Raw genomic sequence first — 72089 nt, forward strand, 5'->3', positions numbered from 1 at the left:
TTTTATAGATTTTTGTCATTTTATGAATTTCCTGCTTTGGGAGTAATTTTACTGTCATTTCATGAGAATTTTGAAATGTCATGAAACTTTTGGGAAGTAGAGTACTAATAATTAAAATTTAACCAGAAGTATCTCTGACAGTATCATTTGAATGTGTAATTTCTTCATATAACATATGTGAAGGCAAATGAAAAAATTCTGCAAAATGAATAGAGTTTTGACAGCAAATACATATACTATACAGCACATACTTATATATGTCACAGTGGCAGCTTCTATAACATAGAAATACATTAGAAAATGAAATGCGCAGGGACATGAAGCCATTAGGAGTGCAGACTGTCATTTTTCATGTTAACAGAATATTTTGTCAGTCTTATCCAGCGAAAACTCTGATGTATAAGACAACATTGCTAACTGGTCTGTCACCCTCTGTCCTTTTTTTTTATTTTGCCTATACAGCTCACAATTCTCTGAAGGACTTGCCTACTCATTTAGCCCTTCATGAGTCCCCGAGCTGCCTTTTTCATCTGGAGTCTCCATGCACAACGGTGAAGACTGCATCTTTTATCTCACCTGATAGGTAAGCTTTCCCCAAATCCCAAGCAACTGTTAAAGGACTTGAGGAATGCTCTGCGAGAAGGAAATCATGAGAGCAGAAGGATGTTCTGCTCTCAAGGGAGGCCAGTGAAAGAGAAATCAATCACGTGAATTAAGAGCTTTGATGAATAAATAATTCATACACACTAAATTAATTAGCCGATTTCCAAGTCAGGCTTAGTATTGCATTCTAGAGTTAGCAAGCATTGCATCAATTGAAATGTAACCATTTGGCTTTGCTTCATATGAATTTCAAATACAAAATGACTGTACCTGGTTGAAGGCTACCATTTAAGAGAATATAATGGCCAAAACCAGGTGGTTGAGCCCTCACTTCCCAGTGCGCAACTAAAGACTAAAGCAAGTATTTCTTTATAAACATCTTCTGATCACTGTATTTAATAGTGTTGACATTTACATAAATGGAATGCAGTGTAGTTGCTGAACATATACTGGGATGATTCCATAATCCTGTTTTAATTAGATGGATGTTGCGAGCATACAAAAATCACAAGCTGCACTCCCTGTGGTGATGCCATACTGGCAAGGAATCAATCACCACGGCTCTGGTTGCCATAGAAACTGATAGCTCCTGCACCACCATCTAAGTGGCAAATGATTGGTGGTGTACTCATAACACAGGGAGAGCAATGAGTTTTTCTATCCTGTCCAGCAGCTGTGCCAGAGAGTTAATTAAAAGCAGAGAACATGAAATAAATCTAAATCTGTGAAGAAATGAAATGTACAGTACAAATTGAATTCCCGTGTCGGACAGAAATTAATATGCAGCGCAAACCACAGAGCTGCCTGAACAAGCAGCAGCTGGGAATCTTGGGAAATGTTGCTTCTCAGGCGGTCAGAGCTGAAATGTGGAGAGGGCACCTCCTTATCTTATTACCTAAACAAGCACTTTGTTCAGCATTTGTGTTGACTGATGCATGCAAATTACAACCTCAAATATTAAGAGTTCCTGTTTTCAAGCAGGAAGGACAAAGCTTAACTAAGATTTAATTAACAAACTGTTAGCAACTGCAGTTTATCAGCTGTGAACACAATGTAAGTAAATGTTTCTACTCCTGTACTAGAATACACCAGTCAACCTCTGTGAAAGTCAATGTGTTTTTATTGATAAGCCATGAATTCAGAATTCATATTTCAAATACCACAAGTCGAGGAACAAGTACCTGAAATGCTTTCTCCAGAAATAAAAGAAGCTCAACCTAGAAATAAATATATATTTTTTTATTTCCATAGAATAAGCTACAATAGATCAGGCATGAAATATTTAACTAGAGAGAACCAAGTGTTTTTGGTTCAGTCTATCCCCACTCTGATTTCGGCTTTATCATCTAGGAAATTCAGCATTCAAGCAACTTGTTGTATGTGTGAAGCCAACCACTTTCCTAGGGCAAGTAGAACAATTCAGGGGCCACAACTATGTCTCTGCGGCTTCCAAATATGCATGAGGTTTAGGAATCAGAGGAGAGGATAACACCTTAGATCATACAATTCACCCCCTCCTGCTCCATCACTCCACCCCTTATTTCCATCCCTAATAAGGACATATTGGGTCCAAAGACAGTGAGCATGACTGACTATAGAAGAGTGAAAAATTTTGGTGGGAGTTCAGAATTTATATCATAGTGACATATTTTTATGCACTTAATATTCATCTAATGAACTATTAGAATTTTTCTCCTATTAAAATGTATTTTCATCTGGCTAGCCCTCTACTTTTGATGGCAATTGAATCATTCATCTAAGGAGAATGTATGCAATTCCTCCAATCATCCATTTTAAGTAGTTTTCAGTGTGATAAAATAACAAGAAAGCAAACACCAGGCTTACATATACTTGTTTATGATGATATGTCTTTATGAATCAGATTTTTATGGGTGGTTGAGAACTGCTTGATTTGAAATATCACATAGATGTCCATGACATATGGAATAAAATCCTGAAGTATCTTTTACAAAGAGAGTTTTTACACTTTGCAGACCATGAGTAGACTTCTAGTGACTGGTAGAATTAATACTGTTGTAACAGAAAAAGGCTTCAATTTGAAATAAGATCAGAGGGATGAATAAAAATGTTATTGAAGTCAAGGGAGGAGAATTTTCAATATTATTCTAAGTGCACTATGTTAGACTTTAAATACACTCCAGTTAATGATACTACACTTTTTATCTCTGAGTAGAAATATTGATAATCGTTAGTGGGAAAACTGCTTGATGATTTTATGGGAGTAAGTATCTGAATGCATAAAAAGAATAATTGTTTAAAAGTAAATAAAATGTTCAGAATTAGTGAAATACCTCATGAATGTACAAAAAAAATTTGTTTAGTTAATGTGTAAGAGTAAACATTATCATGTTAAATATATCTAAGTGGGCCTTTCAGAATAGAAAAGTTCAGGATCACTGATTTTTTAAATGCCTTTCAAAAATGTCCCTTTAAATTCACAGACATAAGAGCTTTTGAGGTCAATGTTTATTTTCAAATATTCTATCTAATTTGAATGTATTATCTCTGGCACTAGGGTTATATAGTGGGATGTTACAGATATTGAAAATTTAATTTCTAAGATTAATAACACTGTAAATAAAATCTTGAATACACATCCTTTCTTTCCCACTCTCATTGCCTTACATCCCTATATACTCTGATTTAAAATCTTATTATTGGCCCTTGACTGATCTTCTTAGAGTGCCTTTTTCATCTGTTGGTAGAGGAAGGGGATTGATGGGTATAATTTTAAAAAGTTCTCTTGGTATTTCAGTAATTCTGTTGCTTTTTCTTTTACCTACTCTATACAATTGAGAAATAGGACTCTAAAAGAGTAGTTCTTAAACCTATTTATTTATCAAAATCAACTAGAATATTTGAGAGAGAGAGAAAGAAGTGATTCCTAGGACATGGTAAATATTGATTTAAGGTTTCTGCTTAACAACTGAGCATTCAAAGTTGTAATAACTTTCACAGGTAAGTCAAAAGTGGAAACTCACTTTACAAAAAGAGGCAGAAATTTAGCTCCAATCACTTCTGACATCTATTGATCTTTTGACTATTTTTATTGATGACCATTTCATCTGCTAAGAATTATAGTGAGGCTCCATAATTTATATAAGCAATGCTGATCCTGACATCTTTTTATTCGAGGTTTTTATCTATTTTATCCAAAGCAAAAGGCCCTTTACTCAGAAAATACACATAAACATTTATACACAAGATTTGTAAAGAAATTCCAGAGCTTTACTGACTTCCCATACCATTACCTTTCATGAACTAACTCCTGTTTTTACACAACAGGGTATTCATTTGGACTTCTAAAAATTTCTTCTGATTTGTACTTTTACAAGATGTATTTGGCTAAATATTAGCTGCTATTATTAAAATCACTGTCATTTTTACTGACTGTACAATCCCTTGTATGAAAAACTGTGTTCTATTTTTAGACTTTAGGGTCAGAAAAAAATGTTTGTTTCTCCTGAAAAATCAGCCTTATGCATTTTTAAAAGAAAAAAAACTTAAATACAATTATTTCATTCTCAATTTCAAGTGAAGTCCCAATACAATATATATCCCATATTAAATTGAAGTTCAAGATCACAAGGGATGACTTACAGAGTAAATTTTTTAAAGTCTGTTTCACAACTCTTAACTCCCTCATCACATTGAGGATATGAAGAGGTTGGGAAGTTAAATGGTAAAGGATAATTCTTTTGAGAGAGTTTGTAAGAAACCCTATTCCATTAGTGAGTTTTTCCCTTCATCTCAATTCAAAAAAGAGAAACCTTAAGGAGACCTCTGGGAGAAATAAATGTTTCTCCGGAAATGTGGAAGCAAAAGTCTACTGGAGTTTTACCTAGCCAAGGAAATCTGAAGGACAAGAGACTGAAAGGCTAATTATTCTGTCTTGAAACAGCAGAGAGATGGCCATGTTAATCCAGATGTTGTCAGAGCAAAATACATATGAAAGTTCCCTGTGGACCAGGTGTAGACCACCTATAACAGAGAGCTAGTATGGAGCTGTATTAGAGATTGACCAAGAACATCTAGAGGGGCAAAGTAACCCAATTATTTCTTAACTGGAAATATACATATACTGTTCATCACATATCTGTCCTTTACCCAGTGATGCAAAGGTTCTGGGAACTCACAAATTGTCCCACAAGAAAATCTGTCATTTTGAAACACCTGCGAGAAAGAATCACAGAGCTTGATATAAAATGACTGTTTTAGTCAAATCAGAAACTCTTCGTTGTTTTTCCTTTTCTCTAGTACACGTATTTCAACTGACCTTGGAGCCAGAGTCACTCCTACTGTTTGAGGGACCCAAGCAACATCCTATATCTAAAGATTTAGCTATGAATTAAACACTTTCTCTCTCTCTCTCTTTCTCTTTAAAAAAACAATGCTCTATTGTCTTACATTACAAATAATGCCTTCCTAAATATCTGCAAGGCTAGAGTTGAATTTAAAATTTTTAGATCCTTTTTAGTCCAATGCTGGAACTTAACAGCATATAGAGAGCTCACTGTTGGCCTCCTGACCTTTGGAAGAGCTTGTAGTCTGTCTCCCTTCTTTTCTTACTCCAGCTTCCTTCAGCACCACGTGATGTCCAAGTTTCATACACAGTGCCAGCAACAGCTGGCCCTTGGCCACCCATCAAGCCAAAGGTATTCACACCAACAGAGCAGCCCTGTACTTGGGAGGGCAAACCCCAGAGAGGAGCACTGTATAGAACATGGAATGAGGGCTGGCGTCACTTGGGCAAAGAATGCTAGGGTCCTAGGTATTCCAATTATAGTGGTGTTAGAAGACAGTCAATTCTGAAAATGTGTGTTTTTCCTTGATCTGCATGATTTCTCTGTCCCATGTGACAGAGCAGGATAAGAAGACAGCCAACACGAGCCTCTCAAAAGCATGGGGTCAAGGGTAAGAGCTCTCATACCTGAGTCTAAGGGTAACACAGTCTGGAAGAATCAATGACCATTATTAGCATGATTGAGAAGAGAGAGAAACACCATACAGGTGAAGAAAGAGAGCAGAAGGCAACTGTGACCTCCTTCCCACTGCATGGGGTTAGCCTATGGTTTGTGCAGAATGGTGAGGGGCATAGCTATAACTTTGAGAAGGTTTAGCATATTAACTCTTTTAGGCATTTAAATTACTAGACTGGACATTTAAATTACTGACTGGAGGACCTTTTATCACCTAGTTGTGTTTCAAAATTAATGAGACATGTCCTAAGTTCCATTCAGGGGAAAAGAAACAATTTTCCTCACAGAAAAACAAAACAAAACAGAACAACATATTGCTTATAAGTAAACCTACAAGTCCTGTTTATTTAATACATTTACTACAACTTTATTTCTATAAACAATAAAAAGTTTTTAGCTAATAATAACTTTCTTTGTTTTGCTTTTTGGGAATCTCAGAGCCAATTTTATGTATTAGTTTATTTGCCATATTGGATCTTACAGACTGCGTTCCTGCATATTACCTTTTTCTCTGGTCTTATATTTTCTTCTATATTGTCCTAATTCTAAAGTTGTTAGTGTTTCTGTTTTTTTGTAGTTCATCTATTTTATAAAAACATATGGACTATGTATCAAGTATAATACATACACATGTAATTGTGTGATATATTCTGAATTGGCTACAAAATACGGATGGAAAATGAGAGAAAAGTAAGATCAGAATAGACTGGTACTAGGACAACTTGAAAGCCCCCAGTCTAAAGAATAATGGAAAATTCAGGCTTCATTATTCAGATGATGCCATCTAAACATCCTCTCCCCCACTTCATTAGTAAGTTGTATGTGATAGGTAAAGTATAAATTATAGTCAGCATATTTATTTATTTAGCAGATATTTGCTGAGTGCCTATTCTGTGTCAGTCCCCATGTGTTTAGACAAAATAGACTTGGTTTTTCCACTAATGGATGGGAAGGACAGTGGCAGTGCAGCTTCCCAAGCTTATGGCTCCATACTTAGGACTCTGCACTTGGTTTAATGCTCTCCTATTGACATCTTGAAATTCTTAACCATTTTGGAACAAAGGTGTCCACATTTTCATTTTGTGATGTTCCCCGCTATTTATGTAGCTAGTTCTAAATAGTGGGTTGTATAATCTAAATCTTTGTCTATTTACAGATTTACCAAACACTGTCATGCCTCATCTGGATCTGGCATTCACATTTTTGATGCCTATGAATGGATTTAGATTTCTTTGTCAGGACACAATGCTGGCACATTATCTTGTCCCTATCAGAAACAAAAAAGAACAGTTTGAAAATGTACATAAATCCTCTCCTGTGTCAGCAAGATATCAGAGTGACTTATTTAAATGACTAGTTTGTAATGTGCTTCTGTTTTAGGAGAACAAGGTCTGTGGGAAAAAGAATTGTACAGATTGAAAAAATTGGGACGTCTCTTCCTAGTAATCTGCAGAGATGGTACTATGTATTGCTTTTGTTATCGTTTCTTGATTTCTGTGGGGTAGTGCTCTCTAGCTATATCCTTGAGCACAGGAACTTGAAACCTTAGGGGATATGAAACCCTCCTTTACATTTCTCTGCCTTTCAGTTCTAAATAATATGTCTTGGGCACACATAGATGTTAGTCTTGTTACTTCTCTATGCATTCATTCCTTGCTTGCTGTGCCTGACATTTATCTTTGCACCCTCAATACTGACTGCAGGCAGGACATGTAACCTGGAAATTATTTACCCAGTGATTGAAATAACCTTCCATGTTCAGGCACTCAGAAGAGTGCTTTACATGTGCTATTTTGTGGAATTAGGAATTATTTATTTCAGCCCATTTGTAAGCTTTTATAAAATTCAGAGAGCTGTATTTCATCCATGTAATACTCTTTAATATCTGCAATGGGTATTTTCGTAGAGATGCAAATCTAGTATATCAAGACACTTTAGATACTTCGGAAACTGCCCCCTCTCGTATGGAGTTTAAGACATTTACCTTAGACAGCTGCAGCAAGTTCTCCCTTGAAATGAAATCTGGATAACAAATCTCCATGTCTACCTCAGAAGATTTTCTTTTTTTTTTAATTATACTTTAAGTTCTAGGGTACATGTGCATAACGTGCAGGTTTGTTACATATGTATACATGTGCCATGTTGGTGTGCTGCACCCATCAACTCGTCAGCACCCATCAATTCATCATTTATATCAGGTATAACTCCCCAGTGCAATCCCTCCCCCCTCCCCCCTCCCCATGATAGGCCCCAGTGTGTGATGTTCCCCTTCCCGAGTCCAAGTGAGCTCATTGTTCAGTTCCCACCTATGAGTGAGAACATGCGGTGTTTGGTTTTCTCTTCTTGTGATAGTTTGCTAAGAATGATGGTTTCCAGCTGCATCCATGTCCCTACAAAGGACGCAAACTCATCCTTTTTTATGGCTGCATAGTATTTCATGGTGATCTAACTTACTATGTTAAACAATCAGAAATATTTAATCCTGAAAAAAATATCCTATTTGTATAGTGAAGTGAGGTGCTTAAAACCGGTGCTCCACACGAAAAAGCAGCCTGGAGGGAAGTTGTAACTTGCAAAGCCACAGGGCCAGAGCTGCCCAAGACCATGGGAACCCAATTCCTGCATCAGTGTGACCAAGGTGCGAGACATGGAGTCGAAGGAGATCATTTTGGAGTTTTAAGATTTGACTGCCCTGCTGTATTTTGGACTTGCATGGGGCCTTTAGACTCTTTGTTCTGGCCAATTTCTACCATTTGGAATGGCTGTATATACCCAATGCCTGCACCCCCATTGGGTCTAGGAAGTATCTAACTTGTTTTTGATTTTACATGCGCATAGGTGGAAGGGACTAGCCTTGTCTCAGATAAGATGTTGGACTATGGACTTTTGAGTTAATGCTAAAATGAATTAAGACTTTGGGAGACTGTTGCGAAACCATGATTGATTTTGATATGTGAGGATATGATATTTGGGAGGGGCCGGGGTGGAATGATATGGTTTGGCTGTGTCCCCACTCAAGTCTCATCTTGAATTGTAACTTTCACAATTCCCATGTGTCCTGGGTCGTGGGAGAAATTCAGTGGGAAGTGATTGAATTATGGGGGTGGGTCTTTCTTGTGCTATTTTCATGATAGTGAATGTGTCTCATGAGACCTGATGGTTTTGAAAACAGGAGTTTCCCTGCATAAGCTCTTTCTCTGCCTGCTGCCATCCAGGTAAGAGGTGAATTGTTTCTCCTTGCCTTCTGCCATGCTTGTGAGGCCTCCCCAGCCATTTAGAACTATAAGTCCATTAAACCTCTTTCTTTCGTAAATTGCCCAGTCTCAGGTATGTCTTTATCAGCAGCATGAAAAATGGACTAATACACCATTAAACCTCTTTTTCTTTATAAATTACCCAGTCTTGGGTATGTCTGTATTAACAGCATGAGAATGGACTAATACACTAGCCTGATAGACTCTTCATAATCCTTCTGTTTCAAATTAGACCTGTTTCTGGCTTTGTTAGTGACAAGGAGATGTAATATTTAATCACACTAATTGTATTATTGTTCCTATTATTCTGTTTTTTAAATATTCTCCAAAGGGCATTGTTATTTTCTATAATTATTTTCAAATTGCTCTTTGAGTACGTTTTATACAAAACTTTCAAACTCTTTCACATAATTGACTGTTTGTTTGTTTATTTTTCACAACTGTAGCCAAGTACATATAAAAGATACTGGTACATGTTAGGAGGTAAATAAGTATTTGTTAAATGACCAAAAGAAGAATAAGTGATTGAATGAGCTGACAACACTCTGGGACATTGTGAAGTAGGGTGTGAAACAGGCACAAAACTGCTGCTACCATACAAAACTGAACATTTAAAAAACACTCATTCCTGAATGAACCTTAAATTCTCCAGCTCTCTAATTAAAGAAGGCACTCAATAAAACACTGGGCAATGCATATGAAAAAGGGCTCTGCATTTGTTGGGAAATGTTGATCTTATGCTAAATATAATTTATCAATATGCTGTTGTAAGAACAAATGCTGGCACAATCCAGTAAGTTGGTAAAGCATAGTATTCCAAAAAACAATAAGGGCATCACCATGTTTCTCTTCATTATTTCAATAATGTCTCAGGGCATTAGATGTTAGACCTTGACAAATGGAAATCCATTCTGAGGATAGGAGAGTGATAAGACAATGAGAGATATGTGAAAAGATATTTCATGTGGAAAATTTTCTTCATAAAACCCCATATGCTTTGGCTGTATAATTCCAAAAGAAGTCCAAAGGAAATAAAACAAGATTTAGGCAAAATTCAGGTATATCATTATACATAGGCTTAATCATGTTTTGATGATTAAGACAGCATAAATGGACAATAATAAGGAGAATAGTCAATAAACTAGGATGAGGTGCAGCCACTAAGAGCAGTGTTTTACGAAGTTTTACAGACTTCGGTGCAAAGTTATCTGGTTGCAAACTGTTACTAATAATATATATTCAATACATATATCTCTTTCTTCTTCCATATAACAGAAAGAAATACACTGAAAGCATTAGCAATAGTACATATTAATTTCCTTTCTTTTTCTTACGTTTCCACAATAATGATGTTTTCTTTTGTTCTTATAAGTAGGAAAACAAAGCTTTTGTATAAGTATATAATTTATATATTTTCTCCCTCCTATGGTGGCAAACCTAAAACTCCTAACTTATTTTCTGACAAGGAAAAAAAAAAAGACATGCTTGGGGATAAAACACTATGTACCATTTTTTGTTTTCTACTCTCTGTGATTCCTAAATAATATTATTGATTTGAACTTGTCTCTTTTCAACAATTATTTAATTCTGCTTACTAAAAATATGAAGAAAGACTAAGGCCAAAATCAAATAATATAAGACGGAAAAAAATATCAAGAAGTAAATGGAGTGAGAAAAACAAAAAGCCTGAAAGTCTTATTAGGCAAATTGCAGCTGTTGAACCAAAATGCCAATGTAAGCTTCCTGATAGCATATACGAAAAAGACTAACCGTGGGAAAAGTATTAGCTTATTAGGAAAGACTGGACATAAGCTTTGTCATTATTTCACATTAATTTATTCATGTATTTAACAAAAGTTCATTGACGATATACTGTATATAAGGAACTAAACTAGTGGCTTAGGCAGAGGGAATAAAAAGTATAGAGAATGTAATTGCAAGTGAAGGTCAGGTTACTGTGGATGAAGAGCTTTCCAGCGCGACAAGCCTCATCAACTTTGAGGTGCTACCCTTTGTTGCTAACAATGTGGGTCTTCATGAGACTTGTGTTGTTATAAGGTTGTTGAAGGCTGCTTGATATATGCTCCTTGATTATGAAGCTAATATTGACCATCCTAGTTATTATAAAGAAAGCTTGTTTAGTGTCTGCCTTACGTACTTCCCAATTTTCTGCCTGCTGTCCACACACAATCTAAATTCTATGAAGTCAGGAGTTCTATATTTGCTCATGTCCATTCCCTAGAGTATAGAATGGCACCTTATTTCACATTAAGTGCTCAGTAAGTGTTCCTTTGATATTGATGAATTGACTGAATGGATGCCTACAGTCTTCTCTCTAAGGCTCAGATTTTAGCATGATGACTTTAATTTAGGGTTATAACTACTGTTTTCTTTTAATCACATTGATTTCCAAAAAATAAAATAAAAAAATAAATAACATTGATTTCCTGAAACACAGTTGGATGGATACTAACGTGTAGAGAGCTTTAGGGGATTCTTTTCCATTGGCTGCTCAAATTTAAAATTTGTGTAGGTCATCAATGTATCTGTTAGCACAAATTTAAAAGCAGCATTGTGTGTTTTCATAAGAAACCCTCTGTTACAAAATCTTTTTTATTATAATCTGCAGATTGAATTCTCCCTTGATCCCCTTAGTCTCTAGATCTATAAAAATGATATAAAAGTTTCAAGACATCAGCATAAAAGGTAAAAGATATTGTAGCTCAGTGTGCATTTGTAGTTTGCAAACATTTTCTTGGCATAGGAGCTCTTTATCAAAAGAGTTCCCATGGGAAACTCCCTTACTTACTTTAAGAGCACCTCTCATTAAAAAGATATAAGGAGAGGATAGTAACCTCTCATCCCTTACTCTCATCTCCTTTTATTCCTTCCTCTTCCTTCTCTTGCACCATTTAGTAGCCCCTAATGTGGAAACTCATGCCTTCTAAAATTAGAAAAACATTGTAGAGTGTAAGTTTTTATAGTTGATATAAAGTGTTTCTTCTGAGATTTCACCAGTATGTCTGGCATCTTCATCATCATCATGTTAAAAATCTATCCCAGGAGAACACAGCAGGTTCTAACTCTGCTACTGTTACATATAGAAATACGTGGAAAACTAATTTCAGATTTTAAAAGAGAAGCAGTTTGACTCAGCACATTAAGCAACTGGATGGCAATTTATGGACTCAGGGTTTTCAAGGTGTCCTTTGGCTGATATCAGTGTTTGACATTGGGAAAGTCACTGCTTCTCTTTACCTTGGCTTACTAATCGATAAAGTGGCATAGCACATGATTATGCTGACTCATCTCATTCTCACAGAGTGTTGATTCACTAGCAATGATACTGCACTATTCTATTTAAGTAATCAATAAAAATAGGAAAGGGTAAAATTAGTCACATTTGTAGCTAAATAAGAATTTGAAGGAAGCTTCTATGCTTCAGGGCTTCATGTATATATATAAAAAAATGGTGAATTTAGGTAAGATTTCACAATGAAAATAAAAATAAATTTCAGTGGAGATGTACAAGGTAGCTCTAAGCAATTTTAATTTTAGTGCAAATTGGAGAGAATGCCAGCATTCAAGTTTCTGGGGGAAGGTGTGAGCAGCAGTTGGGATATGTGCCGTAATTCTATCAAGACAAGTATGCACTGCTTTCAGGACCTTTACCAGTAACAGGATGTTTTTAATTTGTTGAAACTTTGGAAAAACAAAAAAAAGGTCTAGCTAGTTCTGGCTACTAGAATATGAAACGAATAGAAAAATGTTTATCGTTGTAAATCTGATGTTAGAATGTTGCTTTTGATTACTAGTAAATTGAATCCCTTAATTATCTGCTGGAGTATGAATAGCTGTGCCAGCTAACAGAAAATACTAAAAATAATAATTTTTTTTACAAACTTAGTAACACAATGGTCATTCTTTATCTCTTTTTCAAGGTAATCACATCATATGCCCTAGATGACAGTTCTGTGCCTTGTTCTTAATCACGTGTGAAACAATCTTAGATTAATCACTGAATTTTCTTAGAGAACTTGAACTTCATGGAAGGTCACTTCCTTTAGTTCAGAATGTTTTCTTACATTTTGATCCGTTTGCATTTTATCAATTGTCCTTCATAATGGTTCAAATCATTTTATCAATGATCTTGCCAGAGAGATGAGTCAGCCATATTTGGGAAGTTAATTACATTGGAGGTCACAGGTGCACCATTTGCTCAGCTGAAGTACTATTCACACAGGCCCAACCAATTAATGTGCTTTCTAAATTATTCACAAAATAGTTTATTCACCCAGAAAACTCTGCACAAAACCCATTAATCCCTTTAACATGCTTGCAGAGCCAGTCTATTAAAAAGATTTGAATCCTGATCCACTGGACGAATTACAGATTATTCAAGAGAACATTTTACTACAGTAAGGGCTAGATTTGGAAAGACATTGATTGGGAGGGGAAAATAGAAAGATCTTGAAAGCAGGCGAGCTGGATTGAAGTCTTGACCTAGGTCAACTTCAGGCTATACATTGACTGTTATGTGCTAGGACAAGAATATAAAGGTGCCAACACAGAGTTCTTGCCTCAAACTACTCCACAGGCGAGTGGGAAAGACATTTTAAACTTGGACAAGTAGATCGATTTCCTTCTTCATAAAATGGAGAGAATGATGCATGCTTCTGAGTTACTGTAGTCTAATCATAACGAATGAAAGTGCTAGCTAGCATCAGGTAGTTCTGAACTTGAATCCAGATTCTACATACATCTTGGTTAAGTATGATCATAAGCAAGTTGCATAACTCATCTAAGCGTGAGTTCTTCTGTCTTAAAAATTAGTTATAGCATTACTTAGGTGAAATGATTATTGTATAGCGCTAATGTGCTAATACACAAAGTGCTTAACTCTGTTCCCAGAACACAGAGGAAGGTATCTCATCATTCACCCAGAAAAGTATACATAGGTATGCACTGATTGCACACACACACACACGTATATGTATAGAACTACTCAAACTACCAATGGGAATTACATGAAACACTTATAAAATCGCCTTGAAAGAAAATTTTATGCAGAATGAAACTTTCATAATATGGACAAAAAGAGCTATGCTATTTAAAATGGATATCAGTTAATTCAATTATGTACTTCAGTTATTTCAAAAGCCTTATGCAATGGGAGAGAAATCAAAGATCACTTTGCCATTGCTCTATTAAGTTTCACACACAAGCTCTAATCTTTTACAAGATAAGACAATTACTATTATTTTCCCCTATAAGACAACAGAACTTCTGTTAATGGATCAATAAGGGGCACTATTCTAACATACGAATGAAATGAAAATAGTTCTCATGGCAAATAAACCCTGTGTTCCTTAGTGAACCCTAATTTCCACTTCCTGGTGTTCACATCTTTATCTACTTCCCTCCCTTTACCTGGAAATAGAATAGAATATGACAAAGGTTAAGGGATTTTGCAGTTATAGTTAAGGCACTAAAGTATATGCTTTTGAATTAATCAAAAGGGAAAGTATCTTAGGTGGGCATGAACTAATTAGCTGAAAGTTCTTCAAACTGGGACCAGACTTCCATTGAAGTAAGAGACTCTTTCTGTTACTGAGTTTGGAGAAGTAACCCGTCATGTTGTGGGCAGGTGTGTGGAAGAGCCATGTGACAAGGAACTGCAGATGGCCTATAGGAGCTTAGAGCAGTCTGGCAACAGCCAGGAAAAAAAAAAACAATCTTAAAAAAGGACCCTCAGTCCTACAACCACAAGGAGATAAATTCTCCAATAACTAAAGTGAGGTTGGAAACAGATCTCTTCACAGTTAAACCCCAATGAGACTGCAACCCTAGGAAATACCTAGTTTGCAACTTTGCAAGACCCTGGAGCAGAGAACTGAGGTAAGCTGCACCTGGACTTCTGAACTACAGAAACTGAAGTTGTAAGCCACTGAGATTGTGGCTTTTTTTTATACAACATAGAAAACAAATATACTCCTCTTGACAGAAATGTTTTTAATTTAGAGTACAGAAAGATAAAATGCAATAAGTAATTTTTTTATGTAACAAAAATGGTATTCTTTTATAAGTGGGAGTCTTTGCAGTATAAGACATGAGATACACTGGGGTGGAAGTCACCTCTCTGAAATTTCCTGGGCAAAGAAATTATCCACTTGAGATAAAAGTCAATGGTGTAGCCAAGTGTTTCCTATGTACTATACCCACTAACTATTAGCTGAAAAGGTTGTCACTAATTTTGGAGAAAGTGTTTTTTTACTGGATAGTTTGATAGTGAAGAATAAAATTGTGATTAATTTCTCCCTCAGTAACAAAAGAGGGCAGAAAGATAATTTTAATTACATATAGAAATGCATAGCAAAAATTATGTTTCAAGGACACGACTACAAAAGAAAAATAAGTCTATGAGCATTGTATGTAGGTACTTGGAATGAGAGACAGGACAGAAAGTCCTTTACAGTAGATAGAAATGGAGTTGGCCCTAAGAAAAGGAAGTAAAATGATTTCTGTAGGTTGATGGGAAGGACTAAAGAGGCACAGTTAGAGTGTCAGATAAATCTAGGGACCTAACTGCCAAGATGCCACATTGGATCACTTTTAAATCTGTAGAACATAGGGAAATACCACTGTTTCTCTTGCAGTTGATATGTGGACAATTTAACTGTTTACATAAAGCATAGGCCCATGATCGATTAGAGCTGAAAGAGAGTTTTAGGGTCCTTGAGTCTAATTCTTTCTTTTGCTAGTTTTGAGAGAAAACTAAGGGAAATAGCTGGTAAATGATTTCCATATTGTCACTCAGCAAGTTATCATTAGAGTTGAGAGTGGAAAAAAAGTACTCCAGATTCCTGATTCAATAGTCTTTTGTTTAAAGCTTACTAAACAGATGTAAAATGATAAATAGGAATAGATAGATAAATAGATAATAATCAATGTATATCAACTATATATAGCTATATATATTTAATATTTCATAGATAGGGGTGTGTGTGTGTGTATATATATACACACATACACATAATTTAAAAGGTAGATTAAAACATGATCTAGTAAAATAGTCCAATGCTCCAGTTTTATAGATTGGGAAGACTGAGAGCCTAAGGGGTTACTTGATATACCTCCTACCCCAAACTTACAAAACAAAGAGTTTTACAGAATGAGTCAGATATAATTTGTTTGGACTGCTATTTCATTTTACCATTTTATCCCTATTAGTATTTATCACTACACATTCAAAGGAATTCATACATGTAGACACATCTGAGGTGTTCCTGATTTCTCCTGTTCAACTTGTAGTAAAACTCCTGTGGCACTATAGCACCCCCTAGCTTATCAGCCTTCTTTCCCTCACCTCATAGATCAGAACTTATCAGCCCCCTCTCCTGTTCCTTCTGAATCTTTTGTCAAGTCATTGCTTTCCAATCTCTGATATGTTGAAGGATTACCATTATGGCTCTCAGAGATACATACAGTCATGTGCCACATAACTATGTTTCAGTCAGTGAGTGACCATATGTATGATGATGGTATCATAAAATTACAATACTCTTTTTTTTTTTACCATACCTGTTCTATATTTAGATATGTTTAGATACATACATACTTACCGTTGCATTACAATTGCCTGCAATGTTCAGTATAATAACATGCTGTACAGGTTTGCAGCCTGGGAACAAATAGGCTATACCATATAGCCTTAGCATCCTTATATAATGTCCCAAACATATAGCTTATGATGTCTCCACAATGATAAATTTACGTAATAACACATTTTTCAGAATGCTTATCTGTTGTTAAGAGATATATGACTCTACATTTTAAAAGTAATCATGAACATGCCAAGTGTCAACCCCCTGAAATAATGTCCAACATTAGAAATATTACACTGATGGAAAAGCGTTTCTGGAGAATGTATTAGATGCTTTTGGACAATGCCATAAAACCACTTAAAATTTTAGATAACTCTAGCTGCTGGGAAGTTACTTCAAAAGATTAACTAGAAGTAAATTGAGTAGATGGCAATAAAATCTTTTTTTAAAAAAATCCAATGCCTTATATGTCACAGGTGGAAATACTTTTCGGATCTTTCTATTTTTAATGTAGAACCTAAACGAAATCTAAAGTATCTAGCCTGAAAATAATAAATCCCAGGATACATGTTGTTTAAACTGTTTGGTTGGTCCCCCACTATTTTTAATGATATTTTTTCCTTACCTGAACAACCCAGAGGTTGAGCAAATGCAACCCAAAGCCTGTGGTTCTTTTTAAACTCAGTTCAATTCTCACCTCTCTTTCTCTGCTTCTTCCCGCCCCCTACTCAGTTGCCATGTTCAACAACACTTCAAAGGTGTAGCTGGCTTCATTTCTGGGCTTAGATTCTGTTTAAAGAAGAAGCTAAATTGGAATCAGTTTATCACCCTTGGCTAGAATTTTTAACAAAATTTAAAACCGTAGAGGACCCCCCAGTCGCATCTAAAATGATGCTGAGTGTATCAGCTGGGTACTTGATCTTCAAAGCAAGCCATAGCCCTGGATAAATCTCACTGTCACTGATAGCATTGCATCTTGAGCCTTCAGACACACGACTTCATGGATACCCAGGGCACTTTCAGTATTTTTATTTTTTCTTAAAAAAGAAGAAATTAGTGAAGTATGATTTTACACATTTTTCTTTACATGATGGTACTTTCATTGAAATGAAAGCAAATGAGAAATAAGTACGGGAAGATAGGCAAACACAAAAGAAAAATCCTAAGATTAATTTTCTCTATTGTATTTGAAATCAGGTCAGCAGAGTTAGATCTGAGAGCATAAACACTAACCATCAAATAATGTTATAGGGTAGAGAAAGCACAAACAACTACAGAGCTTCTTCACTTAATTGGCTGTGCTGTGAAGAATGCAGTCGGTTGAAAGCAGAACCACTGTCTTGAAAAAGTAGAAGTTCTTATCTGTATCTTATGTTTATCTATGATATCAAGCTTTTTCTAGCACATAACTTATATTTAGAAACGCCTTTATACAAACTATAAACAGTGGCTGGACTGAAGTGTTTTGTACTCTATAAGGGTCATGCTATGTTTTAAAGAACTTTTCACTTGAGATGAATGTTGAATGATGGGCAGGTGTTCTCCATAAGAAATGAAATACTCCTAGCAAAGATGATAACATGAACAAAGTCAAAGTTAGATAAAATAGTCTGGCATACTTGTGAAACTACATGCATTTCAGAGTGACTGTTGTGTAGGAAGGGGGCAGAGGTAACCCACAAAGAGATGAGGCTAAGATGCAGGGAGAAAGATCTTATTACTCAGTTTAGATTGACTGAGTGTGATGAGTTACTACAGGTGAGGGCAGGATACAGGAAAGGGAGATCCAAGGATCATGAGGACATTTTAGGAGTGCAATAGGTCAGAAGCATATGCACTTGGTGTCCACTGGGTGGATAGTGGACACCAAGCCAGGAGAGACTTAAAAGCGAATCAAGTTGATGGTATGATTGAAGGATATAATGATACAGTGGACAAGGATGTCAGTATTTAGGTATATGAGAAAGTAAAACGAAGAGTGAAGTCCTGAATAGGTGACGAACACCATTTTATGAAACTGAATTTGAAAATGTAAAACTTGTAGTAGGGTGATTTATTTATTTTGAGCCTAATACATGGAAAATGAGAAGGGTCCTCCAATATGTACTTGATAGACAACATGGTTCAGTGCAAAGCTATGGTTTTTGAGGCCTGAAGATCTACACTGATATTTTATCTGCATCTCTGTATCTGTGGGAACTTGAGAAGCTGCTTAACCTCTCCAAGCATTGGTTTTCACATACATAAAATGAATAATAATAATAATAATACTTATTCTATAAAATATTGTGAATTTTTATTTTTTATTATTATTTCTTTTTTTAGAGACTAGGTCTAACTTTGTTGCCCAGGCCAGAGTGCAGTGGCATGATCAAAGCTTACTACAACCTCAAACTCTTGAGTTCAAGTGATCCTCCTGCCTCAGCCTCCAGGTTGAAAATATTGTTAATTTTAATTAAATTTATGTATAACATCTGGCACAATCGGTGGCTCATATCATATGTAAAATAAATGTTAATTTTCTTTCAGGTAGAAAATCTACTTGAGATACATTTGCATTCTGCATAATTTAAAAAAGAGTTTTGCAGTAAAACAATATTTGACATGATGGGGAGAAACATATAAACACCACAAGAGGAAAAGGAGCCAGGGACTGCATTAATGGTAAAGCCAATTATGGCAGAGCAGGAGAGAATTTTGTAGCATTATTCCCTAGGACATGAATGAAGGAGCTGTTTCCTTAATAATTAGGGCCTATGGTCCTTATATGTTAGTACATAAAAAAAGTTTTTTATTAACTTATCCTCCTATTTTTATGACATGTTGCGGTTTGATAAAAAATTTTCTGCTTAATCCAGTTATGAACAATTTCAACCACCAAGATACTGTACTGAAATGCTTTGTAACACGTTTTGCAGAGCTCAATCTGAAGTTAGTAAAACAGCTTTATTTCAATGTAATTCAATTAAATCTAGCCCTCATTATTTGTGTTCCTACTATGTATCCAGTGTTATGCTAGTGCTGTCAATAAAGAATGTCTACAATATATCCCATTCCCTCAAAGATCTCATATTTGAGTAGCTTATTCCTATTCATGTGAAATTTTTTCATCATGGACCCATGGGATATATAACTTTACATACCAGCGTGGATCATACCAGGGCAAAGGAACACTTGGTAAAGTTGGATGAAGTGTCCTACTACTTCACATCATTTTTACAAACTGGTCAATGTCCCTTCCTACTGAAATTTTATCTTGTCTTAATATATATCCTGAGTGTCAACAACAAGATAGAATGTCAACTTCCAGAATCACTAACTTATTTTCAGTGTAAAAAAATTAGTTTACTTGGCCCCAAACAGTCTAGTTTCAAGAAAACCTTCTAGCTATATACTATAGTCTTCAAAAGCCAGAATTATTTATTGTACTTTCTCAGAACAGGGCTAGACTTCCCAAGGTAGCTTGCAAACTTAGCTCAGTAATGCTTCTTTAAGTCTAGTAGGTAAAGTGAGAAAACCCCTTTCTTCCACCTCTAAATGTCTGTTTCTCCTCCTGGAAAATATCCTTGACTTCTTATTTTTACTCTCTCATTTCCCACATCCAAATCAATGTCTAATGATGCTAATTTCTAAATATTTATTGAATCTAAATGCTTTCTATCTGTATTCTTCTCCCTGACCTATATCAGACTCTTATTTTTCACCCCAACCAACTTTTCTTCCCTCTGTCCTGATCTTTTGGCAAAGTGAGCTTTCGAACAAGAAATTCTGACGAGGAGCTCATTTACTAAAAGCCTTCAAGTTTCTTTGTTTAGAATAAAATGTCTTCTATATAATGACCCCTGCCCACATCTCTGGCCTTTCTTCATGGCACTTCTTGGTTCATTATTTTGACCGACGTGCTGAAAAACTGTATGCCCCAAGTGATTTTACTCCATTCTATCTGTGCTTACTCTGAAAAATCTGCTTGAGATACTGTCTTCCTGTCTTCTGCTTTTTCACTTTATGACCTCCTACTCATATTTCAAGAATAAGTTCACATGTCATTTCTTCCAGGAAGCGTTCTCTGATAACCTTCCTTCGGGCAGGGTCACATCCTATTTCTCAGAGCTTAAATAATTTTCTATGTATCCTTTTCTAACAATACTTATTAATGAAGTTACCTGTATAGATTCTCAGCTCCTTTATGTAAGTCCTTAGTCTTTGTGTCATAATTACCTTCTATCATGCTTGAAACACAATCATCAATAAATATTTCATGAAACATACCAATTTTCCCTTGTTTTCCAAAATAAGTAAGATATGCCTACTGTGGTTGCCATTTTCCTATGAATGCTGCTCATTTCCACTCAATTTTACTATATAAAGTTGAGAATTCTAACCCCACCCAATACACATGATGTTTTATGAGACCTGGTGTTAGCTCTTCCAGGTGCGCAGATTTGGTCACTTATAAATATCCTGTATTTTCTTGTCCTTAATTACTTTTATAATTTATTAGGGGATTTAACTCCTGAGTTATCAGATTTCTTTGGTAGCCTGTGGAGAGACACTTAACAAAAGCCATTCAGGATCTAAAATAATTACAGTCTGTGTCTTAATTACAAACACTCTATGTATTTTATTAACTCCTTCATATAATCTTAACCATTTGGAAAAAGTAAAATTTTCTTTTATAATAATTACACTAATGTGATCTTGCTAAATTTATCTACTCTACTCTGGCCTCTGACGGCTAAAATCTTTGTTTCAAAATCCTGAGGAATCTGATGTTTACTGCTTTGCTATTGATTTACCTCTCTTGAAATTGTTAAATTGTTTCTGAACATGAACTTAAGTATAAACACATATGAACAAATTCATGCTATAAAACGTTCTTAACTTCAACTGCACATCAGCTCTCTAAGCTCAGTGTATCCTATACCAATTACTTATTAAATCCCTAGCATACCTTTTGTGGATTAAAGAAGGACAGGGAGTACCAATAAATACCGTCTAATAGGTTTTAGTTTTCATATACAATGATTCTGAACATCAAAGTGTAAAGTAAGCTTCATTTGAAATGCAATAGCCTGGCTTCTCCAATAGCTTAATCAAAATATATTAAGAAAATTGATACTTGTGGATAGATCTCATGGGGAATTCCTTAATTGAGGGAATAAGTGAATGGACGTTAATTTAAGAGTGAGCTTAGAGGAGGACGTGTGGGAGAACTATCCCCATACTGCTTTTTTCCTTTCTTTTCTTTCCTCTTTTTTTTTTTTTTTTTTGAGATTGAGTCTCGCTCTGTTGCCCAGGCTAGAGTGCAGTGGTGCAATCTTGGCTCATTGCAACCTCTGCCTCCTGCGTTCAAGTGATTTTCCTGCCTCAGTCTCCCAAGTAGCTGGGATTACAGGTGCCTGCCACCATGCCCGGCTAATTTTTTTGTATTTTTAGTAGAGACAGGGATTCACAACATTGGCCAGGCTGGTCTTGAATTCCTGACCTCAGGTGATCCACCCACCTCAGCCTCCCAAAGTGCTGGGATTACAGGTGTGAGCCACAGGACCTGGCCCCCAATACTGCTTTCTAACACATGGAATGAAGGTATGTTTAGAAGTATTCTTGTTTTACCAATAATTCTGCTAGAAAAAGCATAAAATATTATGATTCCTATCATTTGGATAATTTGAATATATTATATTTACTACCTCCATAACAAGAAGAATTGCCCTTTAAGATGACCAAGGACACCAGAAGTGGCATTTATGCATTTACTTTCCTGGCAACAATAATAATATATTTTTTTCAATTTAAAGTTGATCCATCTGGCCTAACTTTTTAATTCATTCTTTCCTATGGGACAAAAATGTTAGGAATATTCTACTAGCAATGTAGTATTTTGCAAGCATTTCTTCTCTTAAAAAAGATAATCATCTGATCAAAGAGGATGCTTCCATATTAGGTACTGACAATGAAAAATAGTTCTTAAAACTACTATAAGGCAGGGTAAGTAGAACTTATCATGTGTTTGGTAATTAAATTCACAAGGAGACAGTGATTTTACCCTCAAACCCATAGCCTTCATCTGCAGATCTAATTATAATCTACGAAGAAACCAATGTGTCCCTGGCTTTACAACAATGCACATTTCAACAATGACCTCACAGAAAAGGGAGACAGTAAGGTAAATGCAAGGAGATATAAGTTTCTAAGGAAGGAAACTTTAAGGAAAATTAAGAACTTTAGCCAGCATGTGCATTAGAAGAACAAATATACTCCCAAGAAATCAAATAATTTGTATGGAGTTTTGACAGATAGAAAATAGAATAAATAACCTCCACATTGATGACAGTAACACCTACTAGTTAGCTTGCTTCATTGAGGTTTTGTGATTTGGGATTTAACATATCATATTCTACTGCTGCATAGTTATGGGACACTAATGTTTCTTTGTTAACACTGATAGGAGGACAAGAAAACTCAGAAGATTATAGCTGCCCCTACTGTATTATTTATTAGAACTTACCATAAATTTTGATTCTGTACGCTGATGTATCTGTACACAAGCAAAGAACCTGAAACCTCCAAAGGATACCTCAAATCAGTTAAACACAAGTTGGACATGTATTAGGGTTGCTTTTATATGGATTGACATGTACTATTCACCCTTGAACATCATGGGTTTGAACTGTGCAAGTCCACTTATATGAGAATATTTTTCAACCAAACATGAATTAAAAGTACAGTTTTGGTCGGATACAAAACCCTTGTATATAGAGGATCAGCTTTTTGAGTACAGAGTTTACTGCGGGGTTTCAGTACACACAGATGTTGGTACACACAAGGGACCCTGGAACCAATTCCCTGCAAATACCAAGGGACAGCTCTATGAACAAACAAATTTGGGCTAACTTCCTTTTTAATGTCCACAGATTTCAGAGAAAGACATTACACTGTTGATAATCTTTGCTAAAATACATCTACATTTTTGCCTAGGAGGGGAGATTTTGTGATTTGGGATAGGTCGATATTGATTCATGAGATATAGGTTTATACTGATTTGTGAGATGAGGCTAATGGTTCAGCTGGATGGTCAGGAACTTGGAGAAAACAAAATTGGAAAGTTAGTGACAAGAATATCTAGGAAAAATGTGGATATGATGGCAGTGGTGGGTCATCCGGAGCAGCCACTGCCATCGTGCCAGCTGCAGCAGGAAGGTGCAAGCAGTGTGGCAGCAGGAGTGGCTGCAGGAGCAGCAATGGCTGTGCTGGGTCCCTTGTGCCCAACATCCCCAAGCCAGTTGATTTTGCTGCCCCCACCCTTGGTCCACCAGGCAGGACCTGCTGTGGACCCTGGCCCTGTTTTGCTGCTGTCACCCACCAACGCTGTGGGGAGGGCATGGGGAGATGCCATGCTCACAGAGCCAGTGGGAGCCAGGGACAAGCAGGAGCCCCACTTCCCCCCATGGGAGCCCACCAGCTTGGAGGCCATCCGAATGGGACCGGGTCAAGCCACCCACCAGTGGAGAAGCAGTGTCATCGGGCATGGGAGGCAGGTAGAGAGGGGTCCAGTGAGGACCTGGAGCCCCTACCCCAGGTTGAGAGGAAGCATGGCTGGTGTTGCCTGCACACTCCATAGAGTGAGCAGGACCCCTGCCCTGCCAGGCACAGGACCCCAGCACCTCTGCACTCTGCACTCTGGGGAGCTGAGAAGGCCCCCTTTACCCCTGCAGACTCAGGGGTGTCTGCTTTTACTTCCTGGCCTCTCCCAGCTGTCTGCACCTACTCCCATCATGGAGAGGAGTCTGTCACAGCCCGGCCAGGTGTGAACACGTTCAGGACAGTGTAACATGCCAGTCCCCTGCCACCTCCAAAATTTAGACACCAACAAGCCTGGGAGAGAGGCTGAAGGAGGGCTGAGGACAGCTCGTTGCTGCCCTGCAGGCAATCCTTGGCATGAATAGCCTGGATGCCATAAAGAACCGCAGGAGGCAGACATGCTCCTGGGCGGAAGGTGGTGGGTTCCAGGTAAAGCCCCACCTTCAAACCAGGTAGGGCTTGAAGCCGGGGAGCTGGGCCACCAGTCCTGTGGATCACAGGATAACTCGTGGAGCTTTTCACTGGTCCCACCCTTGGCCTCCCATGGACCAATCAGAGTGTTCTTCCTCCCCTCTGAGGCCCATAAAAGCCTGGGACTCAGCCACAGCTGGACAGATAATGGCATAACCAGGTGCAGAGAGGAGCTACCTCTCTGCTAGGAGCCATATACCTGATGAGACATCCTGGCTGCGAAAGGAGCTGCTCACTGTAGGTCTCCTCTGAGCTGTTCAATCGCTCAATAAAGCTCCTCTTTGTCTTGCTCACCCTTCACTTGTCTGCATACCTCATTCTTTCTTGTTGCAGGACAAGCACTCTGGACCTGCCAAATGGCGAGGCTAAATGAGCTGTAACACAAACAGCTGAAACATGCCCTTTGCTCACCACATTGCAGGTGAAGAGAAGGAAAACTGCAGCCCTTTGGGGATCCTATACCTGGGAGCTCCCTGAGCCAGGGCTGTGGCTCCCTGTTTGGGGACCTGCAGTTCCTGGCATCTCCAGGCTTTTTCTGGGTGCTACCACAATCCCAGTGCCAGCCAGGAAAGCTGCTTATGGTGCACCTGGCCCTGCCACAGCCTCACAGAGAGCTGGCACCCATGCCAGCACTTGGAGCTGCCCGCCCCACAGCAGCAGCCGGCGTGTCTCTTTGCACACTGGTTGGACCCCACACTTGTTGATACACCCCTCACCATTCCACGCCTGACTTGCAGTCTCTCTTGGAGGTGTGAGGTCCAGGCTGGTGGTGTGAGCTGAATGCAGCCTGCCAGGCTGAGTAGGTAAAATGAGCCCAGTGGGCCTGAGCAGATCTTGGGCAAGAGTCTCTGGCCATGGGTTTCTGGCCAGAAAAGTGACATCCCAAAGATCCTGTAACAGGAAGGCCTCCCTGAAAGAGCACTGATTGTGAAAAGATATTTGTGTCATATGTAAAATCACCAGATTCTATACAGGATTTTTTTTTTTTTTAATGGAGTCTTGTTCTGTTGCCAGGCTGGAGTGCAGTGGTGTGATCTCAGTACAGGAGAATTTTAATATTCATGATGATTTATCCTGGAGGAGTAAATCAGTCCCCTTCCTCAGTCACTGTGATTTTTCTCCAATTAGCTCATGGACAAAGTGGCCATGTTAGCAGGGATGAGATTATGTATATTCTCAGGAATGATGACTTCCACTTGTCAACACCCATCTAGTTACAGCTATTGTTGTGTGTCCAGTCTTCCAAGAGCAAAGACCAACACTGCATCCCCCAAACTGCACTATTCCCCAGGGTTATTAGCCATCTACCCACTGGTGGATTAAGTTGGACTACTTCTATTATGGAAGTGGCAGATTTTACTGTACTAGACATATATTCTGGATATAGATTTGCCTTTCTAGTATTTATGACATCCTTGGACATACAGAATATCTTATCATTTTTCCCAGAAGCATCACTTGCGACCAAGGATCTCACTTTACAGCAAATGAAGTGTGGCCACAGATTTATGCTCATGGTTTTCATTGATCTCACTGTGTTCCCCATGAACTAGAAGCAACTGTCGGAGTGGAAAAGTGAAATTGTTTCTGAAGACTCAGATACAGTGCCAAGTAGGTGGTAACACTTTGCAGGGCTTGAACAATGTCCCCCAGACGTACTACTATATGCACTAAATCAGAGTTCAATTTATGATGCTATTCTTTCATATTTATGAATCTCATGAAGATGTGTAAATAAATAGATCCTTTCATTAGTATCCCTGGTGATCTACTAAAAACATTTTTTCTTCTGTCTCTGTGACTTTAGGCTCTGCTGCTTTAGAGACTGTACTTTAAAAAAATATATATTTCTACCAATGGACACACAATGATCCCATTAAACTCAAACTTGAGACTTTTAGTTCTATCTACTTTATTATAGCATACTTTCCTAATTACTGAAATAATTATCAGCACTTTACTAAATTCCCAGACAATTCAGTGTCATATTATTATTTCTATTTACCTTCCTCTGTATTCTATGATTGCCATACATTTTATTATGTATAAAAAGAATTTGTATTTTATACTTATGATTCATTTGCACTTTCTGACTTTAATTCCACTGATTTTTACATTTCAATTCCACAAATTTTTGTATCTCTGAATTTCATTGTAGATATTTTTCTTAATGTATCACTTACAACAGATAGGTAACAAAAATCTCTCAATTTTTGTCTGAATATATCTATTTTACTTTTATAATTGAAATATAATTTCAAAGAAAATATAATGCAATGTTATTATTTTATTTCAAAACTTTGAAGATACCCATCCATCATCTTCTGGCTTCATATTTTCTGTTGAGAACTTAGCTTTCGAACTACACATTGTTTTTCTGGAGGTTGTATGTCTTTTTCTTGGTCAGCTTTTAACATATTTAATAGTTTTTGTTTGTTTGTTTGTTTTTGGTTTTATTGTGATAGAGTCTCCCTCTGTCACCCAGGCTAGAGTGTAGTGGTGCGATCTTAACTCACTGCAACCGTTGCCTTCCCAGTTCAAGCAATTCTCCAGCCTCATCCTCTCAAGTAGCTGGGATTGCAGGCACCCGCTAATTTTTCTTTTTTCTTTCTTTTCTCTTTCTTTTCTTTTTGGTTTTTTAAGAGGGAGTCTCGCTCTGTCGCCCAGGCTGGAGTACAGTGGCCTGATCTCGGCTCACTGCAAGCTCCGCCTCCCGGGCTCACGCCATTCTCCTGCCTAGGCCTCTTGAGTAGCTGGTACTGCAGTTGCCCACCATCATGCCCGGCTAAGTTTTTGTATTTTTAGTGGAGAAGGGGTTTCACTGTGTTAGCCAGAATGATCTAGATCTCCTGAACTCGGATCCGCCCGCCTTGACCTCCCAAAGTGCTGGGATTACAGACGTGAGCCACCGTGCCTGGCCTTTTTTTGGTATTTTTAGTAGAGGTGGGGTTTCACCATATTGGCCAGGCTGATCTCAAACTCCTGACCTCAAGTGATCTGCCTGTCTTGGCCTCTCATAGTGCTGGGATTACAGTCATGAGAACATTGTAGAGTTTCTAAAAACTATTTATTTTAAAATAATTCGAGAGTCGCATTATATTGTAAAACGTAGTTCAAGGTGATTCTATCTATCTGCCCTTCAGTGAGTTTCCTCCAGTGATTCTATCTTACATAACTGTAGTATCATACCAAAACCATGTATTTCCTTTTTTAATATTTTATATGAAAATGTTTGCCGATTTACACAAATTTTACAAAAAGGTGCAAAGTATCTGTGTCTTTCAAACACAAATCTTCAAATCTTTCAAATCTTCCCAAGTGTTAACGTGTATTAAATCATAATATAATTATCACATCCAGAAAATTAAAGATACAATTTTACTAACTAAATAGAGACTACATTTAAATTACAGCATATACTCACTAATGCTCTTTGTCTGATCCAGGATCTGATCCTGATTCACATAATTCATTTAATTGTCGTGTACAGTTAGTCTCCTTAGATCTGGGACAGTTTCTGTTTTTATTGTTTCTTATGACCTTAATATGTTTGAAGAGTGCAAGTTTTTATGTCAAATATTTCTCAATTTTCATTTATATAATGTTCCCTCATGGTTTTGTTCAGGTTATTAATATTTGGCAATGATACAACAGAAGCAATACTGCGTGCTTCCCATATCAGAGGTACCTTATGTCTATGTTTCTTTTTCTTCATGAATTTAGCTTTGGTTACTTGCTTAATGTCAGTAATGTGATATGTGCCATATTTCTTAAGTCTAAGATTACTATTTTTCCCTAATGGAATTAAGTATATGTAGAAAACATCTTAAAATTATGCATATATCTTCTTTCTCATCATAAGTTTGCTCTTTAATTTTAACATTCATTGATGATTCTTGCTTGCAAGGAGTGTTACTATGAAAAATTGTATTTTTTCATTATTTCTGTTGTTTCCATTGTATTTATTCTAATTTGGCTATTAGTATGAATTTCTGTCTCTCCTTCATTTATTTATTATTATGAAGACATAGCTGTTTGTCTTAGTCTTTGGCTTGAATCCTTTGCTCTTACTTTTTAAATTGTGCTCAAGTTGCCCCATATGTGTCACCTGGGAGATTTTTCCTATTGTCTCCTGAATTCTTTCAACATATTTTAATCAATTTTGGGCAACTCCTCTCTTTCTGGCACCAAAATAATTTCCAGGTACATCTTACACTTTCCCTGACCATCCCTGAAATCAGTCATTTTCCAAGGAGTTCTGGTTCACTTTATTAAAGAAGCATAGAGAAATCAATATCTAGGAACTAAGTGAGCTCATTGCTACTGTGATGCCATTGCTTCTAGCCCTCTCAGCAGAGAGCTAGGAAACATATATACACACATCTTTCTCTTTATCATTAAAATCTTTAGTTCATATGAAACCTCTAGTTCTAATTTTATGCTAAAGCATTAAATCTCTCCTTTCCATTTTCTTATTGGTAACTAAATCTCTTTTTTGAAAGTAAGAAAATTGACTCTCAGCTGGGCACTTTAGCTTGTGCCTGTAAGCCCAGTACTGTGAGAGGCTGAGGCAGGAGGATTGCTTCAACTCAGGAGTTTGTGGTTGCATTGAGCTCTGATCACTCATTCTACTCCAGCCTGGGCAACAGAGCAAGACCTTGTCTCTAACCAAGAAAAAGAAATAAAATAAGAAAGTTGACTCTCATCCATACATATTTATGGAAATAAATATAATATGTACTTAAAATATTTATTCAGTCCTACAATACATGTAGAGCAGTTTCAGAATTAACTTATATTCTTGTGATAAACACATATATTAGTAGAGTACAATATTTCTATGTAGTTCCTTTTGTCAGTAGCCTTAAAATACATAGCCAAAATACTGATTTCCAGACACTTACACAAGTTAGTTTTTCTTCTGCACTCACTTTAGTGCAGCAATTTTATCAATATTACTGTGATTGTTCATTCACTGTTACTGTTTATATTCATTTTGGTTTCTCCCCCATTCTAGTTATTTAAATTATATAGTAGAGTAAGTTGGGAAAATTTTGAGCTGCTTGGGTTCACATTTCCTAATATTTCCTCCAAAAACAATGCCAGACAACAAGAGCAAGTGACACCATACAAAACTGTATGCCCTCAGTTAAGTCGAAGATGGAGAATGGCAAACCCAAAATGGCTAAGTAAAAGAAAGAGAGAGAGAGAAAGACGGAGAGAGGAATGGTTTCTCCTCTGCCATAAGCCCTTCTATAATCAAGGGCAGGAAGAAGTAGAAAAGTGAGGGGAAAAAAAGCTAGAAATGAGTCTAAGCTTGATCCATAAGCACCATCAGAAAGAATAACTCCACTTTCAATGTGAAAATAATGAAAAACAAATCATAGTAGATAAAAGCAAAATATTTGGTAAATGACTTAGAAGTACACACAGTTTGGATTGGCAAAGCCTGGGTCCTATTCTCCCATTCTCCTTCCTGGACAGCATGAGCTTCACCACTCACTCCACCTTCTCCACCAACTACCAGTCCCTGGGCTCCGTCCAGGGGCCCAGCAGCTAAGGCGCCAGCCAGTCAGCAGTGCAGCCAGCATCTTTGCAGGTGCCGGGGGTTCTAGTTCCCAGATATCCATGTTCAGCTCCTCCAGTTTCTGGGGTGGCTTGAGGCCCAGGGGCCGGGCTGTGGGGATGGCCATGGGTCTGGCAGAAATGGGAGGCATCCAGAATGAGAAGGAGACCATGCAAAGCCTGAATAACTGCCTGGCCCCTACCCGGACAGAGTGAGGAGCCTGGAGACCAAGAACTGGAGGCTGGAGAGCAAAATCCAGGAGCACCTGGAGAAGAAGGGACCCCAGGTCAGAGACTGGAGCCATTACTTGAAGACTCTCCAGGACCTGAGGGCTCAGATCTTCGCAAATACTATGAATAATACCCGCATCGTTCTGCAGATCGACAATGCCTGTCTTGCTGCTGATGACTTTAGAGTGAAGTATGAGACAGAGCTGGTCATCCACCAGTCTGTGGAGAACGACATCCATGGATTCCGCAAGGTCACTGATGACACCACTGTCACTCGGCTGCAGCTGGAGACAGATATCAAGGCTCTCAAGGAGGAGCTGCCCTTCATGAAGAAGAATCACGAAGAGGAAGTAAAAGGCCTGCAAACCCAGATTGCAGCTCTGGGTTAACTGTGGAGGTAGATACCCCCAAATCTCAGGATCTTGCCAAGATCATGGCAGACATCCGGGTCCAATATGATGAGTTGCCTCGGAAGAACTGAGAGGATCTAGGAAAGCACTGGTCTCAGCAGATTGAGGAGAGCACCACAGTGGTCACTACGCAGCCCACTGAGGTTGGAGCTGCTGAGGGAACACTCAGTGGAGATGAGACATACAGTCCAGTCCTTGGAGATCGAACTGGACTGGATGAGAAATCTGAAGGCCAGCTTGGAGAACAGCCTGAGGGAGATGGAGGCAGCTTGTAGATGGAGCAGCTCAACGGTATCCTGCTGCGCCTGGAGTCAGAGCTGGCACAGACCTGGGCAGAGGGGTAGTGCCAGGCCCAGAGTACGAGGTCCTGCTGAACATCAAGGTCAAGCTGGAGGCAGAATTTGCCACCTACCGCCACCTGCTGGAAGATGGCGAGGACTTCAACCTTGGTAATTCCCTGGACTGTACCATCTCCATGCAAACCATCCCAAAGACCACCACCCGACGAATAGTGGATTGCAAGGTGGTGTCTGACCGACAAATACTGGATTGCAAAGTGCTGTCTGAAACCAATGACACCAAAGTTCTGAGATACTAAGCCAGCAGAAGCAGGGTACCCTTGGAGGAGCAGGAGGCCAATAAAAAGTTCAGAAGTTAAAAAAAAAAAAAAAAGTATACACAGTTTGAGGCAGCCGTCTTAGAAAGGCTAATATCTTTGTCCATTTGGGCTTCTGTAATAAAATACCATAAACTGAGAGGTTTATAAAAATAGAAGTTTATTCCTCACAGTTATTGAGGCTAGAAAGACCAAGATCAAGGTGTTGGCAGATTTAGTGTCTCATTTCCTTATAGACAGCACCTTCTTGCTGGGTCCTCACATGATGGAAGGGACAAGCCGCCTTTCTCAAGCCTCCTTTATAAGGGCACTAATTTCATTCATGAGGGCTCTACCCTCACGGCCTAATCACCTCTCCAATCAGCTGTCCACTTTCTGACATCACTAACTATGGGAGTTATAATTTCAGCATATGAATCTTGGATGAATACTAACATTAACTTCATTGCACTAGTTACAGGGAGAGAATTAGTCAAAAAAGAAGAGAAACATACTCTTTAACAATTGAGTAGTAAAGGATAAAAGAATCCAGAAAGATAATTTAGGATACTGTAAGACAAAATAATAAAATTTCATAGAACGCACAACTCTTCCTATCACCAAAAAAAAAAAAAAAAAAATGAAAATATTTGGATTTTGATACATCAATATAAGATATTGCTGTTGAACTAGTAATCTTGTAGTCTGCCTCAATACCTCAAAATAGATTAGCAAATCTGTCCTTCTCTACAAATGCAATAAATTAAAACTTGAAATAATTTTAGTAATATAAAACAACTATTATTTTTTTAAAAACCCTTATAGCTAAGCATATAAAAATCTTTTTAAACTTGATAAACAGTACCCACCAAAAGTACAGAGTAAATATGTCTAATGTGAAATATCAGCCTGGGCATGGTGGCACATACCCATAATCCCAGCTACTCAGGAGGCGGAGGCAGCAGGATTGCTTGAGCCCAGAAGGCTGCAGTGAACTATGATTATGCCACTGCACTCCAGCCTGGGTGAGAGTGAGATCCTCTCTCTTAAAACAAAAAAAAGTTACATTGTGAGAGTAATTTCTTAAAAGAGAGAAATATCAAAACTACTCAAATTAAAATTAAAATATACAATGGAAATGTCTATTTTTTCATAATTCACCATTAAATTCAACTTCCAAAATTATACAATAAGACCATAAACAGTAATAAGAAATATAACATTTGGAAAAAATAGAAAATATGGCTAATTTCTTCAAGCAATATGATTTTCTCCTAATTAACTCCAATGATGAACCATTCGAATCAGTAAAGAAGGTGGCTGGATATAAACACTAATATAAGTACTATTTTTCAGCATATGAGAACATCTGGATAAATCAGTTGATAATCCATTTTCATGTGAAGGAATGTTCAATTTTCTTTGAAATGTCAATCTTTCTAAATTCTAAAAGTGCAATCTAATACCTATAAAATATTAATATTTTCTATGACTCTTAATAATCAAATTCTAAAATTCACAAATAAATATAAATATCACCAGGTGTGGTGGCTCATGCCTATAATCCCAGCACTTTGGGAGGATGAGGCAGGCGGATCACCTGAGGTCAGGAGTTCGAGACCAGCCTGACCAACATGGCGGATCCCCGTCTCTACTAAAAATATAAAAATAAATAAATACACTTTGGGAGGCTGAGGTGGGCAGATCACGAGGTCAGGAGATCAAGACCATCCTGGCTAACACGGTGAAACCCCTGTCTCTACTAAAAATACAAAAAAAAATTAGCCAGGCATGGTGGCAGGTGCCTGTAGTCCCAGCTACTCGGAAGGAGAATGGCATGAACCTGGGAGGCGGAGTTTACAGTGAACCCAGATCACGCCACTGCACTCCAGCCTGGGTGACAGAGTGAGACTCCATCTCAAAAAAATAAATAAAACAAATAAATATAAATGTACAAGAATAATCAAGGGCATTCTGAAAAAGGACAAAGAAATTGTCCTTGACTTAGTAGACATTAAACACATTATAAAGTTATAATGAGCAATGTATCAAACTGGGTACTAGATGTCTACACAGGATGTCATATCTATATATCAGAGCCTTGAGATTGAACTATTAATTTCTCTTCACCTCACCTCCTGCCTCAAGACTGCCTTTCAGTAGTGTTAGCATATTAGTATAATGTAATAATATGAGGCATTTTATGACAACAAATTTGTCAACTTAGATGAAGTGAACAATTTCCTAAAATAAATGAGCTTATTAAAATTAACATAAGAAGAAATAGAAATCTGAATAGTCCTGTATCTGTTAAAGTGTTTGTGTTCATAAATAAAAAACTTTCCCAAAGGAAACTTTAGGTATGTAGAATTTAAGCAATAAATTTTACATATATTTTTAAAAATTTTTATAACTTTTAGAAAATACAGAAATAACACTTTTCCTATGAATAATCTTTGTGAAATTAAAACCAAAACCTGATGAGGCCACTGAAAGAAAAATTACAGATAAATCACTCTCATGACTATAATGTAAGGTATGCAAAATACTAAATACACATATTAGTTAATATAGTCCACTGACGGATATAAAATATATCATTATTAAATTGAGTTTTCAATAGAAATAGTAAGGTTAGCCTAATATTTAAAAATTAAGTAATATAAATTATCATATTAAGAAAATAAGGGGAAAAACAATTTCCTCACTAGAAATAGAATAGCAGTGGTTTGATTCCAGGATATGGGTTAGTCACATGTATCATATATTAGTCAGGATATGAAATATCTTGACTCATGTTCCAAGGATATCTAATTTGAAGAAACAAAAGCCTCTAAAAATGGGCCACGTAATGTTAAGCTGTGTATCCAGTATTTGTAACTTTGAGCAAGTTACTTTATTTCTTTGTCTCTTAGTTCCCCACATGTAAAAGTGGCATCCACAAAATTTGCATTGCCTTGTTTAACTCACAGCAAAATATTGTTGTAAAGATTCAAATTTTATTAAAATAAGACTTTTTAAAGTATATACTTGCATATACCTTTAGTGCTATAATCTATTTTTAATAAAGTCTTGATTATAATGCATAGAAACTGATAACACCATATACAAAATATGGTATGAGATAGTCCAATATTATATGAAGAAGAGGTTTAGGTGGAAACACAGTTGTTCAGTTCTCAAGTTGCTATAAGCACTTAAAAGGCTAGACCAGAATTCTAATCTAAGTAAATAAGGCCCATCATTATTAGTGTCTTAAGTTTCTTCCTTTGTTAGCTTGAAGAAAGCTAGAGGAAGCTGGCTAAAAATGAGTCAGTGAAAACACCATGCATTTTACAATGTCTTATTTAGTTCTCCTTTGTGATTGATACAATAAATCCTAAGGGTATTGTGGTATTCTAAAATACCATGTAACCCAAACAATTAGACTCCCCATAGGTTAAGTTAGTCTACTGAGGTGAAAAGACTTGAAGTTTTTCTCTTTGTTTTAAAACATGTTTAAAATAAAACTCATAATTAACAAATCTGCAATCATTATTTGCAAATCTTTTACGTTTTTCGCTCTGTGGTTGAGATAAAGAGGCATAAACATAAGCACAATACCATTCATCAGGCAGTGTTATTTACTTTCTTGATGTTTCACAGTATTCTAGCCATATGCCAATAACACTGCACATCCACTGTACTTTATTCATCTGTTGATATGCTATCTTCCCTTTAACCTGTTAGTACTTTGCGGATATAGTGGATTAGTTTCTTGCTCTCACTGTTCTTGACTCCCAACATGGCACAGAATAAGTATCAATATATTATTGTAAGTGAATAAATGAAACATGAATTTCCTTATAAAAATACTAAGGTATTCTTCTTTGTTCTCAATGCAATGGAGCCAATATTGTATTTGATTAGAATCCAGATTTCCAATATGTTTAATTAAAAAAAAAAACACTGTAACTTCTTCTCCCAATAAGAAGTACAACTAAAGCAAAAACAAGAACAGGGGAAAAACTTGGTTTTCTTTTGTTTTCGTATTGTGTATCATTAAGAAAATTTCAAGAAATAAAAAATATTGATAAATTATATTTAAGTAACCAATCTTGCAACTTGTTTGAATACTTCAGGTAATAGAATGATAAATGTGTGTTGAGTTAAGGTTGTTTTACAAATATAAACTATGTCTAAAATATACATGAAAATATAGGTTGGGTCTTTTTGTATTTTTAATTTTTCATTTTAAATTATATGGATACATAATAGGTATACATATTTATGGGGGTAGGTGTGATATTTTAATACAAGCATACAATATGTAATGATGCAATCAGAATAACTGAGGTATCCATCAGTTCAAGCATTTATCATTTCTTTGTGTTAGGAACATTCCAATTATACTCTTTTAGTTATTTTGAAATATACAATAAATTTTTGTTAACTCTAGTCACTCTATTGTGTTACTAAACACTAGATATTATTTCTTCTATCTGACTGTACTTTTGTACCAATTAACCACCCCCTCCTTTGCTCCTCTTCTCCACTATACATCCCAGCATCTTGTAACAATCACTCTACGCTCTATCTCCATCCGTTCAATTTTTTTAATGTTATTAGAGGAAATGACAAAAGCATGAAGACAATTTTAGTGGGAAAGTGATGCATATAAAGCTGAACTTAATAACATCAATCTGGAGAATGCATAAGATTAGTAGAACACAAAGAGACTGAGAGCAGAAAGGAACATTCTATTTAAACCATAGGGTGATATTACATTTGTTTAGAATTATGATTATTATAACAACAGTGAAGAAATAATACAGACAAGAGCAAAAAGAAAAAACTGAAAGAAAAGAAAAAACTGGCTAGGCATGGTCAATGAGATACAAAAAAATAGATGTAGTATCTACTATATAAAATACTCTTTTTAAGATTCAACACATAATTAACTTTTATATTTTCATATGATTTGGTGCATTATTGACTCTATATTATCTATCGGGGGATTCTCTTTTCCCTTTAGAACTTTTTAATAAAAATATATCTTATAATGTTTTATTATTAAAGTGTTCAGGTATGCTGTGTACTCTAAATAGCTCTAGTTGGTGTCATCATCTGTTGCAATCTTTTCTTACCTAGTTACTATGAAGAAGAAAATTTTTGGGAAAAAGGAAAGCCTTTGGGAGTCTCCTGGCCTTTAGAATTGCTCAACCCAGGCCATTATTTCCAGTGTTCTCCTCTTTTATAGCCTACTTTTGAAGTAATTTCCTAAAGGTTTCTTTCCTTTTTGAGCTCTGCTTACCATTTCATTTCCTGCTTTCTTATGTGCCAGGCAAAGCATCCTCTGCTTTTAAAAACAGCTATAACACCTTAATTTATATAAAGATATGTGCTGCACATATAAGTTGTTTTTTTAAAGAAAAGGCTAGCAAATTATTGTTGAAGAGCCTCTGTTCCTCTAGTCTGTGTAACCTATGCACCAGAAAGTTAGCATAAGTTTCAGCTGCATTCACCATATCAACAATTCATTCAGTCTGTTCTTATTTCCCCTGTCCCATGCAAAACAAAAGGAAGCAGACCTTATTGCTGAACACATAATGCCCCATGAGACCTGGATATTGAAGCCTGCCTCAGGAAGGGAAGGGTGAGCGCTCAGGCAGCCTGAGTTCTGCCACTTCTCCACTGGTATCCCTCTGATTTTCAAACTTTGCCTGAGAACATATGCTTTATTATAACTAAAACGGCAGTAAAAATTTTTGTAAACATTAGGTGTGGGATAAGAAAATGTATGTATAACAACCTTCCAATACCTCTCAGTTAATACGTTGTTGAAGTCTTAACCAAGGGAAGAGCCTCCCGGAGATCTTCTTTGCTCTGTGTCATTTACCTAGCTCTGTGTTGTGCCTTTAATCCTTACAGCCCATGCCACAACAGGACCTAATCTGTGCTATAACAATCATATCTGGGTTTCATAGCATTTTCACTTATTTTTGTGCATTCTCACCTCTGGCTGCAATTTAGCAAAGTTTATGCTATATATAAAACTTTTTCACCAAATGTATTTCTAGAACTTTAGCTATTTCTGTTGCAATTTTCTTATTTGGCAGATGTACAATGAATATGGAGGCTTGTCTGCCCTTTCTGGCTGCTTTACATTGTATTACTTGCCCGTAATTTTTTCTGATCTCCATTGTCTTTTATTTTTTCTTGCAACAGTCATGAATTTTTAGCAACATATCTAATTTTCTCATGACAAAAAACAACTTAGATGAGAACGACTTGAAAAAAAAAAAAGAGTTCAGAAATAATTGACTCTCTGATTACTCCTGCTCCTTGCTTTGTTTTCCTCTTAGATTATGAACTCTTTGAGAACAAAGTGTGACTTCCTCTGTAATTCTGGTACCTAATGCAGTGCCTAGCAAGTAATCGGTGTTTTCAGTGAAAGTGTGTTGAGTCAATGAATAAATGTTAGCATTAAATATCTCCTCCATTTTGTGGACTTCACAATCACCCAGCTAGAAAACAGATAGTTGGATCAGGTATCCTTTTGGATTTCTTTTTCTAGTTGATTCCATGATACCCCACACATCTTAAGCATCAATATGCATTTAAATGTTCTTCTCAGCTTCAATCAAGCTCATTCAAAAGGTTATGCCTTTCTGAATCATAAAACTTGGTATTTTGCTTCAGAATGACCTATTTGGCAACTATACACAGTTTTGGATATGGTCTTAAATGCCTCCATTGGCAAATAATATAATAAATGTTTTGGTTATTTTTTCCTTCAAAACCCATAATCCTACTAATGGTTGCAGAATCACAAATAGGTCAAATTTATAGTTCAGGTATAATGGTATTTTTAATGTGAATGGATTCTAAAATAGCCATGGTTGGCCAGTTTGGTATTTACAGTCTGTGGCATTTCCAGAGAGACAAATCTTTGTTTACTGACTGTCTGGCAGTATGGTTTCTTCAGATGGGGTAAACATCATCTGTGGTTCAGCAGAAAGTGCACACCATATACAATGCCTGAACAACTGCTATTAGATGATCATTGATTATACTTTTAGTTTTTTCAAGGTCAGGAAAAAGTCTGGCTAGGATTATATAGCAGATAGCAAGCTTCCTTAGCAGAAAGGTCTTTTAAAACCTTTTCTGGCTTTGGCAGTGATGTACTATATGCTGCAGGCTTACTATGTCTCTCCAGCAGGTCATATATTTTCTTTTATGCTCAGCTGAGTAGCGCTAGGATCAATTTTTAAATCACATTGCTATATTATCCATCTCCACTGTTCGACACTAGGTAGATAATTGTTTGCTATTTTTAAAAAAGCCTTTAAGTTATACAACTTGGAAGGCAATGAAAGGTAGGACATAGTTAATTCCCCTGAAATGTTAGGTTATAAATTAAAATTAAATCAAATCAGGTGTGTAAAAATTCCACACTCCAGAGAAAAACAACTATTTCATATTTGCGGGGGTATTTAAAACAAAGAGAAAAATAGAATAACAATAAAGAATGTTACTGAAAAATCAACTCTAGAGGAAAAATCTTTTTTCTATTTTAATACAAACACTAAAATGGCATAAAATCATTTGGGACACATAGAAAATGAGGAAAGAATATAATTAGAAGAATAACATTTGCTATCATTATTAAAAGTTTTCCTAGTTGAGATGGTTTTTGTTGTTTGTAAAGTGTAGCCAGTAGCGGAAGCTGAGTGAAGTGCACGTGAAACTTCTCTGCACTAGTTTTGCAACTTCCAATGAATAATATATTTTTTTCAAATAAAAATTAAAAACAAAAAGTCACAAATGTGTATATCAAAAGGGAATATATGACATTGATTATATAATGGATTTTGCTCATTAAAATTATGTTATCTGGCTTCTCAGAAATATTTTTTCCATATAATAAAACTGAATTTTTTTTAGGATTGATTGAAAAACCAGGAGAGTGTCAACATAAATTGGTAATTATGGTAATTCAATAAATTAAAGCCATATTCTTCTTAACAATAATGAAAAATGTTCTACTAAGTAGTCTGCTTTGAATAAACCTGTGAAAGAAAGTAAACACTTTTTGCAATCCCTAAAACCATGGGCAACATATATATAAAGTAAAACTTGTGAATATCATAAAGCATTAACAGAGAGTTTTCCAAAAATTCAGAACTTAATGTAGAATAGTGTATTACACTAAGTGTTGGAGTCAGAAATTGTCAGATGGTTCAGTAAATATGGCTAGAAAAACTATCCTTAAAATATCTTCAAATTTATTTCATAGTCTTAATGTTGAAGTTATCAAACAAGAAAAAAAATTACGTATTAAATTTAAAATGATAGTCAAAGGATGACGATGTGAAACTAAGGAAAGCAAAAAAATGAATTTATAAAGGAAAGGAAAATAAAATGTATACTTTTGAATGCAGAAATTCCTCCAGGCATAATTCCTCCAGGCGTGGTGGTTTACACCTGTAATCCCAGCACTTTGGGAGGCCAAAGTGGGCAGATCAACCTGAAGCCAGGCATTCCAGACAAGCCTGGCCAACATGGTGAGACCCTGTATCTACTAAAAATACAAAACAATTAACCAGGCATGGTGGCACAAGCTTGTAATCCCAAATACTCAGTAGGCTAAGGCATGAGAGTTACTTGAACCTGGAAGGTGGAGGTTGCAGTGAGCCGAGATCATGCCACTGCTCTCCAACCTGGGTGACAGAGCAAGAGCATTACTGGGTATATACCCAAAGGATTATAAATCATGCTACTATAAAGTCACATGCACATGTATGTTTGTTATGGCACTATTCACAATAGCAAAGACTTGGAACCAACCCAAATGTCCATCAATAATAGACTGGATAAAGAAAATGTGGTACATATACACCATGGAATACTATGCAGCCATAAAAAAGGATGAGTTCACGTCCTTTGCAGAGACACAGATGAAGCTGGAAACCATCATTCTCAGCAAAATATCACAAGGACAGAAAACCAAACACCGCCTGTTCTCACTCATAAGTGGTAGTTGAACAATGAGAACATATGGACACGGGGAGGGGAACATCACACACTGGGGTCTGTTGGGGAGTGGGGGGCTGGAGAAGGGACAGCGTAAGGAGAAATACCTAATGTAAATGACGAGTTGATGGGTGCAGCAAACCAACATGGCACATGTACACCTTTGTAATAAGCCTGCACATTGTGCACATGTACCCTAGAACTTAAAGTTTAATAATGATAAAAAAAGTTACAGTATAATAAAATACAGTGTAATTTGTAATTAAAACTAAAAACTTGTTATTAAAATAACCATACAGCTAAATGGTTTAAAAAATTAAAAGTTTAAAAAAAACCCATTTTTAAACTAGATATGGTGCTTGTAAAGATCATTTGGAGAAAATAACAAGGAAAAATGGGCAGAAAATTTCTAAAAACGAATGATGAGAATTGACCATGCAGTAGCCACGGAGCTTCTGTGAACCTGTGAACCTGTTTTGTTTTGGAGGCTGCCCAATTTGCAAATCGTTTTTTGTTCAATTAAACTCTGTTAAATTTAATTTGTCTAAGGTTATTCTAAAGTGACATCAGAAGTGGGATCTGAAGCAGAGCTTCAGCAACAGCCAGGAGCACTGCGTGATCAAGCAAAGCACCTGCCGGGCCCATTGTGTCCATTGCTCTCTCACAGCTCCTTCTCAGATTCTGAAGCTCCATGGATTTATGTTTTGAGCTGTCCAAGTTTCAGCAAATTTGTGATCCAAACTGAGTTTGGAAATTTCAGTAGAAACTGGACTGGGTCCAGGATCAGATTGAATCCAATAATTGGCCTGAGTACGATTAGAGATCTCCTACGTTTGACCGGGTCTGACAGAAAACGATTGTAATGGTAACACTGTAGGGGGAGCAAACTTCAGCTTCCAAAAGTTTGCAGAGGTTTTTGTGTTCTACCTTCTTTGTTTCTTTTTTCTTGCACACATAGGTAGGGAAAAATAATTGACTAAGTTGGTCAGGAAATCTAAGAGCCAAAGTCAAGATTCAAGGTAACAATGGAATCCTTAATTTCTGAAGAACTGAGTAATGTACCTTCTGACTATGCCTACACAACATGTATAAGTATCAGGTCCAGGAGCAGCAAATACTTATAGAAGTGACAAAATTTTACCAAAGATAATTTTAAATGACAATGAAATGTTCCAAATGCACAATATTGCACTTTAAGAAATGCATTTGAAAATGAGGGCTCCTGAATTAGTCTCATCCAGGGATGCCTAGTGATGTGCAGAAGCTTCTAAGAATATTTCCATATTTGTAGGTTTTTTTTAACTTCTTATAAAAGGCAAATAAAAAGCTTAAGCAAACTAATTGTTAAGAAAATTAAATCTGCTAACCCGTCGGAATAGTTACTATCCTACCCCAAAGGCGAAAAGAAAGCTATCCTAGATAAAGTGTTTATAAGGTAAATTAGGTTTGCTTGTTTTTCAGATCTATCCATGCTCAGTTCAGGCATGTAGAACACTTTCTTTATCTTATTCCTTCATGGCCTCCACCCTGAATTCAACAATTTAAGCTAAGAACCAGCCCCTAAATTAAACGACCACCTATTTAAGATACACCTTTCTGACGTTATAACTGGCTCTGCTGAAACCCTTTGGAAAAGAGGTTTACATCTATAAAGGACATTTTCATTTGTAAGGGTATCTGCCTGTGTACATTGGGAACACTTACCATTATTTTAAACTTACATAACAAGTCATACATTTGTTTTTCCTCCACTGAACTTTTACTTACACCATTTTTTCCTTGGTTTGAGCAAATAATGTTATATTTAAGCCTAACATCTTAGCTCTATGCTTTTGAGATAGAAATTTTCTACCTTGTTTCACCTAAGAGTTGTTCCTTTAGAAATGCAAATTTAGGGTTGCCTAGCCAGTTGTTTAGGGTCATGAACTAAGTATTTGGGAGATTGATAGTCTGAAAGGGGGAAAATAATATTTAAAATATTTTAAAAACCAGCCAGGCCAGCAAATGAGAATCCTCAATGAAAGCTATAACATCTGTTTCTGTCTGTCTGTATGTCTATATGTGTTATGTGTGTGTGATAACATTTGGTAAATAAAGCTAGCTTATGAATTGTTATTAAAATAAGAATGGCTTCAAAATTGACAAGTGAAAAAACTTGATACTGATAGAGACAGGAGGCAGGGAAATTCTGGGCACAAGAGGGCAAGTCCTTGGCGAGGGTCCCACCCTCCAGTCGAAAAGCCTGAAACCATGGCCTAAGGTGAAAACTTACATTCCTGTTTTCCTGCTGGGAACAATGCCTTTTCCTAAATCACCCATGGCCCTGCCCTGCCCCATCCTGTACCTATAAAGACCTCAGAATCACCTGGCAGAGAAGAGAAGCAGCTGGACCTTGGGGATTTTGGCTGGACATCGGAAGAGAAGCGACTTGACTTCAGAGGGGCAGCTTGAGGGCGTAACTTCGGAGAATCTGGCCAGAGACAGTTGGACTTTAAGACATTACCTGCCCACCCCCACCATCCCATTTCAGCTCCCCTTCATGCGGAGAGTCACTTTATTAGCAATAAAATCCTCTGCATTTACCATCCTTCAATTCATTTGTGCAACCTCATTTTTCCTGGACACCAGACAAGAGCCTGGGAGCCATGAGTGTGGATACAAAAGCTGTCACACTGGCACGCACCCTACCCCGACGCTGGTGCGGGTCCTCATGGAGTTCGCTCCTGCTGGCGCCAGAGCCGTTCCAGCGCTCCTGTACTCCAGTTCCCACCTCATTTGCTCACGCTCTTCCTCCCACGAAGAGTTGAAAGTGGCGGGCTAAGTAAACGGCATTCTTGTTGCAAGTCCTGCAAAGACTTCAGGGAAATATCCTACTTTAATACTTGCTTGATCTAACTGTGAGCTTATGTTTTGGCTTTAAGCCTCTGAATTCTGGGTCTGGATAGGTGAACGTGGTGAGGCATGGGGACAAGTTCTCAATGTCTAGACCAGCAGCTACAAGGTAGAATCAAGCCCAACAGGGCCACTTCTTCCCTGCCCCAGCTTTCCCTCCTAGGAGTTCTGTCCTTCAGGCATCTTCATGGCTCTGTCTTTTGTACTGAACTCTATGCCTGGTATGTAAATTCAGGACACAGGCCTGCCCTTCATATTCCCTGTGAGTGCCACGTGGCTACTTGAGACCCAGGATGACTGGGGAAAACATTAGGGAGGGTACCTGTGTCATAGATTTAAATGTTTTTCCAGTAATCTAAAATGTTAAAGTCATATTATGTTAAATAATAGACAATCATGAAATTTTGGAGTCATATATAAGCAAATTACAATACTAAAACATTATTAAACATAAGATTAAATTTATGTACTGGAGTTTTATTTTTATGTGGCATAGAAAAGCTAAATATATTTAGATCAGTTAAAAAACAATTTTAATTCTTTCTAAAATATTATAAAATGGTTTTCATCTACAAATACTGATAGAAGGCAGCTCAAAATCTTTCCTAGAGTGTTCACTAGAAGTTAAGGTTATTAAGAGTTAAAATTATAGTTAACACATGTAATTAAAACTACTAGATATGAGAGAAAAATATTCTATATATAAAATGTATAAATAAAGAAAAGATATGCTTTTAATGAGGAAAGTTGTAAAGGCATAAAAATGTACATTAAATATAATTTTGACCATTTAAAAATTTACTTAAAGGTAGTTACAAATTGAAAGGATGCAAAATAGATATAAAATTAAATAAATAAAGTTGGGAAGAGAAATAATGTTTTAAAATAAGTAGATTTTTAAAAGTTTATAAAAATCTTGTCAAAAGATGTCAGATTTGGTAGATTTATTTATAAAGTTCTACTAAAATTAGCTTTAGTATTGATGATACACTAATACAAAAGTAAAATTTGATTTTCTTTTTTGAACAAACATTTTGTGTAATATTAATGTGACAGTAAAATATTTTTGTTCACTTTCTTAGTAAACTGCAAAAAATTTAAAAAGAGACAAGAATGAAGGAAAGTCAGATTCTGTCTCATGCTGTCATTCTCAGCTCTTTTGATTATTTGCAAAACTGAGTCTCCTCTCTATGACAAAGTAAAGGTTTTTGATTTTTAAAATCTTTGTATTATCACTTTAGCTAAATGAATGCCTATTTTTTACAGTGACCTGTGATCCTCTTTTGAAGAGTTTTAAACTTTCGATATATTTGACAGTCTTCCCAAAATCAAACTTTAACCTCAAAATTTTTTCACCTCTCTCTTTGCAATGCTTCAGAGGGCCCCTGAAGCATCCAAAGGAGTGATAAACATAATTATTAGATATATTAAATTACACTGGAAACATTGCCAAATAAGAAGTGATGTTTAATCTTCTTTGAGTTATACTTTTGTTAATGTGTTATTAATATATGTTTCAATATTGTATGGGATTCTTAAAATTCTGATACGTCTGTGTATATACCATCACCTGAAACTATCATTATGATGTTAAATTACTGTAGGCCACAGAAATAACCAAATTTCCTTGTCTTTTAACTATGACCATTTCAAACCATTTCCACAGTTAATTGTTTAATTCTGATGTGGTTTCTGAAAACTCTACACAAGGAAGTAAAATCCTAGATTATTGTGTCTTCAAGGAGGACTGTTAGAAAGGATGAAAAGGACTTTGACAAAAATCCTTGCATACAACAGATTTCTAGTAACTTTATGATCTGGGTAAGAGTTCCCAGAACCATAGTGAAGCAACTGACTGGTTTATAAAACTGTTAACCCAAGCAGGACAAAAATTAATTAAAAACCAAGAAAATAATTTGCCAGATTTTCTTGCTAAATTAGCCAGTTCTGAAATTATTTAGATATGCAATTTGAATGAAAACTTCATGGTTCAGGTCAAATTACCTACAGTAACCCATCTAATGAACAGTGCTATGCACCTGAATTGGAGAAACAAAATTAGTATTTAAGAGGATTTAAGTGTGGACCCATGGAGAGCCTGGACACCTTTCTGGTCCTTCCTGAGTCCTCAAATCTTTCATTATTAAAAGCGCTACATTTAATGACTCATGATGGTAGCGATAAAATAATCAAAATTACATATATATTATATCTATGTATACACAAATATATATACACACACAAATATATTCATAACATATATATCTATATATTATATACATCTATCTATCTATCTATCTATCTATCTATATATTGTGTTATGACTGTTCTAAATTGTTAAAATCATTTATGGCCAATGTTTGGTTTGTCAAATTAATAATCCTAGTAAGACAATCAAAACTTCAGGTACATTTCTGCTACCTGATGGGCTGTTTAAACATGTGTAGAAGGATTTCATTCAATTATCGTATTCAATGCATGTTTTCTGGTTGTATAGAAAGTTTCTCATGCATGAGTGCTGATGCTCTTACAGTAGCTAAAAGGTTATAGAAAATGTATTTCTCTCATGGGACATTCTTGGAGAAATCTCCAATGACAGAGGTACTTGTTTCACTGGACAAGTTGTAAAATAATTAAATACAGTATTACAGATACATTAACATTATGCAAAACTAACTGAATTGACTGGATTGCGTTGGTCAAAGGTATTGCAGATTGATGATAATCAGATCCACTTAGAGTGGAAAATGTAAGTTGACCTCTTATGAAATAGTCACTGGAAGGCCTGTGCACCTAATAATAGAACCTCATGCACATTCTGCTACTAAACTCTGATAGGACTAAATGTTGTAAGGCTTTAATGTATTATGTCAAAATGTATCTTCACTAGGTGAAGAAAGCTTTTAATAATCCACTGACAGAGAACAAACAAACCCTTCATAATATAGAATACAGAGATTAAGTCTTCTGAGAACATTAGAGAAAAGCTGCCCTTGCCATCCACACTAAAGCAAAACTTTGGGACCTTGAACTTCAGGTTAATAATCTCACAACTTAGTAGGACCCCTCCAGACTTTAGGAATTTTATACCCTTTAGAAACCTTAAGATAAAGATAACCAGGGAAGTTTCTCCCCAGAAGCAGATGGCATCTAGACATGAACAACTTTTTCCCAAGATCACACATCAACACTTCTCTGCTATCATGAGGCTCTCATCTCTCCCTTTTTTCCTTCTTATGCCTCTGTGAGTGATAGAAATAAAAAGGAGGTCTCTTGTGTGCACTCATGGGGCATACTTTTATTTGTGGAAGATTTCACAGCCAGTCTCATATATGGATGAGCTTATGCCTTGAAAGATAAAAAATAAAGGGCCAATGTAAGCAAAAATGTTTAATGGGATCTTGGTTACTTTATAATCAGTCAGAAACAGAACATTGGTTCAACTCCTCTTTATCCACAAAATAGGCTAAAGAGAACATTGCCAGCACAGGTTGAAGAGAGCATTGGCGGAAGGCTTTCACTTTTCTGAATGGGCACCACTTCTTAGGTCTTTTTCTCCGTGATTTGGAGTAAATGAAGCAGTGGTTAGAAATGTATCTCTTTTAACAGGCTCTATAGCAGATTCTACTGCAAAAACTACAGCTATGCAACAGACTTTAAATTATCTTTTGAAAGTTTTGCTAAATAATAGGATTGCTCTGGATTACTTACTGGCTAAACAGAAGTATATGAGCAGGTGCTGACACTTCTAGTTGCACATGGAAGAATATATTGGGTTGGATATTATGGAGATGGAGTTGTAGGCGATTAATAACAGGATGCTTGGTTAAAATGAGCAGACTCTTTATCTAGCTAATTCTTTGATCTATTTGATTTTAGTTGGTTTGATTCTTGAGGACCCTGGGTAAGAAGCATACTTTAAACTCTTGGTATTACCCTGCTGGTAGTCAAAACGGTAGTTTCCTTGGTGCACTGTATTCTCTCAGAAGCTTTAAATGTTTGCATGCAGCCATCTGTAGCATGTCAAATGGTTACTCTTCAACCAAAATGACAGACAAACAAACAAAGAAACGTATGACCATGAGGACCCTGTAACCTACAAATTACATGATGAGACTGAAAACCCAAAATATTGGTAAATAAGTGTGATCACCTTCTCACCTATGTGAGAACCTGAACAAAAGGGGTGATTTTTAAACAAAATTATGGGAACCTATTGTTTTGGACTGGTTCATGGACTAGGTCCCAGAGACCAGGCTAAACCAAAATGAAGTTACTCATACTAATTGCAATGTAATTGAACTGAAACTTTCAGAAAACAAATCCTAAAACAGATCGAGTTTGGTTTTTCTCCTGAAAACAGGAGATTCCAGAACAAGAAGGTCCCTTTGATTCCAACCCTTATATAAAATAATAATAACCTGAAGTCCTTGTTCTAACATTGCAAGACCTATTGTCCTGCTATTTCCCAGTGGGATTTGAGACCAAATAAGTACATTTATGATGGTGACAGAATGACATCCAAAGTTTTAGTCAATCTTTCAACTGAGAGTTTGACCAAAAGAAGAGAGTTGTTAAATTAAGTTTAACCTAAAGATTTTTACATATTTTAAAGGTTTCTCTGCACATAGTGAACTGCAGTCTAACTGGATGTGTAAATAGACTGTAACCTACTCTTATGCCAACCACCAAGTTTTGGCCGATGAAGAGCAGCCAGCTCTTCAAACCATGTTCAAATAAGGCAAATGCCACAGTGTAGGCAATCCAGTTGTTTCTGTACCTCACCTTTGTTTTTTATGTGTGACACTTTCCTTTTCCTGTTCATAAATCTTCTTTGACCGTGTGGTAGCAATGGAGCCTCCTTAAACCTATTCTGGTTTGGTAACTGCCAGGTTCGTGAATTGTTCTTTTCTCAGTTAAACACTGTTAAATGTAATTTGTCTAAGGTTTTACTTTTAACAAGATTAATGGGAAGCTGTTGAGAAGGTTAAATTCAGCATAAATCTCTGAGCCAATTTAGGCAGAAACTGGTTTGTTTTGAAACCAATTTTGTGTAACTTTCCTCTGTCCGAAACAAGATTGTTTAAAGGGGCTGACAGTAATTTTAAAAGCTTTGGTAACAGAACTAATTTACCTAACTTTACATAGGCATGCTATATTAAGATTACCTGGTGGTATCATATCTGCACTGGACAGTGCATTTTCTAAGAAACAAAACGTCTTTGAGTTTAAAAATATAAAACATAAATTATGTGTCAAAATTATAGATACTTTTAAAAGTTAAGTATATTTATATAACCCTTCTCCTTTCAAATGGGAAGCCATATTTGTAACCTTTCTTCCTGGAGCACCTAGGAAGTATACATTTACACAATATGTTATTTCTGTGTTTAGTTTGATACACTAGGAATTTTGCCTAAAGTGAATTGTAATAGGGACTTCTAGGACCAATTTCAAGCTTCCATTTTTCTGTGTGCTCAGAAACTATTATAAATGTAAATGAAAACATGTATGCTATCAGAGTAAATGTTAAAGCTCAAACGTAGATAAATAAATCATTCTGCGACAGCTGATATGGACAATTTCAATATTTTGCTTTGGGAAATCCTAATTGTCAGCTTTAATACAATTAAGAAAGTAGCAGATAAGGCTTTAAAGAAAACCACTAGATTTATTTTTTTGAAATAATTTTATTCTATTACTATATTTTATTATGCTACACATTTAGTGACTATGGAATACAGGTGATGCTGGAAGGTATTTTTTTTTTTCAAAATTATGACTCCATCAAAGATATTTGAAAATTCTTTTGATGTTCACATCCTTTCCATTTCTAGTTCTCATTCTCCTAAAGTTATACTTTGGACTATTAAAACAGCATTCTAAGGGGCAGTCCTGCTTCTAGTCCATTCAACTCATCTGAGTTTGTTAAAGGCTCTGTTTCATTCCTGTGTGAAAGCATCTTAAATTATTTCCCACTTTTCAAAAGATAGAGCCTCAATCTTTTGTTTGCCACAGAAACCTTTAAGACCATGAGCATTATAGCATAACTGGTTCACCCTATACAGAGATAATTACAGGAAAATTGGTCTCAATTTGTGGGATCTGAGGTCTGCAACTAGATCTATTCACTGAGAGTCAGACAAAAGCTGGAGGAACCAAACTAGAAGAAAGCATATAAGTAATTCACACCAGAATACCAAAGCTGTTATTCTTCCTGCTAAGGAAAAAATCAAAAGACATCATGCCAGGGTCAAAGTGGAGGCATGAAAGGAACAGAGTGGTAATTTATACAGATTGCTGCTCCTGAAGCAGCGGAATGGAGGAAGATCCTTTCAGTACATGAATGAGATTGTTTCAATAGATTAACTGAGAATTTCAATGGGAAATCCAGAAATTTTAGCAGATATTCAGAAGAAAAATCATTTTAGAAATAAATGCTGTATTTGAGAACACATCAAGATTTATATTGTCTTAGCCCTTCTTTATTTATCTGTAATAAAATAATAGCTAATATTTACATAAAAGTTTACTATATACTAAATGTTTTCTGTGCATTATTTCATTTCAATCCTGAAAATAATCCTATGAAATAAGAGCTATTGCTATCACCTGATTACAGAACAGAAAACATTAATTTTAAACCTTAAGTGACACTGCTACACTACTACAGAACAGAAAACATTAAGTTTAAGCATTAAGTGTCATGCCCAAAGTGACACTGCTAGTAAATTATACTGTTGGAAAGTTTTACTGACACCGGAGTCTGTGCTCTGAACTATTCGGCATCTTCTAGCAATTACTTTTGCATATCCTCAATGCTACACAATTACAGATAGATTGATAGAAAACAACAAAGCAGAAACCTATTTGTATTGTTTATCTGTAAGGGTGCAATTCTTTTTCTCATAGAAATTATGACTACATTTGTATTTTTCAGAGAATGATTAACTCCTCTTGAGCAACAATTTTTGCTTTGTGAACTCTTCTTTTCTGTCAGCCCAGTTTTTACCCTTGGATAGACAATTTTGTCCAGTGTGTGTTGTTTGGCTGACTGAATTATTCACTTATGTTCATATCTTTTTGATTGATCTACTTTACACTTCCTAATATTTTAATCAAAAATTAATTTTTGTTACTTGAGCCATTTTAACTATCTACTATAGAACGATCTATTATAGATAACGAACAATAAAGATATTTGCAAAGTGGCTGGATGTGGTGCCTCACACCTGCAAACCTAGCACTTTGGGAGGCCAAGGCGGGTGGATCACTTGAGGTCAGGAGTTTGAGACCAGCCTGACCAATATGGTGAAATCCCATCACTACTAAAAATACAAAAAAAATCAGCCGGTGTGGTGAAACATGCCTGTAGTCCCAGCTTCTTGGGAGGTTGAGGCAGGAGAATTGCTTAAACCTGGGAGGTGGAGGTTGCAGTGAGCTGAGATCGTGCCACTGCACTCCAGCCTGGGCAACAGAGCAAGACTCCATCTCAAAAAAATAATAATAAATAAATGATATTTGAGATATTTGCAATCTCTGGTTCATTCTCCTAAAGAATCTGAAACATTACTTTTTCTTTCAGTTTGTGATGGCAAAACACTTAAATAGAAAAAAAAAGTTTAGTAATATTCATTTCAGTTACTCTTTTTTAATACTCTAATAGGAAAGGAAATATTTTCTACCGTTAGTGTTGAGGTCTCTGAATTTTAAAATTGTTTCCAATGCTTACTTCATAGAGAAATATTTTAGCTATGATTTATTCTCCTAACAATTACAATCTATTAAGACTCCAACTTAACCAATTTATTACACTGGATTACTTGGTTTTAGTCTGTTGAGCATTAATGCTGCTTTTAACACCATTGGTTTTTATATCCTTATAATGAGACCCTTTGTTTTACTACACAAAATTGTCCATTCATTGATGTGCTGAGGTATATACCTTCCATAGAAGATCATCAAAATAAAATTAGGTTTTGTGACTCAACTCTCATGTTTTGATTTCTTCAGTGATTTTGTTATCTCACTTTCTGGCTGCAGGTGGTTTTGCAGATAAACAGTTGGATTATTTCAGAAGCCTTAGAGTTCTTCCTATTACACATTCAAGTCAATGGTATCAACAAGGTCCATTGTAAGAACGCATTCTTTCATAAATGGAAAAGTCTAATGTGAGAATAACTAAATTAACTAAAAAATTGTGTTTCAGAGTATTAAAAAGACAACCAAATGAGAAAAGCTATGTGAGTGGGTGGGTGTCTTAATCCATTTTATGCTGTTGTAACAGAATAACAAAAGCTAGGAAGTTTATAAAGAATAGGGGTTTATTTGGTCACAGTTCTAGAAGTAGGGAAGTCCAAGAGCATGGTGCTGACATCTTGTGAGGACCTTCTTGCTATGTTACCCCATAATAGAAGGGCATCACATGGTTAGTGAGCGTGCAAGGCAGGAAGAACAAGAAGGCTGAATGTAACCTTTCATCAGGAGCCTACTCCCATGATAACTAATCAACTTGCAAGATAACAGCATTAATCCATTCATGAGGACAGAGCCCTAATGATCTAATCACATCTTAAAGGCTCCACTCCACCAAAGTGTTTCATTGAGCATAAAGCTCACAAAACATGAGCTTTGGGAGATACATTCAGGAAACAGCAGTGGGAAAATGTAAGTAGCAACTAAAGCTACATAGAATCAAACACCAAATTGAAAAGCTTGAAACTAGTTTAAAGGGCATTTATAGTCATTGAAGGTTTTGAAGAAGAAAGGGAGATTACTGAGAAGGTAAAAAAGAGTGAGTGCATGCTATTTTACGTATTACCTACCCCACTCTACCCTTCAACAACAATGGACCTTTAGCATGATTACAGATGGATTCTCCCTACCACATTATTGTACTCAACTAAATACATGCAGACTTGGAGACCAGCCAGAATCATTCCCCAAAATGAAAGTACTTATTTCTAATAAGTTTACCACAACTACTTTGTATGTACTTATCCTACCAGACTCTTGTGACAGAAGACCTTGAGTTTGGAGAACAGGTAAAAGAAACAGCTTTGAGTTGGTAAGAAGACAAGTTATAGCTTGTGTATGGAAAGAAGCAATATGGATTATGAGTAGATAAAGATAAATTCTTGCCTGAAGGGTAATAAAGTACAGGAATCTTATACAAATTCCCATAAGGTGGTTTCTCCTTTCTCTGAAAACAATAAAGAAATGCTCATATTTACAGGGAAATGGTTGCAAATATTTAGAAGAGTGGTAAAAATTTGGAAAGACATCTAAACCAAAGTAATTAGAGGAGGATGTAATCTAAGAAAAGCAAACAGTTTTTCTGGCTGAACTGACAACCCATTGGAATTGGCAATTCCATCCCTATGGTAATACCAATATCTAGGTTTAGGTTTTCCGTAGCAAACTCTGGAATGGCGAGGCAGATAAATAAATATGAAAATTGATATTATTGTATATAATCTGGCTGAAATGATGAAACACTATTTTGGGATGAAAAGGAAGATAAAACAGATGGAAGCTGAAGTGGAGAGGAGAAACATGGCAATTAATTATTGGGAGAAAATGTGGGTTCGAAATGAGACACATTGAACATATTGGAACAGAATTGAGAGCTGGGAAATAAAGCCACACACCTACAACCATCTGGTCTTCAACAAAGTCGACAAAAACAAGCAATGGGGAAAGGGTTAACTATTCAATAATGTGCTGAGATAACTGTGTAGCATATGCACAAAATTGAAACTTAGACCCCTTTATTACACCATATACAAAAATAAACTCAAGATGGATTAAAGGCTTAAAGGTAAAGCCTAAAACTGTAAAATCTCTGAAAGATAACCTAGGAAATACTATTCTGGACATAGGCCCTGGCAAGGACTTCATGATAAAGACACCAAGAGCCATTGCAACAAAAACAAAAGTTGACAAATGGGATCTAATTTAACTAAAAAGATTCTGCACAGCAAAAGAGAAACTATCAACAGAGTAAATAGGCAATCTACAGAATGGGAGAAAATATTTGCAATCAATGTATCTGACAAAGGTCTAATATTTAGCATCTTTAAGAAGCTTAAATATTCAAGCAAAAAACAATTTCATTAAAAAGTAAATAAAGGACGGCTGGGTGCAGTGTCTCACGCCTGTAATCCCAGCACTTTGGGAGGCCAAGGTGGGAGAATCACAAGGTCAGGAGATCGAGACCATCCTGGCTAACACAGTGAAACCCTGTTTCTACTAAAAATAATAGTAACAATAATAATACAAAAAATTAGCCGGGCGTGGTAATGGGCACCTGTATTCCCAGCTACTCGGGAGGCTGAGGCTGAGGCTGGAGAATGGCGTGAACCCAGGAGGCGGAGCTTGCAGTGAGCCGACATTGCACCACTGCACTCCAGCCTGGGCGACAGAGCAAGACTCCATCTCAAAAAAAAAAAAAAAAGTAAAGGACATGAACAGATACTTTTCAAAAGAAGACATACACATGACCAACAAGCACATGAAAAAGTGCTTTGACATCACTAATCATTAGAGAAATGAAAATTAAAACCACAATGAGATACCATCTCAGACCAGTCAGAATGGGTATTATTAAACAATCAAAAAATAATAGATGCTGGCAAGGTTATAGGGAAAAAGGAGCACTTATACACTGCTGATGGGAATGTAAATTAGTTCAGCCATAGTGGAAAGTAGTTTGGAGATTTCTCAAAAAACTTAAAATGGGACTACCATTCAACCCAGCAATCCCATTGTTGGGTATATACCCAGAGGAATATAAGTCATGCTACCATAAAGACATACGCATGTGTATATTCATTGCAGCACTATTCACAATAAGCAAAGACATAGAAACAATCTAAATGCCCATCAATGGTGGTACGGATAAAGAAAATGTGATATGAACACTATGTAGTCATAACAAAGAATGAGATCATGTCCTTTGCAGCAACATGGATGGAGCTGGAGGCCATTACCTGAGGCAAACTAAAGCAGGAATAGAAAACCAAATACTGCATGTTCCCACATATAAGTGGCAGCTAAAATTGAGTACACATGGACACAAGGGAACAGCAGACACTAGGGCCTACTTGAGAGTGAAGGGTGGGAGGAGGGAGAGATAGAAAAACTACCTATCAAGTACAGTGCTTATTACCTGGCTGATGAAACAATCTGTACACCAAACTCCCACAGCAAGCAATTTGCCTGTAGAAAAAGTCTGCACATATACCAATGAACCTAAAATGAAAGTTAAAAGATAAATATTTTCTTCCATAAAACCAATGAGTAAAAATATTTGTAAAATTGGAATTCAACTATTTAAGGACTCTAGAAATTAACGAAAGTCTTGTAGTAACTCGGAGTATTCATTCAAGAAAAGTGACTGAATCTTAGGAAGAACTTATGGTTTTGTTTTTGTTTTTGATTTTCTTTTTTTTTTTTTTTTTTTAATTTTAGCTTTCTTTATTCTCATCACTTGTTCTCCAGCTGTGGGGCAGCCTTGAAAAATAATAGCGCACATTTACAGTAAAAAGCAACAAAAGTGCAGGCACTAGAGACAACAGAGAGGGTTAGAGTTCATTACCAAATAATTGCCATTGTCTGACTTATCTGGTAATTTGCATGGAAGACCCCACTTGCAAAGCTGTCTATACTGACATGACTTAGAGTTCACCCAGCATGAACAGCCTTTTCCTGGAGGTAAGGGAGGGGAGGAGTTGCTGAAAACAAACAAACAAACACAACAGGGAATTATTGTTTAGCTTTATGGTTTCCTAAGGCAGTAGATAATATTTCTATCAAACAGTAGTATAAACATAAAGCTTAAAAGGAAAAGCTGGAAATGAGATGTTCCTAAGGCTTTGAAAAACTCAGCAGTATTACCAGGAATCTTGAAGGCCACACACAGGCAGACAGTGTACTCTCCTTCTTAGGAAAGACATAAGAAAGTCCTAAATTCTCATTACTGATTAATCTTGTGACTTTGTGCAAACAGGAAGTAAAGGCAAAGGCAGATTTGGCAAAAACCTGACTGAGTGTTGAAAATACACCCCAATATGCACACAGAGCTTCTCAGCAAAAACTAATTGCATTTTTTTCCAAAAATCAATTGTTCATACACAGTGGGGGTCTACTTCTGGGCTCTATCGTATTCCATTGATATATATGTCTATCTTTACATGAATAGCACACTGCTCTGATTACTATATGCCATTGACTGTGTCTTTCCAAAATTCATATGTTAAACTCTAATCTCCACCACGATGATATCTGGAGGCGGGGCATTTGGGAGGTGATTAGTTCGTGAATATAGTACCTTTTATGAATGAGATTAGTGCACTTATAAGAAAAGGCCAGAGAGTTAGTTCACACCCTTTCTGTCATGTGAGGATATAATGAGAAGTTAGCAGTCTGCAAAATAGAAGAGGGCCCTCACCAGAACCTGACCATGCTGTCACCCTGATCTCAGACCTCTAATCTCCAAAACTGTGAGAAATAAATGTTTGCTATTTATAAGTCATCCGGCCTACTGTCCGTCTTTATAGCAGTCTGAACTAAGACACTATGGATTTATAAATTTTTCATCTTTTCAAATATATTTTGCTGTATTTAGATACTTTTTATTTTCATATGAATTTAGGATCACCTTGTCATATTTCATAAAATAATTATTTTTAAAAAATAAGGATTTCACTGACTGTAGAGTTCAGCCTGTGGAAAACTGCTATCTTAAGCATATTGGATCTTCTGACCAATGAACAAAAGATATATTTCAATTTATTTAATTTTTTTCTCAGCAGTGTTTTGCAGTTTTCAGTGTCCAAGTACATGTTTTATCAGATTTATCCCACAGTTTTTTTTTTTTTTTTTTTTTTTTTTGAGATGGAGTCCTACTCCGTTGCCCAAGCTGGAGTGCAGTGGTGCTATCTTAACTCACTGCAACCTCCGCCCCCCAGGTTCAAGTGATTCTCTTGCCTCAGTCTCCCAAATAGCTGGGATTAAAGGCATGCGCTACCACTTCGGGCTAATTTTTGTATTTTTAGTAGAGACAGGATTTCGCCACGTTGGTCAGGCTGGTCTCAATCTCCTGACCTCAGGTAATCTACCCATCTCGGGTCACAAAGTGCTGGGATTACAGGTGTGAGCCACCATGACTGGCATATACCACAGTATTTTAATATTTATATCAATTTAAATGATTTTTTTCTTTCAGTCCTATGTTGTGCATTGTTAATACAAACAAATACAATTGATTTGTGCATAGTGATCTTGCATCCTGCAAGTCTTGCTAAAATTCATCTATTCTAGAAACTTTTTTTGTATATTCAATGGATTTTCTACACATATGATCATGTCATCTCTAGATCAAACAGTTTTACTTTTTCTTTTCTACTTTGGATGCCTTTTAGTTCTTTATCTTCCTTCTCTGTTTGCACTGGCTAGAACATCCAGTACAATGTTTAACAGCAGTGGTGAGGGTAAATATCCTTGTCTTTTTACTATCTTAGGGGGAACACTATCAGTGTTCACTAATAAGTACAATGTTAGCTTTTTAAAAGACTGGGTTTTTTTCCAGGTTGAGGAAATACCCTTCTGTTTCTAATTAGCTGAGGTGGTTTTGTTCATTTTCACTTTTAATTAGAAATGAATGTTTGATTTTTGGCAAATACTTTTCTGTGTCTGTCAAAAAGACAATATTATGTATTTCTAATTTTTAGTGCTTTAATATGGTGAATTAGAGTGATTGATTTTTGAATGTTGAACCAGCTTTACATTCTTGGTATATTCCTCAGTTTTGTCATAAGGTATTATCTTTTTGTACATATCTGGAGTTGTCTTGCTAGTGTTTTCATGAGAACACTGTTATGTCTATAAGGGATATTATTATATAGTCTTCTTGTAATGTCTTTGCTGGTTTCAGTAATGTGTAATATTGGCCTTAAAGAAAAAAACTGGTAGGTATTCCTAGACTGTCAACTTTCTGATGGAATTTTTATAACATTGGTATATTTTTTTCCCTGAATATTTAGTAGAATTTACCAGTGAAGGCATCTGGGACTGAAGTTTTCATGGTAGAAAGGATTTTTACCAAAAATATATATTTAAATATATGGGGCTATTCTTCTTCTTTTTCTAAGTGAACTTTGGGGATTTGGGTCTTTTAAGAAATTTGTCTGTTTCATCCAGATTGTTGTATTTATTCTAGTTAAGTTGCTCATAATATTCCATTATTGTTCTTTTAATATCTGTAGAAGAGTTTTCCTCAAACTGTATTTCAATTACTACCGTATTATGAGTCTTTTTTGACTTTTTAAAAATTGCCCCCAATAAATTTTAATTTCACAGACACATTATATGTCTATTTATGTATATGTAATCTATGCTTTATATATAAAGAATTGTTTGCCTCCTTCCCCAAAATAACATTTTTTAAAAAAATATTATTATTTAATTTAATTTATTTATTTTTAGAGATGGGGACTTGTTTTGTCACCCAGGCTGGAGTGCAGTGAATTATAGCTTAATTCAGCCTCCAACTCCTGGGCTCAAATGATCCACCTGCCTCAGCCTCCTGGGTAGCTGGGACTACAGGTGCATGCCACCACATTCAGATAAGCTTCTTAACTTTTTTTAGGGATGGAAACCCAGTTTGTTGCCAGGTTGCTTTCAAACTCCTGGCTCTAAGCTGTCCTTCTAGTGCAGCCTCCCAGAGTGCTGGGATTACATGTGTGAGCCACCATGACCAGAAATCAAAATTTTTGATTTCTGCTTTATTGTTTTCTCTCTTTTTACGTGGAGTTTTGTTTGTTCTTTTTCTAGTTTCTGAATGTGGAAGATAAGATCACAAACTTGCTGTTATTCCTCTATTCTTACACAGGCATTTTGCACTATGAATTTCCCTTTAAGAACTGGCATACCACAAATTCTGATATGTTGGCTTTTCTTTTACATTTAATTCACAATACTTTGAATGTCTCTTTTGATTTCTTCTTTGACTCATTTGTTTTAGAAATCTCTCATTTAATTTCCAAATACTTGGGTATTGCCCACATGCCTTTTTCTTACTGACTTCTAATTTTTCTAATTTCATCCCATTGTAGTCAGAAACATACTTTGAATGACTGAGACATTTTTTATGACACAGAGCTCTGTGACAGTGATTTTACATGGAGTATCTCACCTAATTTTCACTAAAATCCTATAAGGTGGGCACTATTATTGTCACCATGTTATACATGAGGAAATAAAAGCTCAATGGTGTTAAGCACAATCTAAAATCACAGTTATAAAATAGTGGATTCTGAGTGCTTAACCATTATTCAGTATATGTGTGTGTATATACACACACTGAATATGTATATTGAATATATATATACTGTATATATGTGTATTGTATGTATATATGTATATTGAATATGTATATTGTATATATGTATATATAGTATATATAATATATAATGTATATATAATATGTGTATCTAGTATATTGAATATGTGTATTGTATGTTGAATATATATACTGAATATGTATATTCAGTCTATGTGTGTGTGTATATATATATACTGAATGTGTATACTGAATATATATACTGAATAATGGTTAAGCACTCAGATTCCACTATTAGTTTTGAAAAGACAAAATTAATTGTTAAGAATATATATATATGTGTGTGTGTGTGTGTGTGTGTATATATATATATATATATATATATATATATATATATTCTTCTTTTGTTATTTATTGAGACAGGGTCTCACTCTCACAAAGACTGGAGTGCAGTAGCTCAGTCATGGCTCACTGCAGTCTTGACCTTCCAGACTCAAGCACTCCAGCCTCCCAAGTAGCTGGGACTACAGATGCATACTATCACACTCAGCTAATTTTTAAATGTTTCTGGAGGCAGGTGTCACTATGTTACTCAGGCTGGTCTCGAACTCCCAGGGTCAAGTCATGCTCCTGCCTCCACCTCCCAGAGTTCTGAGATTATATGTGTGAGCCACTTGCCCAGCCATCAGGTCCTTTTACATGCAAATCATTGTAAGACATAAGTAAATAAAAGAGTTCAACCTCTTTATTGCTTGACTTAGAGGAGAGACATAAAACAAAGAAGAAATGCATGGATGGAGTAAGAATGAATTGCTGTTTGATAAATGGACAGAAAAAGATAATTCCAGCTAGAAACAATGGAGAACTTTTCCTTTTGTTGCAGCTGTGACATTTTAACTAAGTTTTAAAAGATACACAGGATTCTAAGTATATTTCACAAAGAAATGTCAGTGAGTGAAGGGACATAGGAAGTACAGGGCAGGTTGAGAGTATGATGTACTCTATGATTGAGAACATGAGGAAAAGACAATTTGAAAATAAGTTTTGAAAGGTAGGTTTCCATCTGCATTATGTGATCTATTTTTTTGTGTGTCCAGAAGATTGAATCAGAAGAAAGAAGTCAAGGATATAAGAAGACAAACAGTAGATACATAAAAGAAATAAGCTTTTAAAAGTACAATTATATTTAGATGGGTTGATACATAAAACCTGCATATATCGACTGCATACAATTTGATGGGTTTGAACGTATGTATACACTGTGAAACCATCACCACAATTAAGGTAATAAACATATCCGTTACCTCCAGAAGTTTCCTCCTGCACTTCCACCTTTTAAAATGTTATGGTAAGAACATTTAACTTGAGATAGATCTGCCCTGTACACTAACAAAATTTTAGTGTACAATACAGTATTGTTAACTACAGGGACTACGTCTTAAAGCAGACATCTAGAACCTATTCATACTGTATAACTAGGACATTATACCTATTAAACAACTCATTTCCCATTTCCCAAGCCCCTTGTTATCACCATTCTACTCTTTGCTTTATAAGCTTGACAATTTTAGATACCTCATATAAATGGGATCATGCAGTGCTTGTCCTTCTGTGACTGGCTTATTTCACTTAGCATAGTGTCAGTGAAATCCTGCCATCTCCAACAACGTGGAAGAAAGAAACAAAGATATTTGTTAATAAAATCAGATGCTTGTTTGGTGGTGAGTTCTGGTTATAGGAATTATTAAGTTCATAAGTGTATTGTGTTTATTATCTTATATTAAAAGGAATCTTAAAATATGCATGTTTTAGCCAATATTCAGATGCTGTAAGTCTTAATGTAGTTTCTGTTATTAGCAGATAATTTTCTTGATCAATGAAACTTTGGAAAATTTTCAGTCACAAGCATCTTAGTTTTCTAATAATAATAATAATAATGTGAATTAGCACTTTCTCTTAGCTTTAAATTCAATTTTTAAATTTCTCTCAGATCTTAAATTTACTGACTCTTATCTTACTATTCAATTTGCATTCCTTCTGTAGATTTCCCAGGTTATCTGTGTTACTGATTGCTTTAGTGACTCTTACCATTCATGGAATAGTTTTGAAAATTAATTGTTAAAAAACTAACTGCAGAAATGTCTTGTTACATGGCATTTATATTAAAGATAAAATGCTACTTTGTATAAAAAATAAAACTGTATAGAAAGTATTATTATTTTTTTTGAGACAAAGTCTCACTTTGTCACCGAGGCTGGAGTACAGTGGTGCAAACTTGGCTCACTGCAACCTCCGCCTCCCGGGTTCAAGCGATTCTTCTGCCTCAGTCTCCCGAGTAGCTGGGGCAACAGATGCACGCCACCACACCCGGGTAATTATTGTATTTTTAGTAGAGATAGGATTTCACCATATTGGCCAGGCTGGTTTCAAACTCCTGACCTGGTGATCTGCCTGCCTCGGTCTCCCAAAGTGCTGGGTTGACAGGCAAAAAGTATTATATTTACATAAGAAAGAGTAGTACTCTCCTCCAAGAACTCTTTGTACCTCCTGTCATTTTATATTCATCAGATTATAACAGGGCAATGCCCATCAATTATTTTGTATTCATCAGATTATAACAGTGCAATGCCCATCAAGGATCACAGAAAATAATAATAATACAATTTTAAATAATCATAACCATTGCCTTCATATTATCCTTTAGTACAGAATACTTTTTAACTTTTCTTAATTGATTGTCACAAAAACACTCTTAAGTAGCATGATGAAAGCATTATTTCAGATTATATATATAAGGACTCAAAAGTTTGAGTGACTCTAAATGCTTTTAAAACCTTTTACAGTAAGCTTAGAACACATATGAGTATAAATACACAAAAGCTTGGTATCTACAATCTTAAATGCCTAAATTTTCATATAGACTTTCTTTGTAATTAAGGATTGGTCCTTGTGCCTAGCTCAAAATATATTTGTAGCTATTTCAGCAAAAGATAAATACTAAATATTTCTACTTTTAAAAGCTTCCCAACTATTTCTACAAAGGAGGAATATAAAATAAACCTTTCCCTGCCGTCTGGCATCCAAGTAATACCTGCTTTTATCACTTCCTTCTTAGTTAGAAATTGAAGGAGAAATTATATTACATGTTTGGATTAAATCATGAAAAAGTGATCAAAGTTCATTTTGATAGACAATGTTTCAGTTTTACCAAAAAAAAGTATATATAAGTCTGATCCAAATAAAGTAATCATTGGAGTTTTTGGGTTCCAGGACTAAAGTTCTGTATGTTCATCACTATCAGAGCACCAGCTTCTGAATTTCTTTTCTCAGTAGCATGTCAAATATAGAGGCCATACCCATGGAAAACTATAGAGTTTAAAAAATGTAGAGTATGTTATAACAAAAGAACTGAAAATCAATAGCTACTGAAATGAGTATTGTTTCTCTTAAATATAAAAATATTTGCTTATGTGAAAATACATTGATGTTATCCATTAAGAAGAAATAAGAACTTTGTGTATTGAGAACATGGTGGTGGTAAGAGAGGCACAGTAAATAGTACCAAAATAAAATTTTACTTCTTGGGGAACTTTGGGAAAGTTTCTTAGTCTCTGTGCCCAAATTTCCTCACTTGCAAAATATGAAGATTAAATGAGTTCATACTAATAATTGCTTAGAATAGTCACTGGCACATATAAGTAAGGCAACTTAAAAATTGCTTGTTTTTTAAGTTTATTTTTATTAACTTTTTTTAAATAGAGATGAGGTCTCATTATGTTTCCCAGGCAGTTCTTGAATTCCTGAGCCCAAGCAATCCTCCTGCCTCAGCCTCCCAAAGAACTGGGATTATAAGCATGAGCCACTGCTCCTGGCCCTAAGAAATATTATTTCTTAAAGCTTAGCAGTTTCAGTTTGTACATAGCCTGGAAACCAAGGATTAATTATTTATTTCAAAGAACTTTCAAAACCAAAAGCTAATAGGGAAATAAGGTTTATCTATATTCCTATCTCTTAGAGACAGTTCTGATGAAGATGTCCCCAAACATATAAAAAGTACTATTACAGATTATCACAGGCCAATTGTATTGGCTAGAATAGCTGTTTGCTATGAGATCAAACAATCCTTAAATCTTGGAGCTGAGAATCAGAAAGGCTGATTTCTGAGTTACATTTCATCTCTATCTCTCATCAGTTATTAGGGGGAATCCATTCACCAAAGTCACTCAAGGACTTAGTCTAATGAAACAGCCATCTATCTTGAACATTGCTGATTGTCTAGAAGTAAAGAAAAGTCTAGAAGGCTTTACCCTGTCACATCATTTTACTCAACTCATTGCCTAAAATCAGGAGATCAAGGAGTTCAGTCATCCACATTCCCCAAGTAGCTAAGAATCAAATGTCTATTAGCAATATTAATAAATGCACACCAGGGATTTATTAATAAACATTATAGATGATTGGTGTGGGGGCTGTAGAAATAGGGATGCAAATAGAGGAAAGAAGCAGCCAATATGATGGAGTGGATCGATGGCTGTACTTCTGGATTTGTACAGCATTCCCTTCCCTATCCCGTCCTCCTCTCCAGTACTGCTACACACTCACACAACTTCATGCAATGCAAATATTTCATCCAATTATCTATATTTTTTAGAGAGACAGACAAAAAGAAAAACACCAGTTCTACTCTGGCATTTATTTGTGTCCCTGGCTGAGCTGAAGTTTATACTTCTGTGGCCTGGAATGGTTGTGACAGCAGTTTACATTATGGCTTTGTTAATTACTCCTGAAATTATCTTCCAGGTAAAATCTATGGAAACTTCATTTGTCTAAAGGGCCCAGTTGTGACTATTAGACGATCAAATTTCTTTTGCATATAAAAATCTAACATAGAGTGGGGAAAAGGAAGTAGCTTTAATGAACTGAGATAAAAATAAAATAAAATAAAAGGACAATGGATGCTTCTGTGCATATATCAGTCTCATCTCCCATAACCTATCCTAGCCTGAGGTTTCAGACCTCCTTATGACCACTAACCAGGCCCATCAGTATGCATGTGGCCCTCTGCTGAAGCTGTGCCTGCTTCAGACAACTCATTTCACTTTGTTTCAGTTGTGCAAAAACTTTGGGGAAAAGAGAAGGAATTTCTTGCCTTGTAGGATCCTGAGTCCATATAGGGCCAGGGTCCAATTACTAACATACTTCAGGGACATACAACAATGGATTGGTCACTATCTCATAAGCACATATGTGCAGCTCTATCTCAAACACTACCCTTTGTAACAAAGACAATTTTTACCAAGCATCTTTCATGAAAACAACTACTGGAGGCAGAATTGGTCGTATTTAATTAACTTCTTACTTCCAAGCCTCAGGCAGAGGAGAAAATAATGAAAAATCACCACTAAGCAGTTGGTGACCACCTACTAATTTTTTGCAGTATTTCTAAATGTTTTGGTTTTGTATGTAAAAGCTCTTTTCCCTTAGCATTTTAGTTATCAGAGAAATTCAATTCTATTAAAATAAAGAAAAATAGTAGAAAAGTGTTTATGTTTTCATTGAATTGCTTATTTATTTATGTTCATTTTTAGGCTTTTCAATAATTGAATTCTATTTGACTCAGTTGCATTTGTTTTCTGTTTTTTTTTAAATTCTGTATTCTGCTCCACCCCAATCAATTTTCATGCGTTTATCCTTCTGCTCCAAATAGCCATATTGTATCATTAATGCAAGGGAGCAGAATGAAGAAGGTTGATGTTTCTAGCTCTCCTCATATCAGAATGCAACTTGTATTCAATTCATTTATATTTGTTCATTTTTTCATCTATATTCAATGAAATTTAAACAGAACACTATTAATGAGCTGAAAACTGGAATTTTATAAATGCTTACACTGGAATAACGCATAGTGCCAAGATTGCATGACAATATTGGTATATCGATATATATAATTATTAGTGTGTTTTGTTTGTTAATTACACTGCTACATTGATCATTGCAAAATGGTCCTGACAAACTTTTCTTTTTTATATGCCCTTTCTCTCTTTGGTACAGAAATTGTGACGAATAAGAGATGTAGATCAACACTTCAAATATATGAAAGCTGCTAACCGTTGGTGCTATTTATTATTTTGAATTTATAGTTTTAATAAAATAAAAACATTCTACAATAAGAATTTCACAGAAAACACAAATAATTGATACATTTTGTTTATAAATTATTCTTTTTGTTGGTACCTAGAGTTGGTATCAAAATAAAACTTGGAAAGAAAAAAAAAAACACTACACCTCCACTTTTTGTCAGAGTCAAAAGACTTTTATCTTTTGAAATATCAAAATAATCCAAACTTTCAAAGAGAGTTGTCATAAATGTCCTGTTTATGAGGACAAGCTTCTGTAGTTTTCCACAGAAGGGAGCTAAGTAACTATTTTCTTGTGTATGCAATAGTTGGAGCAAGAAGCAGGTCATTTAAGATAAGTGTTCACAATGTTCCGCATGATAGCAGCACTATGAATTAAGTGAAGAAAAGTGGGAATATAATGAACATGACCACAGAGAAACTTATCAAAAAATTCAGTTAAGGTGAGTATTGTTTCAGAATGTGAATTCAGCGTTGAGAATTAAGGTGCCAGGAGGCAGAATTTGGGGAAAATTCTGCATATGAAGATAACACTATCAATTGTCGATGTAGAACACTATTGTAACCATGATACTAGAGTATACTTTTATTATAGCCTTTGAAATTGATCAGACTGTTTTATGCACCTATGACTTTTTATAAACTATCCCTCTAGTGATATTCTTTTATCTGATTTATTCGCACGGGGAACTTGTATTCAGCTTTCAAAATAAGTTCAAATATTAAACCTCTTTTGGACTTTACTGGTCCTGGGTTAGAACTGACCTTTGAATTGATTTCTTCCCACTTTATACTATCACTGAAATACAATTACTTGTTTACATGTCTTGCTCATCAAACTGAGCATCTACTTGAAAGCGAGGACTGTTTCCACTTTCTTTGTATATGTTTCTGGCCCTGGTAGATATTAGGTAAGATGTAAATATGTGCTAAATGAATGATTCACATGATTGCAGTCATTATAATTCATGATAACTTATTTTTGGTAGGAAATAGCAATCAGGATTGTGTTCTTTCACTGATTCTGAGTGTAACATGCTAAAAGCAATGTTCTGCATATTGTGTTTGGCAAGAAGACACATGTACAGGTCATCTAAAACACTTTGACGGGACAATGGAATAAGAGGACTGGTAGTGCAGAAAATATTACATCATTTTAATGAGGATGGTAATGAGGAAAGAAAAGCAACACAAATCTCCAATTGTAGATATTTGGTGCTACATGGTAGAAGATGACGAGAGTAAGTTATGGAAATGGCATGCTTTTGTTAAAATTTTGCATAACAGAGAAAACCTGTTACTTTTGAAAGACCAGAGAGAAATATTATTTGAATCTCTCCTAAGTCCTTTTCCTGCTCTAAATCTGAAGTTCTGACAAAATTGAGCATTATCTTTTAGTAACTTTTTTAGTAGGCTTTCTACTGCTATGTATGCTACATTGCTGCACTACTCTACGCTGCTCTCTGCTGACTCTCCCACTATCATCACTGCTCTGTATTTGCCTCTCTCAATGGTCTATGAGTTGCTTGAAGTCAGAACTCTGGTTTTATTTTTCTTTCCCTTTACTTGCCACTTGCCAGAGACTCATAATTTATTTGAATAAATACAGTTTTAATAATTTTTAGATAAATATTATTTTTTATATTAAAGAGGGCTTGAGCATGTATGAATACCTATATAATGTACTGTAATGCTAACAAATACTATTGGCTTCATGTGAAGAGTAACCAGTGATAATGCAATAATTTGAGAAAAACAGAAGAGTCAGCTAGATAACACAGGTAGATTCTAGAAATATTCATAGAGATTATTTTGGTAATTTTATCTCTACAAATTTATCTTCAGGATGTTAATGGAAAAGAGACTTCTTGTGAGCCAATATGGGTGACCATGGCCTGGAGAACAGTCTCAAGAAGTCCTGAGAAAGTGTGCCCAAGGTAGTCAGGATACAGTTTGGTTCTATACGTTTTAGAGAGACAGGAATGATAAGTAAAATAATAAATCAATATATGGAAGGTGTATATTGGTTCAGTCTAAAGAGGTGAGGTCTCTTAAAGAGGTGTGGGGGTTACAGGTCATAAGTAGATTCAAAGATTTTCTGACTGGCAATTGGTTGAAAGAGTTAAGCTTTGTCTAAAGACTTGAAGTCAGTAGAAAGAAATAGTATCTGAAGAAAAGTTAATGGAGGAGCAGCTAAGATGGCCGAATGGAAGGATGAAAACAGCAAGAAAATTCAGTATCTTCAATTGAGGTACCACGGTTCTCTTACTGGGACAGACTAGGTGGTTGACGTGACCCACAGAGAGCAAGGAAAAGCAGGGTGGAGTGAGGGCCCACCTGGGAGCTGTGCATGGCAAAGGGAGCGCCCTCCCCAACTCAAGGGAGGCAGTGAGAGACTGTGCTACCCCTCCCTCAAAAACATGATTTTCTCATGGATTCTTGCAACCCATAGATCAGGAGGTCCCCCTGTGAGCCCACACCACCAGAGCCTTGACTCCTAGGCATAGAGCTGTACAGACTCATGGGACTTATGGCAGCTTCTTGTGTGGGCAGCTGCTTGAGCAGTCACTGAGACCTTGAGATTCCAGGGAGGAGGGGCAGCCACCATCATTGCTTCTCCAGTCAGCCATTTTATCCTGCAACTGGTGACAGCACGGTTTGGACCAGGAGAAATTTCTGACAGCTAACCACAATGGCTGGGACAGTTTTTGACCACACTACTTCTCTAATAGGATCCTGATCCATTCCCCCTTATAGGGAGGGGCCTCTCTGCAGGAATTTCAGCATCCCCTGCCTGGGGTTTACAAACAGAACTCTGATATCCCTGAGAGGAGCCCCTACAAGGAGAGGAGTAGCTGTGGTATCGTGGATCAGCGGCTTTGTCTTTTCTATCTGCTGGCTCTGGAGAGTCAGGGCAGCATGGACAAAGGGGATTTCCCCCATTGCAACACACCTACCCCACCGAGGGGCAACCAGATTGCTTATTTAACTGGGTCCCTGATTCGTCTCCTCCTGACTAGGTGATAAATCCCAACAGGAGTTTCCAGACACCTCATACAGTAACATCCCTGCTGGCATCAGGTTGGTGCCTCTCTGGGACAGAGCTCCCAGATGAAGGAGCAAGCTGCCATCTTTGCTGTTCCACAGCCTCCACTGGTGATACCTCCGGGAGTGGGAGGGACCCAGGAAAATAGGGTCTGGAGTGGACCCCCAGCAAACCACTACAGCCCTGTGAAAGAGGGGCCTGACTGCAACAGGAAAAACAAACAGAAAACAACAATAACATAAATGAAAAAGCCCTACAGAAACCTCATCCAAAGGTCGGCAGCTTCAAATATCTAAGGCAGATAAACTCATGAAGATGAGAAAGGATCAACGCAAAAATACTGAAAACGCAAAAAATCAGAGTGTCTCTTCTACTCCAAATAATTGCAACATGTCTCCAGCAATGGCACAGAACTAGGCTGAGGCTGAGATGGATGAATTGACAGAAGTGGGCTTCAGAAGATGGGTAATAACGAACTGTGCCAAGCTAAAGGAGTATGTTCTAACTCACTGCAAAGAAGCTAAGAACCATGATAAAACATTACAGGAGTTATTAACCAGAATGATCAGTTTAGAGAGGAACATAAATGACCTGATGGAGCTGAAAAACAACATGAGAACTTCATAATGCAAACGCAAGTACCAATAGCCAAATAGACCAACCAGAAGGAAGGATATCAGAGCTTGAAGAGTATCTTGCTGAAATAAGGCAGGCAGATAAGATTAGAGAAAATAGAATGAAAACAAACAAACAAATCTCTGAGAACTATGGGATTATGTTAAAAGGCTGAACCTATGACACACGGGGGTATGTGAAAGAGACAGGGAGAATGGAACCGAACTGGAAAACACACTTCAGGATATCATCCAGAGAATTTCCCCAACCTAGCAAGACAGGCCAACATTCAAATTCAGGAAATACGGAGAACACCACAGTGATACTTCTCGAGAAGAATAACCCCAAGACACATAATAATCAGATTCTCCAAAGTTGAAATGAAGAAAAAAAAAAGTGTTAAGGGCAGTCAGAAAGGCCAGGTCATCTATAAAGGGAAGCCCATCAGACTAACAGCGGACCTCTCAGTGGAAATCCTACAACCAGAAGAGACTAGGGGGCTAATATTCACCATTCTCAAAGAAAAGAATTTCCAACCCAGAATTTCTTATCTGGCCAACCTAAGCTTCAAAAGCAAAGAAATAAAATATTTTTCAGACAAGCACATGCTGAGGGAATTCATCACCACCAGATCTGTCCTATAAGAGCTCCAGAAGGAAGCACTATACAGGAAAAGGAAAAACCATTACCAGCCACTATAAAAACACACTGAAGTGCACAGGCCAATGACACTATGAAGCAACTACATGAACAAATCTGCAAAATAATCAGTTAGCATCATAATGACAGAATAAAATTCACACATAACAAGGTTAAGCTTAAATGTAAATGGGCTAACTGCCCCAATGAAAAGAAACAGAATGGCAAGCTTAAGTGTCAAGATCCATCAGTGTGCTGTATTCAAGAGACCTATCTTACATGCAAAGGCACATATAGTCTTAAAAGGATGAAGGAAAATTTACCAAGCAAATGGAAAGGAAAAAAAAAAAAAAAAAAAAAAAACAGGGATTGCAATCCTAGTTTCTGACAAAACAGGCTTCAAACCAACAAAGATCAAAAAAGACAAAGAAGAGCATTACATAATGCTAAAGGGGTCAATTCAACAATAAGAGCTAACTATCCTAAATATATATGCACCTAATACAGGAGCACTCAGATTCATAAAACAAGTTCTATAGACCTACAAAGAGACTTATACACAATAATAATGGGACACTTAACACCTTACTGTCAATATTAGACAGATCATCAAGACAGAAAATTAACAAAGATATTCAGGATTTAAACTCAGCTATGGATCAAGTGGAACTGATAGATATCTACAGAACTCTACACCATGAAACAACAGAACATATATTCTTTTTTAGTGCCACATGGCACTTACTCTAAAATTGATCACATAATTGGAAGGAAATCACCCCTCAGCAAATACAATAGAACCACAGTGCAATCAAATTAGACCTCAAGATTAAGAAACTCACTCAAAACCACACAACTACATGGAAATTTAACAACCTGCTCCTGAATGACTCCTAGGTAAATAATAAAATTAAAGCAGCAATCAAGAAGTTCCTTCAAACCAATGAGAACAAAGAGACAATGGACCAGTGTCTCTGACAGGCAGCTAAAGTAGAATTAAGAGGAAAATTTAAAGCACTAAATGCCCACATCAAAAAGCTAGAAAGATCTCAAATCAACACCCTAACATCACAACTAAAAGAACTAGAGAAGCAAGAGCAAACAAACTTGAAAGCTAGCAGAAGTCAAGAAATAACCAAGATCAGAGTGGAACTGAAGGAGATAAAGACACAAATAACCCCTCAAAAAATCAGTGAATCCAGGAATGGGTTTGTTGAAAAAATTTATAAAATAGATAGACCACTAGCTAGACTAATAAAGAAGAAAGGTGAGAATAATCAATAGACACAATAATAAATGATAAAGGGGATATCACAACTGACCCAACAAATACAACCATCAGAGAATACTGTAAATAGCTGTATACAAAAATAAATAAATAAATAAACAAACAAACTAGAAAATCTATGAGAAATGAATAAATTCCTGGACACATACACCCTCTGAAGACTAAACCAGGAGGAAGCTGAATCCCTAAATAGATGAATAACAAGTTCTGAAATTTAGGCAGTAATTAATAACCTTCCAACCATAAAAAGCCCAGGACCAGACAGATTTGCAGCTGAATTCTAGCAGAGTTACACAGAGGAGCTGATACCCTTTCTTCCAAAACTATTCCAAACAATTGAAAAGGAGGGACTCCTCCCAGTCTCATTCAATGAAGACAGCATCATCCTGATATAAAACCTGGCAGAGATGCAACAAAAAAGAAAACTTCAGGCCAATAGCACTGATGAACAACAATGCAAACATTCTCAATAAAATACTGGCAGACTGAATACAGCAGCATATCAGAAAGCTTATCCACCACAATCAAGTTGACTTCATCCCTGGGATACAAGGCTGGTTCAACATATGCAAATCGATAAATGTAATTAATCACAAACAGATCTACAGACAAAAAATCACATGATTATCTCAATAGATGCAGAAAAGGCCTTTGACAAAATTCAACATCTCTTCATGTTAAAAGCTCTCAACAAACTAGATATTGAAGGAACATATCCCAAAATAATAAGAGCCATTTATGACAAACCCACAGCCATATCATACTGAATGGGCAAAAGCTAGAAGCATTCCACTTGAAAATTAGCACAAGACAAGAATGCCCTCTTTCACCACCCATATTCAACACAGTATTGGAAGTTCTGGCCCGGGCAATCAGGTAAGAGAAAGAAATAAGGGATATTCAAATAAGGAAAGAGGAAGCCATTGCTTTTGGTGTTTTAGACATGAAGTCCTTGCCCATGCCTATGTCCTGAATGGTACTACCTAGATTTTCTTCTAGGGTTTTTATGGTATTAGGTCTAACATTTAAGTCTCTAATCCATCTTGAATTAATCTTCGTATAAGGAGTAAGGAAAGGATCCAGTTTCAGCTTTCTACTTATGGCTAGCCAATTTTCCCAGCACCATTTATTAAATAGGGAATCCTTTCCCCATTTCTTGTTTTTGTCAGGTTTGTCAAAGATCAGATGGTTGTAGATGTGTGGCATTATTTCTGAGGACTCCGTTCTGTTCCATTGGTCTATATCTCTGTTTTGGTACCAGTACCATGCTGTTTTGGTTACTGTAGCCTTAAAGTATAATTAAAAAAAAAAAAAAAAAAAAAAAAAAAGGAAGCCAAAGTGTCTTTGCAGATGACATGGTCCTGTATCTAGACATGGCCACATTGTCTCAGTCCAAAATCTCCTTGGGCTAATAAGCAACTTCAGCAAAGTCTCAGGATACAAAATCAATGTGCAAAAGTCACAAGCATTCCTATATACCAACAACAAACAAGCAGAGAGCCAAATCATGAATGAACTCCATTCACCATTCACAATTGCCATAAAGAGAATAAAATACCTAGGAATACAGCAAATAAGAGAAGTAAAGGACCTCTTCAAGGTGAGTGACAAACAACTGCCAAGGAAAACAGAGAGGACACAAATAAATGGGAAAACATTCCTTGCTAATGGATAGAAAGAATCAATATCATGAAAATGGCCATACGGCCCAAAGTAATTTATAGATTCAATGCTATTCTCATTAAACTACCGTTGACATTCTTCACAGAATTAGAAGAAACTCTTTTAAAATTCATATGA

At 36.3% G+C, this 72089-nt stretch overlaps 1 pseudogene; it reads left to right on the plus strand.

The window, feature by feature from the left end:
- The first annotated feature begins 1335 nt into the window (after positions 1-1335).
- LOC111537241 lies at positions 1336-30698 on the plus strand (annotated as a pseudogene).
- Positions 30699-72089: the final 41391 nt, after the last annotated feature.

This window comes from Piliocolobus tephrosceles, chromosome 14, assembly GCF_002776525.5.
Source record: "Piliocolobus tephrosceles isolate RC106 chromosome 14, ASM277652v3, whole genome shotgun sequence".
In the NCBI taxonomy this organism is placed as follows: Eukaryota; Metazoa; Chordata; class Mammalia; order Primates; family Cercopithecidae; genus Piliocolobus; species Piliocolobus tephrosceles.